This window comes from Cryptomeria japonica, chromosome 10 (assembly GCF_030272615.1).
Source record: "Cryptomeria japonica chromosome 10, Sugi_1.0, whole genome shotgun sequence".
Lineage (NCBI taxonomy): Eukaryota > Viridiplantae > Streptophyta > Pinopsida > Cupressales > Cupressaceae > Cryptomeria > Cryptomeria japonica.
This window is the reverse complement of record NC_081414.1, coordinates 841935388-842007476: the sequence shown is the minus strand read 5'-3', so window position 1 is coordinate 842007476 and position 72089 is coordinate 841935388. Positions and strand designations below refer to the sequence as shown.

At 35.7% G+C, this 72089-nt stretch overlaps 1 protein-coding gene across 1 annotated transcript; it reads right to left on the bottom strand.

Moving 5' to 3' along the window:
* Positions 1-36715: 36715 nt before the first annotated feature.
* On the bottom strand, positions 36716-59536 carry LOC131053411 (LRR receptor kinase BAK1). Its single transcript, XM_057988021.2, has 11 exons — positions 59090-59536; positions 50583-50715; positions 50381-50452; positions 49179-49322; positions 42314-42385; positions 42109-42180; positions 41745-41860; positions 41483-41623; positions 41008-41349; positions 40067-40461; positions 36716-37344 (listed from the first exon to the last, which is right to left on the bottom strand). Exons 1-11 carry the CDS (start codon positions 59181-59183, stop codon positions 37027-37029), a joined length of 1899 nt encoding a protein of 632 aa, XP_057844004.1. The 5' UTR covers positions 59184-59536; the 3' UTR covers positions 36716-37026.
* Between the last annotated feature and the right edge of the window lie 12553 nt (positions 59537-72089).

Sequence of the window (72089 nt, the reverse complement as noted above, 5' to 3'; positions counted from 1 at the left end):
TACATAAGATATTTTTAAATAATAAAAATTAGTTTGATAATTATTAAATTATGTTGTAGTGGTGACATCCAGTTTGTAGTAGTGTGGCTATCATCAATTTGATTAGGTTTCAACATCATCCATCTATTGACAAGCAATCTATTTTTTAGTGAGTCCACTTTTCAATACTACCATGAATAGGTCAATCCATTGTTCCTTTGGAGATAGCAATAATTGATTATGTAGCTAGCAATTCTCTGCTCGAGTTTTTGATGTCCATTAGTAGTAGATGATTGATTTTCTTCTTTTTATAATGAATAGTGAGTCAAGCTAACTTGTAAAAAAAAGTTCATTGGCCTCTTTTTCCTTGTCTTCATAAAATTTAATTGCATTATCCTTGTTCGTAAGTAATTGCAAGTAATCTAATTTCATTATTTCTAATGCTTTTTTGATTGTGCATTGTTGAGTACTAGTGTCTCCACTAGCAACTCCTTCATGTCTTTCCAAAATTTGGGCTTTCCAAATGCGGTCTTCAATGTATTTGAGTAGTACCTTCTCTTGTTAATACTTGCACAAGTTTCTCTTTTGAAATCATAAACCAATCATTTTAATCTTGCAGTTATAAAGGTCTCTGATCTAATTCATCAAAGTGAATTGGGTTATCACTCAATAAATTGTTTTCTTTACTATTATCTATGGGAACAATTTCATTATCAACATCAACTAATTAATTAGTTGTTGTCATGCAATCCTCTAGAGGGGGTGGAGGAATAGCGTAAGATAAAACACAATATCTACAAAAGAATGCATCTCTTTACCAAACTTATTAATATTGATCTTTGATAACCAACAAGGAGACTTGTGTACCGCTCATCTATAGCAACTATTGATTCTTTCTTCTTACAATCCATTGTGATATTCTACTGGAACCAAATAGTACTAGCCCTATTTTCTTTATTGTTTGACCAAACTTCCTTTGTTGACTTACCTTTAGATTCTTTGATCTCATGAAGATCAAAGTACTCATCACTAGTAGAAGCATATGAAGAATTAGCTTCATCTTTGACTTGAGAAGCATCAAAACTAACGGAAGCAATTTCCTGAAATGATGGCATGATAATTCTTGAATTTTTAATAGGCTCAATGTCAGTACACTCTCCTTCTAGCACCTTCATCGTGCATTGGAGATTAGGCTCCCAATGCCCCTTCCAAGAAAATAAAAGATTGTCTTTGTAATTCATTCTTGTTGTCTTCCCAAATCCTTGCATTGGAAGAATCAATTTCACTAACTTAAGCTTTCTTTTTAGGTAAAAAGAGAGCACTCAACCTCTTAGGATGCTTACCCAATTTAGCTAACATCTTGGCAATTCATTAAACGCTTTGTTTTGATTCTAGCAATTCTTCAAAGGTGTTCATTTTTTCCTCACTCAAATGAATAACACTTAGTTGAAACTAACTTGAAGCAAACTTTCCAAGTTAGCCGCTCAGGTTGGTAGGATGCACAACTCTGATACCACTAAAAGATCTCATACGGATTTAGCTTCAATTTCTATTCTGAAATATTTTGACAAATATTTTGCATTATAGAGGTTTGATGAACAGTATCAGAGTCACAAAATATCTCCTTCAATTTCACCCCAAATTCCTCTTTAACAATTAGGAAATTTTATATTCCATTGTTTTGGCTCCTCCCACCCTCATGGATTCAACTCCTTTTGCCTCTAACTTGCATCTCCACTCTACACCTACTGCTTATGCTCCTATTTTCGCTCCTTTGTAGCATCCTATTGTTGTTCTGCAACAGCCCCCTATTTTTTTGTAGTAGGCGGTTGTTGTCCTGTAGCAACACTTTGTTGGCTCTACTAATGGTTTCCAAGTGAGATCATTATCGCTTGATCATTCTCTTGATGGTCCCAGTGACAATATCACCTTGACTGTAGTTTGTCGCAGGCGGAAGGAGAAGTCCTCCCCACCCCCCAAACCCCTCATTGTCAAGGCTCAGGGGTCCATACCCCTCCTTGAGTTGGGTTTGGGTTATTGAAGGCTAGACAGGTTTTCTTTCTTTGTCCGACCTTTTATGTTTGGGGCTTGCTCCCATGTGTTGTTGTTTTCTTACTGCCTACGGACTTTTTGTTTTTGATAGTCTTTGACTATATTAAAGGGTCAACACCCTAGTTAACGTTGCTTTTCAATCAAAAATAATTAGGAAATTTTGCACTTTTGTAGTTGGCACTTGTTTGCAAGTTGGTATTCAATTTGTAAGCCAAATTAAACAATATCACTCTCATGATTTAGTTTTGTGGGATAATATTAAATAATTAAAATTGTATGTGGGGAATGAGGGCGACAAAAATGTAAAAGTCTGATTCAAAAGGCCCACACACCAATGAGACTCTTGGTGCAAGTTATAGGAACTATATTTAAATAGCTCAACTTCCCAAGGGGTGTCCCATTGTTCTCTATCTCATAGGATCCCTAAAGCCAATGTCCTTGCTCTCAGATCACTGAGAAAAGTGACCTGGGAATGAAAACTCCAAGAACGAGTGATGTTTGATTATTATGCATGAATGCATTCCTAGATATGTATGATATTGAAACTATGATGATTAAGCTAGCATAAAGATGATGATAAGATCAGCTAATTATCCTAGCAATGATATACTAGTCTAACATGGATATATTATGATATATTTAAATACTTCTAAATGATATTATGATGATTTATCAAAGAGAGGCTAAATGTTTCGTAATTAGGCTATAAGTCTGATGCACAAAGACTTGGATATATGATTAGCAAAATGACTATAAGTTTGATGCATAAAAACTTCTATATATGATTAGCAAAATGACTATAAGTTTGATGCATAAAAACTTCTATATCAAAATGAGAGAATGAGAGCTCTATTTATAAGGAAAATAGGGCAATGGATGGTCAAGATTGGATAATCTTAACAAGGACTGGGATTGAAAGTTAATCAATCCATGTTTACAATTCTCACCAATGAAATGGTGACAATTGTCAACAAGAGGTTGCTTGAGAGGAGATGAAAGAAGCATTAAATGCTTGAAAAGACATGGAGGTTACCTTAGGAGGTAAGGTTATGGTTAGGTTAGGGTTATCCAATGGATAAAGCTTTTACCCAAGGGGTAAACTCTTGTGCAAGGGTTAAAGGAATAACCAAGGTTAAAGCCATGAATGCTTGATGAGACCCTTGGGTTAGCTGGGGGTTAAGTTAGAGAGAAAGTCTCTAACCATGTGGGAAGGTTGAGTTAACCATTAATGGTTATGTAAGAGCCTTAAATGGTTTGGAAGACTTTGAGGGTTAACTTGTTGAGGACATAAAGCCTTGAATGGTTATTGAAGACTTTGGAGGCTTTGAAAAGTGACTTATCTTTGCTTAGGATTGTGACAATAATTAGGAGATGGATTAGACTAAATTGGAATTGATTAGAAGAATATAGAAGGGGGTTTAGGAGGCAAGTGGGAGATGTAGGAAAATGCAAGTGGAGCAAAAAGGATTTTAATTAAAATAAAATTACTTTATTTCAACCAAAAATAGATTCAACTTGCATAAATACAAGTGGGGGATTTAAATAAATAAATTAGATTTATTTATTTGCAAGGATCAATTTAATTAAATGTAAATTTAATTAAAAAGGGAGAAAGGGGAATTAATTAAATAGAGTGATTTATTTAATTAAAATCTAGAAAAGGTTTAGGTGAACTTAATTAAATAAATTGAGTAATTCATTTAATCAAATAGATGAATATGAAGAAATTAATTAAATAAAATTTAATTAATAAGGGGAATGGGGTTAAAATAAATATTAAATATTCATTGAGGAAACATGTCAGATTTATAATTCTACATTTTGCCCATCTTTGAAGTGACGTGTGTGCACATGTTAATTCAAAGAAAATTTGCCAGATATGCTATCAAAACTGTCGATATGATGTTGTGTGTCGAAATGTCGATATGATGTTCCAAATTTGATGAATGATATTGACGATGCCCCCTCGGGAGATTGTTCGTGCACTAAAGGCATTAATGATCTCTCGAAAGAAGAAGAATGTTTTTTACAAGATAGAAGAGTGGATAGTTGATGACATGCATGGGTTTGAGAAGATTGATCAGATTGATTGGATTGAGATTAAATTTGGTTTCAGGAATGAGATCTTTTGTATAAAACAAAGATGATCGAAACGTTTGGTTTCAGGAATGACACCACCTGTATAAGACAAAGATGATCAAGGTGTCTGGTTTCAGGAACGATATATCTTGTATAAGACTTGATCAAAACATCTAGTTTCAAGAAAGATACATCTTGTATAAGACTTGATCAAAACATCTAGTTTCGGGAAAGACACATCCTGTATAAGACATGATAGAATGGATCAAATGAAATGGATTGATAGAATTGATAAGATTGGGATCAAGTCTGGTTTCAGGAATGACACCTCATGTATAAGACAAAGATGATCAAAGTGTCTGGTTTCAGGAATGATATATCCTATATAAGACCTGATCAAAACGTCTGGTTTCAGGAAAGATACATCCTGTATAAGACATGATAGATGAGAGTTGGATAAATGATGGAGATATGAAAGTGAAGAAAGATTCCATGTTGATGTGATAGATATACATGTGAAGGATGCAATGATGAATGTAATCATGATGATGTTGAGATGTATCTTGAAAATGAGATGTATGATAATGATAATGATGTGAGACGTATCTTGAAAATGAGATGTATGATGTGAGATGTATCTTGAAAATGATGTGTAAAGGATAATGACAATGAAATGATACTACTGCAAGATTAAAATGATATGCAACCTAATGCAAGTTTAAAGAATGATATGTAACCAAATGATCACTTTAATTCTATCGTTGTCATTCTTGTTTAGTCACTTGTTTGTGCTTTTTTTTTTTTTCATCATTGAGCTTTTGATATGTTGAAAGTTGATACAAGCATCATGGTATAATTGAACCATAACAACCTGAGTATAACTTACATGGATTTTGATATTGCAAGATAGCACAAGCGTCAAGGTATAATTGAACCAAGATGACCTGAGTGTTGCTTGCGTAAAACAGACAAGAGCTAACCATTTGCATGTGCAAAAGTGGAAAATATCTTCAATGATATGTTTCCAATTATGTCTCAAGACAATATTTGCACCGTACGAATGATCGCCTCACATACAAAAAATCAAAAAAAATATTAGATTCCTTCGTTGCTTCTCTAGCTCAATGCATCCTCGAGTAGCTCAAAAGATCTGATGATTAAAAACTTAAGATACAAAATAGTCAAAACTTCATGCTAGATGTAAACAAATCATAATTCAGAAAATCATCCATCATGTGTGTGTTAAAGTTGCAATTGGATAATGGTCTAGTTTTCTAGCCTGATGAGCAATTGTTGTCATGAGTTCTCTTAGCATGTTGCGATCCTTGTCATTTGTTGTCAGAATGCTTAAAGTGAGAGGAATGTTTCCCCTAGTCACATATATTTATTGATGTGGATATATGCGTTGATCACCAAGCCACGGTGGGATATGATATAGATAAGTGTTTCTAGATAATCAAGGACGGTGACTACGCTAAGTATGTCCGGGATAATGTTGCATAAACAAGTGTTTTGGCGATGGCCTTTAGCTAAGACTTAGATGGATCAAAAGATATAAGTACTGATAGATAGAGGAGTTGTTCTCTCACAAATAGCGCATGTTGCCAGGTTTTCACTACTTGTTTTATTGCACTTTTTTTTTTTTTTTGTATTTTTCTGATTTTTTTTTTTTGCTTTTTTCGCTTTTTCCATGCATTAGACGACTCAAGTGCAGAATTTCTTTAGATGGATACTGTTGGTTGGTTCATCAAGCACGTCCCCTTCTAAATTTTTTAACTGATAGGCACCTGATCCGTAGGCTGATATGATGACAAAGGGACCCAACCAGTTAGGTTCAAACTTCCCCTTCTTTTCTCAATCTTGTTGATTTCTCGGATTTTATTTTAGTACAAGATCACCAGCTTTCAAAGCCCTTGGGATGACTTTTTGATTATAGCTTTTGCACATTCACTACTGATATGCCTTGAGATGGTCATAGGCATGTTGTCATTTTTCATCAAGAAGCTCTAGTTCATGCAACCTGTTTACTCGATATTCCTCATCTGGTATGAGGCCTTTCAAAGATACTCAGAGAGATGGGATTTCTACCTCAAGAGGTAAAATTGCTTCCAAACCATACACCAATGAATATGGTGTAGCCCCTATAGGTGTCTGGATACTAGTCCTATATGCCCAAAGTGTCGGATTGAGTTGTACATGCCAATCCTTGCCCGCATCATTTACTATTTTCTTGAGGATTTTCAGGATTGTTTTATTCGATGCTTCTGCTTGACCATTCCCCTGTGGTTAGTATGGTGTGGAGAAGTGATGTTGGATTTTGAATCATTCACATAGCTCTCACACATCTTGATTCTTGAAAGGATGACCGTTGTCTGTGATGATGGAACTAGGAATGCCATAACTGCAAATGAGATAATTGAGAATAAATGAGGTGATCTATTAGTGATAATGAACTTATGTCCATTTGAAGAAGAAGGATGAATTTTCCCTACTAAATCAAGTCCCCATTGATAGAAAGGCCAAGATGTGGTGAACAGTTGTAGCTCTTGTGTTGGTGCATGGATAAGATTGCCATGAATTTGGCATTTAGGATATTTCTTTGCAAATTGATAGAACTCTTTCTCCATTGTCGTCCAATAATATCCCATTCTCAGAAGTTTCTTGGCAAGAGTAGGACCACTTGAATGCGTACCACAGATACCCTCGTGAAGCTCGTGCAAGGCAGAGTCATATTTGTTACGATCGAGGCATCAAAGAAGAGTACCATCTAGATCTCGACGGTAAAGTGTGTCAGCGGTTAAGGTATAGCGGGTGGCTTGCCGGATGAAGCTATGTTTTTTTTTGTGAGATAGGTCAAGTGGAAGAGTATTGTTCTTGAGATAATCATAGATTGTCTCGTATAGAGGTGAGTCTGAACCGGTTAAGGCATAGATGACTTGGGATGCAGAATTGTCATAGGCTGGGGAAAACAATTGCTCTACCAGGAACTCGTAATGACTCTATTTGTCTAGAATTTGCAGCAGTGAAGTGATAGTGGGCATTGCATCGGCAGCTCTGTTGTCCAATCTTGGTATTTTCTCAAAGGTGATATGTACAAAGTATTGTTTGAAATCATCCATCATTCTCTTTTAGGGAATTACATTATCATCCTTTGTCTGATATTCATCGTTGATATGATTGATAACTAATTGAGAGTCCCCATAGACTCTCAATTCTGTGATTCTCCATTCCATAGCCATTTTGGTTCCTGTTACCAGGGCTTCATATTCAGGGATGTTGTTGGTACATGGAAACAGCAGTCTATAAGATCTTGGAATTGTGTGCCCTTCTGGAGTGATGAACAAGATGTCAGCACCTGATCCATGTTGTGTATAGGATCCATCAAAGTACAGGGTCCATTGCTTGGGTGTGACAGTGAGTACATCCATGTCTGTAAATTCCACCTGTAGTGGTTGTTGATCTAGTACTGGTGCTTCAGCCAATTCATGTGCAATTACCTGTCCTTTGATAGCCCAACATTCGGTAAACTGGTGTTGTCCCTATATTTGGCATACCTAAAATTTGAACTTCAAATTTGGTCTCAATGTTGAATGAAGATCCAATAGGTGTTTATGCGTAAGCAGTGAGCATGTGATCCAAGGTCCTTACCAATCAGAATATGAAAAATGAAATAATTTTGAGAATTACCACAAATTGAGGGAAATCAGTTGAGAGTCAGGATCTAAGCATCATTTTGTATCACGTGGCCAACTTTCACTTGAACCCAGTTCATACTTTATCATATTTTAAACCTTCAATTTTTGGTGTTTGTTGCCTAGAAATGATTAAAATATCTCATCCTATGATTTGTCATGAGGTGTAAATAATAATGTGGACCCATTTCCCTATCATTGATGCATGTTTCAAATTTCAAGACCTAACTCCCTACCGTTTGAAAGTTATGTCATTTTTCTCAAGCATGAGCATTAAATTTAAAATATTTAAATTATTTTTCAAATAAATAATTTAATATTTTAGATTATTTTTATTTTGGTCATTTGAGGGAAAAAGTTGTCTAAAAATGTCAATTGTATTCCTCCTTTATTCTCCTCTGTGATCAATGGTTTTCAAGGTCAAAATCATAGTCTTTGAAGAAGAAGGTTAGAAATGCTCACTTTTTCAGCATTCTTAACCTCATTTCTTAACCTTTTGCCAAAATGGTTAGAAATGCTCAGTTTTTGAGCATTCTTAACCCATATTTCTAACCTCTCACAAAAAGGTTAAGAATGCTCCAAAATTGAGCATCTCTAACCTCATTTTCTAACCCTGTGGACCCGCTTTGTCAAGAAGGTTAGAAATGCTCCATTATGGAGCATTCTTAACCTCTTCTATAAAAAATTTTAAAAAGAGAAAAAAGAAGCTTCAAATACCAGGTTATGAATGTTCATCAAATGTATTGAAAAGAGGAAATGGTTTCATCAGAGGTTGAAGTTGCAGTTGCTAAGGAAATACACATGCCAACGTGGAGTCAAGATTCCATCACGCATTGCATTGGTAAACTCTCCAACCTACACCAGCATCCTCTCTGCCTATGCTGAAATGGAAGCTCTAAAAAGAGTATCGACATCCACCAAAGTATAATACGTTTTATGCCCCGGTCGACATGTTTGCGAAAGATATGGAAGCAAAGATGGTACATGAGAAATGTTTGATAGAATGATGTATAGTCAACACGCATACCAACTGTGGTTAAAATTCACAGAATATGGAAGTTTTGTCACGGCAATTATAGTTTTATTCCCTCTTTGCTTGATAATCATAATTGAATATCTTCAAACTATCACGATATCCATCAAATGCGCAGAAGATAGATTGATTTCATCAGAGGTTGAGTTATAGCTGCCATCAATGTCTTTTATGTTAAATGTGGAACCTGAATGGTAAATGAAATGTTTGACAAAATGCCTTAAAGAAACGTGGCCTCAATAATTATATACTACGGTTAAAATGCATGTGCACCATGGAGCATAATCATGGTAAGCAAGTTGTCTGATAAAATGCTTCAAAGAGATGTAACGGTATGGAGTTAACTATCTTGCTCAAAATCATGGAGTTAACTACCTTGTTCGAGATGAATTAATAGCTACCGATGGGCCTAGCTATTTGTTTTCACCCATCTCCAGCAAGGACGACAAATATTAAAGTTCCAATTGTTGTAGTCAATAGGAATGGAAAACAATGAAGCGTAGAAAATTGTTTGACAGTCCGCTTCAAAGAAATGATAGCACATGTGAAATGGTATGATCCACTTGCATGAAAAATGTGAATGCATAGACAATGCATGCGAACTGTTGGACAGAATGCTCCTCAGAGATGTCACCCCTGTTGGCATTATAACAGACAAGGGAGATTGTTGGCATTTAAATAAGGATATTGAGAAGGTTGTTGATGACTATGGATATAACTGATTAAGGATGTTTACTGTCTTGATATTATTATTTTGTCATTGATGTCAAGAAATTGATTTTCTAATTCAGTATGATGTTGCCATATCTTTAGAAGTATGTTTTGATGAGTAGAAAGATGTCGATGAATGAAACATAAAGAATATGATGAATAAGGGGAGAAATAAGTTATTCAATGGGCAACTATTACCGAGTTAGACAATGATCAGATCATGATGTCTAGATTGTTTTGATATCATACATATGCTAATATTTGCAAGGTTAATACTATACTTTGTTACCGAGCAAAGAACCTAGTCGGTAAACCCTAAGGACCTAGTCGGTAAACCCTAAGGTTATCACTATCGGTTAATGAAGGCAGAATGTCTACCGAGTAAAGTTTAGTATTCACCGAGTTGCAACCGAGCTATAACAGAATACATTAAATGTTTGCATGTGTTATTTAATGAAGGAAGCTGATGAGCTGGAGTTGATTAAATGATTGGTAAGCCATGCATGAAGTTTGTTAAAGAATCTATGACAATGAAAGATCGGCAGGAAGATCTACAACTCAGATTGAATTGCAATACCCTAGCACAAGTTCCAAGGTGAAAATGCAAGTTCCAAGGCAGGGTAAAGCGTTTTCAGATTGAAGGATACATTGAACCTAGACAAGATTGAAGATCTGATGGCTATGATTGATCATGGGAAATGTGATCAAGGAGATTTAGTGGTTACCTGATTGTTTATAAATAGGAAACTGTTGATAAGCAATGTATGTGGGCAAGTGTCTTCACAGAGATGCTACATAGTGATTACCAAGCACAGAAGCTTGAAGACCTATTTGGAATAACAGAGTATAGAGCCCAGTAGATAGACAAGATTAGTTCTATGTCTAGATTGTATTGAACAAATAGGAATCTGCTTTAGCACTTTTAGATGTGAAGTTGCAGATAGATTTTTATTACTGTTATTTTGTAAAAGTGACAGAAAATCTCTTAACCGAGTGGACTTAACAGTCTTATTTGTAAAACCCTCTAGCAAGGTGACATTCAGATTGAGTGTTAGAAATCCTTTAACAAGGTCACCTCTAACAAGGTGAAGATCTTAACAAATCTGAGGGAAATCCCTTAAATGGGTCAAATCTAGCAATGTGTTTGTAATCTTTAACAGGATTTGCTTTTAACCGAGCATACTCTAGAAGAGTATATTTCTTAGTGGGTCCGAAATCCCACTGTGGTTTTTCCCTATTTGGGTTTGTACCTATCGGGAATAGGAGAATATGTTGTCTATTATTTAGAGAATGATTTCATCACACCAAGCACCTATCCATTGACAATGGAAGAGTTAAAGGCAAAGCAAGAACATATCCAAGCAATGATTGAAATAACATTTGCATTGACCGACTCAGAGTTTAATGACCTAGAAGGCTGCAATGATGCAAAGGCAATGTGGACTAAGCTCATATCTGTGTATGGTGGAGATGAACATGTTCAAAGAGAAAAAGTGGATAGTCTAAGAGGACAACTTGAATCTATGAGGATGAATGAAGGTGAGAATATAACCCAGTACAGTACAAGACTAAAGGAGATTGTCAATCAAATCAAAGGAGCAGGTGGAACTATTGAAGAAAAGGATATAACAAGTAAGTTGTTAAGAACCCTTCTACCAGCCTATGCCATCCGAGTCTCTACAATCAATGAATTAAGGTCTGTACCCAACATGCCATTTTCTCTAGATGCTACTATTGGTAAGCTACATGCATTTGAGTTAAGTAACTTTGATAACAATGGATCATCGGTAAATAAGGTTGACTCTACATTTAGTTCTTTTCATCTTGATGAATCTAATGATTACAATGAAAGAAAGTATAAGTACTCTGAAGGAGATCACAGTGGAGCAAGTGAAAGATTTTGTAAGAACATGGAGGAGGTACACAAACTGTATGAGGAAATTAGAAAGCAAGAAGAGTTTGAAGCATTATTAGCTAGAAGATTATCGAGAGGAAAAGGTAAGTACAAAGGAAAACTACCTTTGAAATGTTTCAATTGTGATAAGATAGGACATATGGCTTCTAATTGTCCTGACAGAGATTCTACTAAAAAGAGAGATTACCAAGATGACAGACAGAAAGATAATCATTACAAAGGACACCGAGACTTCAAAAGAAGAGATAAAAAGACATGCTTAATAGCTGATGAGGAATCTAATGATGATAAATCAGATGATACTAATACAGAGGAAGTTGTTTATGTGGCTATTAAAGATGGATCAGATGAAGAAAGGTATGAAAAAAAATCCCTACTATCTCACATAAGTAAAAATGATTCTTGGATTATAGATAGTGGATGCTCACATCACATGACAGGTGATAAACACAAGTTTGTTAAATTAGATGATTATGATGGAGGCTATGTCAGATTTGGTAATGATGCACCATGTCCGGTAAGAGGTAAAGGATCCATAACACTTCTTAACAATGCAAAATGTAATGATGTTTATTGAGTTGAAGGTTTGAAATACAATTTGTTGAGTGTAGCATAGCTAAACAACACAGGTTACCGAATAGAGTTTCAGAAAGGAATTGTCAATGTTTATGACAAACATGGAAAGTTAGCTGCTACTGGGACACAAACAAAAGGTAACACATTTCACCTTGACTCAACTCAGAATGAGTGTTTATATGCAAAGGTAGATGATACCTGGTTATGGCATAAAAGGTTTTGTCATGTAAATTTTGATAATCTGATCAAAATAAGCAAGAAGCACAGAGTAAGAGGTCTACCGAGTCTTGAAAAACTTGTGAATGCTATGTGCCGAGAATTCCAGATGGGAAAGATGACAAGATCAAGCTTTACAAGTAAGTCCTACACTTCTAAGGGAATTTTAGATCTTGTGCATACTGATCTTTGTGGTCCTATGAAAGTTCAGATTTATTATGGTGATAAATATTTCATATTATTTGTGGATGACTACTCAACGATGATTTCAGTAATGTTTTTAAAAGAAAAATCAAAAGCTTTTCAAATGTTTAAGTGGTACAAGGCAAGAGTTGAAAATGAGACAGGTAGACAACTGAAATGTCTTAGATCAGACAGAGGAGGAGAGTTCACATCTGATGAGTTCAACTTGTTCTGCAATGATCATGGTATCAAAAGGCAAGTCTTTGCACCAAGAACCCCACAGCAAAATGGAATAGCTGAGAGAAGAAACAGATCTATTGTGGATTGTGCCAGAACCTTGATGATTGAAAAGAATGTGTCACAAACATTTTGGAGAGAAGTAATAAGCACAGCAGTTTACACCTTGAACCGAGTACAATTGAAGAAAGGTACTTTGAAGAAACCTTATGAAATTTGGTATGACAACAAACCTAATGTAAGTTATTTTAAAATCTTTGGAAGTAGATGCTATGTACACAAAGATGATAGAAATGGTAAGTTTGATCAGAAAAGTGAAGAAGGAACATTTCTAGGTTATTCTTCTAGAAGCAAAGCATTTAAATGTTTGATCAAATCATCTAATAAAATAGTAGAAAGTGCAAATGTGAAAATTGATGAATTTGCAGAAAGAAATGATGAAGGTAACTCCAAAGAACCAGAAGATTATGAAGAATTTGTCTATGTTCAACCGAGAAGTCCTACCGAGAAGACTGTTGAAGAAAATGAAGAGAATACTTAGCTACCGAGTGATGAAGAAGATCATACATAGCCTACCGAGCCTGTATTAGCCAAGTATGATAGAAGGAATCATGCACCAAGTCAGATTATAGGAGATAAGAATGATCTAGTGATGATAAGGAACAAACTGAGACAGAACACATGTCTAATATCTGAATTTGAACCGAGGATAGTGAAAGAGGCATTTAACAGTAAAGATTGGATAAATGCTATGACAGAAGAGATTGATCAAATCAAGAAGAATAACACATGGACATTGGTCCCAAGATCGAAGGACAGAAATGTAATCGGTACAAAGTGGATTTTCATAAACAAGCTAAATGAAAAAGGCGAAGTCATTAGGAATAAAGCAAGACTGGTTTGCAAAGGTTATGCTCAAGAAGAAGGAATTGATTATGGTGAAACTTTTGCACCTATGGCAAGACTTGAAGGAGTAAGAACATTGTTGGCATATGCTACTTACAAAAATTTCAAGATATATAAAATGGATGTCAAATCTGCATTTCTGAATGGTATATTAGAAGAAGTTTTCATTGAACAACTTGAAGGATTTGTTGAAGGAGAAAATAATGATCAGGTATGTAAATTGAATAAAGCTTTGTATGGCTTGAAACAAGCACCAAGAGCATGGTATGAAAGATTGCATTCATATTTGGTCAAAATTGGTTTTATAAGAACAAGTGAAAACAACAATATGTACATGAAGAATGATGAGAATGGAATACTAATCTCAGCCATATTTGTTGATGATATTATATTTTGTGGAAATGACTCTCTATGCAAGAACTTTGGAAATGAAATGAGAAAAGAATTTGAGATGTCATTAATCGGTGAGATAAAGTATTTTATAGGTTTACAGATACTGCAAATGAAAGATGAGATTTTCATTACCCAATCCAAGTACATAAAGGAAATCTTAAAGAAATTTGGTATGGAGGATTCAAAACCTGTAAGTACTCCTATGACTACCAACTGTAAACTATCAAAGAATGATGAATCTGCATTTGTTGATGAGACACTTTACCGATCTATGATTGGAAAGTTGCAATATGTTGTTCACAGCAGGCCTAATATTGCACATGCAGTAGGAACAGTTGCAAGATTCGTTGCAGATCCCAAGGAAACACACATAACAGCAATCAAAAGAATTTTCAGATACTTGAAAGGCACTGAAGATTATGGCTTAGTATATCGGAAAGGAAATGTCTTTGATTTAAAGGTTTATACTGATGTTGATTGGGCAGGCAACATTGATGACAGGAAAAGCACAAGTGGAGGAGCTTTCTTTTTAGGAGAAAGACTAGTGAGTTGGCTTAGCAAGAAACAAGGATGTGTTTCACAGTCAACAGCAGAAGCTGAATATGTTGCTGTAGCATTGAATTACACCAATATAGCATGGATCAAACAACTGTTGGAAGGTATAAATGAGCAATTTACCAAGCCAGTAACTATATTCTGTGATAATACTAGTGCCATTAACATTTCAAAAAATCTTGTTATGCACTCTAAGACAAAGCACATCTCTATCAAATATCATTATCTTAGAGAAGAAGTTCAAGAGAAGAAAGTGGTGTTGGAGTATGTTAGCACAAAGGAGCAAATAGCAAATATCTTCACCAAACCACTACCAAGGGACACTTTTGAATATCTCAAAAGTCAGTTAGGGGTCCTACCCCTATCTTCCATTCACTGATCGAGTTCGGTGAAAGCATCAATTTGATGACTCTACAGAATATCTTTTAGGAGTTGATGTTGATTTACACGCTTTAGGAGGTTTTCTAAAGGTGTGCAGGAAACAAACAGGAAACAATAACAGAGAACAAGAATTGAAGTCAAAATGCTCTGACCAAGATTGAGTTGATACATAATAGCCTGGAATTCACTTCTCAGAGGAAGAAATTATGTTTTAGTTCTTTACTTTTTGGCATTGTTGTCAAAGGGGGAGAAGACTAATGTATGGGGGAGAAGTTTGAAGGAGAAGACTATGTCTGAAGGAGAAGACTATAACTGAGAAGAAGACTAATGACAGAAGAAGAGCATTTCAGCGTTTCAGCAATCAGATTCAATAAAGTCAAATCAATTGGTTTTGCCATCAATGCCAAAGAGGGAGATTGTTGGCATTATAATAGACAAGGGAGATTGTTGGCATTTAGATAAGGATATTGAGAAGGTTGTTGATGATTATGGATATAACTGATTAAGGATGTTTACTGTCTTGATATTATTATTTTGTCATTGATGTCAAGAAATTGATTTTCTAATTCAGTATGATGTTGCCATATCTTAAGAAGTATGTTTTGATGAGTATAAAGATGTCGGTGAATGAAACATAAAGAATATGATGAATAAGGGGAGAAATAAGTTATTCAATGGGCAACTATTACCGAGTTAGACAATGATCAGATCATGATGTCTAGATTGTTTTGATATCATACATATGCTAATATTTGCAAGGTTAATACTATACTTTGTTACCGAGCAAAGAACCTAGTCGGTAAACCCTAAGGACCTAGTCAGTAAACCCTAAGGTTATTGCTATCGGGTAATGAAGGCAGAATGTCTACCGAGTAAAGTTTAGTATTCACCAAGTTGCAACCAAGCTATAACAGAATACATTAAATGTTTGCATGCGTTATTTAATGAAGGAAGCTGATGAGCTGGAGTTGATTAAATGATTGGTAAGCCATGCATGAAGTTTGTTAAAGAATCTATGGCAATGAAAGATCGGCAGGAAGATCTACAGCTCAGATTGAACCGCAATACCCTAGCACAAGTTCCAAGGTGAAAATGCAAGTTCCAAGGCAGGGTAAAACATTTTCAGATCGAAGGATACATTGAACCTGGACAAGATTGAAGATCTGATGGCTATGATTGATCATGGGAAATGTGATCAAGGAGATTTAGTAGTTACCTGATTGTTTATAAATAGGAAACTGTTGATAAGCAATGTATGCGGGCAAGTGTATGCACAGAGATGCCACATAGTGATTACCGAGCACGGAAGCTTGAAGACCTATTTGGAATAATAGAGTATAGAGCCCAGCAGATAGACAAGATTAGTTCTATGTCTAGATTGTATTGAACAAATAGGAATTTGCTTTAGCATTTTTAGATGTGAAGTTGCAGATAGATTTTTATAACTGTTATTTTGTGAAAGTGACAGAAAATCTCTTAACCAAGTGGACTTAACAGTCTTATTTGTAAAGCCCTCTAGCAAGGTGACATTCAGATTGAGTGTTTGAAATCCTTTAACAAGGTCACCTCTAACAAGGTGAATATCTTAACAGATGTGAGGGAAATCCCTTAACTGGGTCACATCTAGCAATGCGTTTGTAATCTTTAACAGGATTTGCTTTTAACCGAGCATACTCTAGAAGAGTATATTTCTTAGTGGGTCCGAAATCCCACAGTGGTTTTTCCCTATTTGGGTTTCCACGTTAAATCTGGTGTTATGAGGTTTATGGTGATTCTATGCTTTTAAGTTTGCACGTTTGACAGTTTTGGTTATATTACTAATATATATGTTACCGAGGTTGAATCTGATGTTTTTATGGATGATTAAGTTTGTATGATTCACTCCCCCCCTCCCTCTCATCTTTTTTGGGTATTGGATCTGTACTTATATTAAGTATCAAAACTATCAACCTCATCAAAGGCAATGATTTCAGAGGAAGCATGAAATGCATCTATTAAAAGATGTTAGAAACTTTCAAGCTAATGCAATCAACAGGTGTATAGCTGAATTCCATCAACTTTGCAACCATCCTTTCGGTCTGCGTTAAAATGGGAGTTTTTGGCCATGGTATGGACATTCATCAAAGCATAAAAGATAGTGAAATTTCGTCAGATGTTGTAGTTCAACTCATCTGCTGACATATGCTACAGAATGTAGAAGCTTAGATAAGGCAAGCAAATCATTTGACAAATGCCTCAAAGAAATATCATCTTGCGGCATACCACGATTGAAGAAATACATACAAATTATGGGGCCGATGTTAGCTTGCCATAGAATTGATAGGGGGTGTTTGATTAGCGGTTGGTGGCTGGGAATTGTTCATCGAGATTAGTATGTAATATATGAGCTCAAACCTAAGATACTTTGCACCTCCTTCCTTGCAGCACAATGGTTCACACTTCCCGAAACTATCCCCTGCATGCGAATTTTATTTTGAAATGATGCAGATCATAGAGGCATAGCCAAGGCAAGTGAACTATCTGACAGAATGCTTCAAAGCATGTGCTCGCATAGGCAATGCATCAAATTATTTGATAGAATGCTTTAGATAGGCGACATCTCATGGTGTGCAACAACTGCAAGGCAAGTGAACTATTTGACAAAGTTCCTCAGATCGATGTCATCTCATGACATGCGATGATTGTAAGATTCGCACATTCAAAACTTAGAGCAAATGCAATTGGCGGGTAGAAAACCAAATTATTTCTCAGCATCCTTCTCTGCCTATGTCAAAATGGGAGCTTTGAAATAGAGCATGAACGTTGTGTTTGACAGAATGCCTTGGAAGAGATGTAATCTCACAGAATGCAATTTTTGCGAGATTCGCAACAAAGACGTTAGAAAAATATCTAGCAAATGCAAAACGGCAGATGTAAATTCAATTTGATGAAAAGGGTTTACAATATTTCAAGAGATGAAAATATAGTCAAGGCACATAAACCGTTGGATAGAATACCTCAAAGAAATTGTGGTCTCGTGGTCTCACGGTGCAGATTTGAAAAGGCACTTGAAAGTTTTCAAAGAAGATGTTGAAGTTATTGTGCAAAATGTCAGGATTAAAAGATGAATGCATTAAACATTTGGAAAGAGCAGTGGAAAGTTGAAAAATCTTCAAAAGGTCTAGCATGGGAATATTCTTCCATCATAAATGTATGGTGTAGTAATTCATTAAGAGAGCCCTATATTCATGTACACAAAGTGTTGTATACTCATGGCATCTCACAATGTTACCTTGGTTAAATATCGAAGATCTCAACAAATTTCTTGTAATTGCTTATATATTAGAATGGAGGTTTAATGGCAAAGTGGGATGCTTTGAAAAGGGATTCATTAAAGAAACACTACTTTCTATATTGTGAATAACATCAAATTTGTTCCAAATAAGACTTAAGACTTCCAAATTGTTAGGTCTTGGGGACAACTGAGAGGGGAGGGGGGGTGAATCAGTTGTCTAATAATTTAGTCCAAAATAATTTGAAACAACTTTAATGCAAAATACCGGTGAACTAGCCTTTTATGCCAGTAGACAGTTTTATTAGTTAATTGCAATACCGGTAAGGATTAATGCATGAAACAGAAAGATAAAGTCATCCACAACACATAACACCAATGTTTGTACGTGGAAACCCTGTAAGGGGAAAAACCACGGTGGGAAACCTTACCCACAATCAGATGATACTACTGTAGATAGTAAGTGTATACAAATGGGGTTTGCACATGCAAAAAGGCCAAGCGCCTAGAGCTCGCTACTCAATTACAAATGGGAAGTCACACTGACTTACAGGTGGATGGTTAAATCCATTATGAATGTACTGCATAATTTAGCATCTTTACATGTTGGATTCAGTACCGGTGTAGTTTTGTTTGTCTTCACAAAAACCTCCTTCAACCTTCAAATGATGTCAACATTTGTAGCTCTGCTTATCTTCACATATACCTTCACACAATTCTTTTTCGCATTCCACATCCGATCTTACAAATAAGATCTTACATTTATACCATAACCTAGGACCAATTTTAGTAGGTCGTCTCTACAAGATATTACAATAAAAATATTTTATAAACAAAACAATATCCGATGCAATAACCGATTGAACATGTCGGCTTAATGCATTTACAACAATAATTAATCATCTCCAAAGCGTGCCATGCTGATCTGGAGAAGATAAACCTACCAGTGTATAACCTGGACCTATTTGCCTGTAATAGCAATTTATGCAAATACAAATATTCCAATAAACCAATCTTAAAGATAAAGTATCAAAAAGATGTCTTTGACATAATCATGTGTTTTCCATTCCATTCCAAGTGTCGGTGATCATTATATCCTGTCAGTGTACCATATACCAGTGAATGTGCATAAGTCACTTGATTGCTGGTGAATGTTGTTGATTCTCCAAAGTGCCAGAGTTGATAGGTGTTGACATCAATGACAAAACCATACCAAAATACCAACAAAGACTTCCAATGATGGCAAACACCAACTCATGAGGATTTGAATAAATTCAAGTGATAACAATCAAGTGAAGATACTTAGTAGACGTAGAGGTGGTTAGAGAGCATCTCCTCAAAGACAGGTTATTGGTGGACAGATATTTTTGTGTGTCAATGATCATTTTATCAATGCACGGGCGTATTGCAACAATCAATCCCTTAAATTCTAATGGAGAACCTCAAGGTTGTCTTTTCCTTTCTAATGGAAAGACATATTGAAAGTCCAAATGAAGTGGATGAAGACAAAGAAGTACCTCAACATAACTTATTACTTGGTTATTCATCAAAGCTAAAAGTTTCAAATTCTCATTTGTAAAAGTGATTAACTCACTTATTGTAACTAAAGTTAAAATTTGGACTTGACTTTTGTAAAAGGTTAGGTAAATCCTAACTTGTCTCAAAAAAGGTAGTTACTAGAAGTAACAACTTAGCTAGTTATCCTAAGTAGTTAGGCTAAGTGGTTATGAGGTGGTTATTCTCTCAAGCCTATAAATACAAGGCTTTTGCATTGTAAATGGGGAGACTCAGGCAGAAGGGAGAAAACTCTGCAGAATTTTGTAGGGAAACTAAGTGAGATCTTTTGATGTTCATACCTTTGTACTAAGGGGTTTTTGAACTTGTATATTTTTAAAAAAGATAATGAAGAATGCATTAAGTTTGTGTGTCTTGAATGTATTCATGAGTTATCGTTACTAATTTCTCATATGTTGAATTAGTAATCCCTTTATGTATTGGCAAAATCCATTGATGAAACACATCATTTCATGGTATCTTGACTTGCATGTGTTGGTACAACCTATCTCTTCATGTGTCGAGGTTTATTGTACTTCTTTCATCATTGTTGCATGATTAACCCTTTTGGTGGTAACCCCTTTTGTGATTGTTATCATATATGGAATCCTACTTGGTGTTTGTATGTCTTCTAGTAGGGTTTTTATTATTAATCTTGTTTAAGTTCTATGTTTTCTCCTTTATGTACTTTCAGGTTAAAAGTACACGAAAATCCTAAATACCCCTATCATACGAGGGAGATGCCCCTCTCAAATGCAGAGGAAGATCGTGTTTCACAGAACGATCTCTCCAAATGTTGGAACATTTGTCATTTCTCATCAGGCAAACAGGGTCAGTTTCAGATAAACGGCAGCAGTGACAAATCTGTTTACCAACAACTAGATATCAAACTCACTGAGAATCATGACCCACTTAGCCAATCATCCTATAAGAGCTACTTTGCTGAGTAAATACTTGAGAGGATCGATTTTTGCTACCATCTTGATTGTGTGAGCTAGCATATAATGGCAAAACTTTTGAGAGGCGAACACCACTACTAAGCAAGCCTTCTCAATGAATGTATAATTTAGCTCATATCCGTTTAAAGTTTTGTCGATGTAATATATAGCTCATTCCTTGCCTTCCGAATCTTCTTGTGCTAGTAGTGCCCCCAATGATAATTTTGTTGTTGATATGTAGAGAAGGAGTGGCTTGCCTACTATTGATGGTACCAAAACTGGTGGATTCATCAAATATTGCTTGAGCTGGTGAAATGATTCTGCACACTTGTCTTCCCATCTAAAAGGTATATTCTTATGAAGCAGATGATTGAATGGTAGACATTTATCTGCTAATTGAGCTATGAATCGCCTAATGGACTGCAGCCGTCCCTGCAAAGATCTGAGTTGGCTAATGTTCCTGGGAGGTGGCATCTCCATGATAGCATGTACCTTCATTGGATCTACTTCAATGCCCTTTTCTGACACAATGTAGCCTAATAGTTTACCTGATGTGACCCTGAAGACACACTTCTTAGGGTTTATTCTAACCTTGAATTGCTCCAATCTTTGAAATATTTTATCTAATATGCCCAAATGTTCTGCTCGGGTGAATGATTTAGCCAGTAAATCATCCACATAGTCCTCCATGAAGGTATGCATCATATCATGGAAGATTTTCGTCATGGCTCCTTGATAAGTTGCCTTAGCATTTTTCAAGCCAAAAGGCATGACGTTCCAACAATACTTTCCCCATGGACAGGTAAACGCAGTTCTATCCTAATCTTTTGGGGCTATCTTAATTTGATTATAGCCAGAGAAACTATCCATTAATGATAACATTGTGTGGCATGTTGTTAGATCCACAATTATGTCAATGTTTGGTAAAGGAAAGTCATCCTTTGGACATGCTTTGTTGACATCTCTAAAATCTGTGCATATTCTGATGCTTCCGTCAGGTTTTGAAACTGGTAAAAATGTTTGAGATCCATTCAACATAGTCTATAGGTTGAATGAATCCGACGTCTAATAACTTCTTTAGTTCAGCTTTGACCAATAATGCCACATGCGGATTCATCTCTCTTAATTTCTACTTGATCGGCTTAGCTCCCAGAGCGATGGATAAATAATGCATGATCAGGTTCGGGTCTATTCGAGGCATATCAGCATACGACCAAGCAAAATTGATTTGCTTTTCCTTGAAGAATTTGATAAAATCTGGTTGTTCCTCTTCTGTCAGTGATTTTGCTCGGTGTATGGTTTTGACTGCTGCTTCAGTACCGATGTTTATTGATTGAGTTGGCTCAATCAATATGGGTGACCTTTCTTGATAATGTTTAGGAATATTGTCAACTCTCCCATCTTTAAGTGCCTCAAAAAGGTTTTCACCTGCAGATGCATCCTTTATTTTTACTTTTTTGTGATCTAATGCTGCCATTGACTGGTTTTCAGTATTAGATCCTTTGTTTCTTTCATTTTTGCGACTGAGAGACTTGGCACTCCCCTGATTGCAGATATCGTTATTTTGTTCATTGGTAGAGCATGTTTCTGGATTGATTGAACATAAATACTAGACAATGGATTCATCATCTGGGAATATTGGTATATCATGGTGTTCAGGTTCTTCCCAGTCTATGAGATCAGGATATACGAGTGGTAAGGAGTCATTTGGTGGGTTGAGATCGATCGTGGTAAGTGTCATGATATAGGCATTGTTATAGTTGTTTGGGATACTGGTTAGGTCTAGGATATTGCAAAGGTCTTTGATGGTATTATCTTTGATATAGCCTTGTTTGTATTGTCCCTTCTCGTTCTCACTAGCCTCGTAGATATGTCGTGGTCCAAATTCAAGTGGTCGATATTTTGAGCCTTGTCCCTCCTAAGAAAAGGATGTGTATGAGTGGATGGTATCTACCTCAATGTCCTCAATAACATCTGAACAACTACCCCACTCATATTCATTAGAATCGATTTTAGAATTACTATCCCAGATTATCTCGCTACTTCTAACAGGTATGTTGTATGATGAGAAAAGATCTCTGACAGTTGATACCAGTTTTGTAGCTTTTTCTGTTTCTGAATCGGAGCCTGCTTGTACTCTTTGCATTTGTTCATACATTGTTTCCCTTTGGTGAGTAGTAATTGCTTCGGGCGGTGGCTCTACTTTGGTTTGATTAGGTTCTTGCACATGATGCACTTTCGTATAAGAAGCTTCCTCCCTTTCAATGGCCAGTTCTTCTTGTTGTTTCTCTTTTTCCTGATGTTCTTGCTCTTTCCTTGTTGTTTCTGCTGCTTGGTGTAGTGCTTCTTGCCATGAGTTTTCATTATATTTTTTTTCTCTCCACTAAGGTTTTTGATAGTTATTTTGCTTTTGCCTAGGTGGTATATGTTGTCCATACCCCACACCTGTTTTGTCTCTTGCAAATTGTGAAGGAAGTTGCAGGGGTTCTATAATGCCTTCTTGGCACTTGCCAATAGGTCCTTTGCCGTTGTATCCCATTTGTTGCATGATCCGGAATCCTTTTCCATATTGTTGTGTTGGTATGGCCACCTCTATGGTAGCAGCTTGGACTTTCTCTTCATCCTTGTATAGCCAAATAAGGATGTCTTTCTCTTCTGATTCATTGGCCAGTGTGCCCAATTGGATAAACTTTCCATCAAACTTGGTGATGGGTTGTGTTGCTTGATGTGTTGATGCAGAAGGTTGTCCATAAGATTTTGGTGATGTTGGCAATTTTGATAGACATAAGGGTTCAAAAGAGTATTCCCCCATGCCTTGGTCCTTTATTTTCATCTTTTGTTTGAAGTCTATGGATAATGACTTGAGTTCTTCTTAATGATGATTGGGTACTGAGGAAGTTTGGGCCTCCCTGTTGTGTGGAACCAGGCTATCTTGAGTTGCCCCCATAGTATTGCAATGCTGAAAAGGGTTATTATCTACAGATATGGAAATTTCCTGTCCATTGTACAGGAACTTGGTACACTGATGATATGTCGAAGGTGCTGCTTTCATTTCATGTATCCATGGACGACCCAATAGTATTGTATGTCAAGTCTATGTCCAAGACTTGGCACATGGTGTCCTTTTGTATTGGTCCTACCTAAATAGGTAGTATTACTGTTCCTTTGGATGACCTTTCTTCATCATCATAGGCCTTGATGGTGATCTTCTTGTTTGGATCAATACTGCTTAGAGAAGCTCAATGCACAGATAAGCTTTAAAGTACAGATATTGAGACCAACTCCTCCATCTATTAACACTCCTTTTACTCGATGTTTAATATGGAGCGGAGTATTATGCGGATGATTCAAGGAGACATCATCGTGTTCGAAAAAGGATAGGTTATGCGGTCCTGTCATATGAGCCACCATGGCTTGGAATCGATCAATGTCTAGATCATTAGGAACGGTTGTTTCAACAAGTGCTTGCTCTAAGATATCTTTGTGTTTTGGTGAGAGTTTGAGTAACTCAAGTATGGATATCTGAGCGGGATTTCTCCGCAGTTGATCAACCAAGTTATATTGAGTCTTGGGGAGAGTTGTGGATGTTGATGTATTCCCTTTCAAGATGTATTTTTGTGCTCTGGTTGTCACATTGATCGACACATGTTCTTGTTTGTCCTTGATTTTTATGACATTTACTTGGTTGTCATATGTCGATATGTGATTGATGGTGTTATCATACAGGTGATTTATACGAGCTCCTCTGGTATCGTTTGATGTTGAAGCTCCTCCCTTGTTGTAATTCGGAAGAGGATTTTTAAAGGCGTCATGGTCACCATTCGTTTTGTGACCATCAACTGTTAAATCTCCCCTATTGATCATGTCTTCAACGATGTTCTTCAGCCTCATGCAATCATTTGTGTGACGTCCTTTGTTTCGATGAAAATCACAGAAATGTGAGTCATTCCACTAGGGTGGTTTGACCTGGGGTTCAAAGTTGTTCATGGTTGGTAATGTGATGATCTTATTCGCCAAGAATTCTTGAAACATTGATTCTAAGGTTTGTCCTAATGGTGTGTAGATGCGTCGATACGGAAAAATGTTGGTGTTGCCTCTCTGGTTTGCATTATTCCCTCAGTTAATGGTGTTGCCTTGGTTAGTGTTGTTGTCTTGGTTATTTTTGTTGGTGTTTGATGTTGAAGTTCCTTGATTAGTATTTTTTGGATAAGTGTTAGTGCCTTGATTAACACCTTTTTGATCTTTGTTGGATGGTGGGTTACCTGATAAAGCCAACACTGGTTGTTTAGACTTTACATTATTAGCATCAACTACCCCATCATTAACAACATTTTTGTTCCTTGTCCAAAATTTATATTTGTCTAAAGTGTTGTTATTGTTTTGGTTGTTAAAGGGGTTAGTGCTTGATGAGTTAATACCTTCCTTAAAGAGATTCAACGTTCCTTTCTTGATGTAAGCTTCCTCCACTTGAATTCCATTTTCTATCAATTTGGCAAAAGATGGTATGCATTGGAGTTTGAGTTGATAACTCATCTCACTATTTAGATTATCGATAAAGATCTCCATCTTTTCCTTTTCAGGCACATCCTGAGGATATCTTGAAACCATTCATCTCCACCACTGAAGAAACGCCATGAATGTTTCATTGCTCTTTTGTTATATGTTACACACATCCAGCATGGTGATTGCGTGTTGAATGTTATAGGAGTATTGTGTTATGAATTTGTTTACCAACTCATCAAATGATCTGATGGGAGGTGTAAGTTTAGACAACAAATCCATTGTTTGCCCTCCCAAACTTCTTGGGAATAATCTCATTAAGTAAGTGTCATTGTGAGCAAACTCTAGGCTCATGGTACAAAATACCTGAACGTGATCACGGGGATCACTTTTACCATCGTTTTTATCATACTTTGGTATATCTGAATTTGGGGGAAAAGGTACCATGTTCAATCTCCTATCAAAAGGATAAGGACAGATCTCATCCAAGGAATATCGTACTATAGTCCCTTGTTGCATGTCCTGTATTTGTCTTTGCAGCATTTGGATTTGTTGTGTAAGAGCAACCATGGGCGCATTTGTCCTCTGAGGGAGAGTTTACCCTCTTTCATTAAGATTATCTTGGTTGCGGGTATGGTCTTGTTCTTATTCGTGTGTGTTTTTAGGACCATGTGTCTCTTCTTCTCTTTGTTGTTCTTGATAGGCATAATTTCTAGACCTTGTTCTTGAAATTCTCTCATCTATATTCCTTAAGTTTTTCGTATTGAAAACTTCAAGAATGTTAACTCCTTTGCTATTTAGCATGAGTAGATATTTTTCCTTGTCTGCTTCGATAAGTCTTTCCATGAGTTTTTGGAATGTTGCGTTTTCTTAACAGTCTTGGAGAAATTCCTCGGTGATCTCTGTTTCGCCCATATTGGCATACTCATCAAAACGATTAGATTATCTGCGACCCATACTTGATTTTGGTTGTGATTCCCTTTGTTTGTTTCTCTGAGATCGAGTGATAACGGGCATTTAATATATTTCTACCGTGATGAATTCTTCTTCTTCTATGGGAGTTCTGGGTGGTGTTGGTGGCTCAGGTCGAGCTTCATTATATGTTATACAGAACTGTGGGAACAAAGTGGGGTTAATCCTTCCTCCACAATTTAGGCGTTGGTTGAATGCTGCTTTTGAATGTAAGCCCTACTTTTCAAAGGTTCCTTGTCAAACTTGTTTGTTTTCCCTTGGATATATAATCGCATGTGACGCAAGAATGCGCGATGTGATGCAAAGTGTTGACGATTGATATAGAGAAATTTATTCCTTTTCGCAAGTGCCTTAGAACTAGGTTGTCTCTTCTTCAACTTAGTTTTGTGATGAAGACTTGTTCTTCTCAAAATATGAGGAGTGGTCATACACGAATGATCAAAGGTTGACGTTGATTTTGGATTTGGATACTTTGTTTGAATACTCAAGTTTACTTTATCAAGTAGAGGTTTAGTTAGATTCGCCTCCACGACAAAGTGTGTCAAATGATATGGATAAAGTTTCTCGATATAGAAACTTGATTTGACAACTTAAGGACTAAACTAGGTATTTTGTTTTGGTAGAATCCGTTGGATGGTGAAACTTTGATCATTGTTTCTAATACTTCCTGATTTTATTGGATGAAGTCTAATCTCAAGCTAGTTTAATGATTTGAAAACTCATTCTAAGAGCGCCTTGTTGATTTGGAAATTTTCTCACTGATGATCGGATTCAAAGTTTTGCTGCTGCATTTGCTAACAGACTTGAAAGGGTATTTAAAATTGTCAATAAAATTTTCCCAAAGTGTTGGATTTGCTCTCTATTTTTCCCCAAAATTGATCATGTGCTAAGATAGAGACTGAATGCGCTAAAGAATGTTCATAATGTGCTACAAAATGTTTCTTATGCACTAAGCTGCCTTTCCTACGCGCTAGTTTAGACTATTTGAAAATGACTATTCTGGATAGGTTATGCACTACTATTACCTGATTACGCGCTACTGTTTGATATGAAAGTGCTATGATATGTTTCTGATGTGCTATGCTGATGTTTGAATGGGCTACATTGATGCTGGTAAGCACTACTGAGAATTTCACCAGTATGATATTGATTATGTGCTAATTTGACTGACGAAAGCGCTATTTTTTGGTTCAAATGTGCTATTGAATGTTGGCTGCGCGCTAGGATGTTGCTCCTATGAGCTAACTGTCCTGATTTCTTTGTTTATGTCGTTTTGAAAATTAGCACTTGTGATTTTGATGGATGATTTTTCTGAAAAATAATGACTTGAAAACATGGCACATAGACGAGATAACAATTTTGTCTATGCTAACAAGTAGTGTATGTTCTTTTGAGGATGTGTTCAAATCCGTGATCTTTTCACTGGTTTGGATAACAAATAAGACAAATCAAGCAGACTCTTTATTCAAGGGTCATCAACAATATCATAGCCCACTAGTCTTAATACTCCGTCAACTCAAACAGCCTTGTCACCCCCTAGGGGGCGCCCATTTTTTTGCCTTTTGCCAGAAATTAACTCAAAGTGAATTGCTTCACAATTGAGTAGTTATCTTGGGAGATATATGGTCAATGATCTTGGGGGTGAATTCTTCCCCACCCTTGCACTATGATATTGAAAATGTCTGGTAATTGACTCAGCTCAAAGCTTCTAATGCTAAAGTTCTTAATCAGGCTTTCGTTCGGTCTTCGGTGATAAACTCCCTCAGGAGGCTTCCCAACCTTTAGAACAAAGGCTTTACATATCTTAAAGATACTGGGGGAAGGCTAATCGCTGAGCAAAACCATTGAAGGGGACTTTCGTCAGCCTCCACTTTTGATTATAGTGGGTTGGAACACTTGGCGATAAATTCGTTTCCCACTTAGGTCGTTCCCCTCTCACTGGCCATTAATGGCGCCCTAAGGGCAACTCGGGAGGGCAGGCCTTCTAAAGCTTTTAAGTGCTTGAAGTAAAGAAAGCATAAGAGTGGTTTGGTTTTTTGGTCACCCAATTAAGGGGAGAGCATATACCTTCCACTTTTGAGACAAGGCAAACAAGGTTCTTTTTAGCCTTCAAGACAATGATTTTCTAACCTCTATTTGGAGATGTTGCTATAACAAGCATGGTGTTCTTTTTAACTCTTTATAGAAAAATGTGTATTTCCAAAACTTTTGAAAACCAAACCTGGTCAACGAAGTAAATCGTGATGTTGGTCAACAAAAGGAAAATCGTGAAATCAATCCTTAATGAAAACTCTTTTTGCCTTGTACAAAAATAAAGAAAGTGAGGTTCTTTTTATCCTTTGCAAAAATGAAAATGAGTTTGTTGTTCTTTTTAACCTTTTTGCAAAAATGAAAATGAGGTTTCGGTTTATGCACCAAAGGAATAATGAAGTTCTTTTTAACCAACACCAAAGGAAAAATGGGATTCTTTTTAACCTTTGTAAAACTGAAAGTGAGTTTGTAGTTCTTTTTAACCTTTGCAAAAAATGAAGTGAGTTTGTAGTTCTTTTTAACCAACAGGAAAATAAACTATTTTTAAACTTACTTGAAAAAGTTAGAAACAAAAATAATTAAATGCCTAAATAAAACTCCTCCAATCTGCAATCAAAGATTAGTAACCTGCAGCAAAAAGTTAGTGAAAAATTTAAATCCTAGGTGAGCTTATACAAGCCTAACTTTTACTTCTGTTACAAATTATGTTTTTATTTTTGTTTTTTGTTTTTTCTTTCTGACAGAGCCAAATGCTGAACTTCTGCACAGAAGCGCTACAGAAAGTTACATATGCGCTACAGAAAGACTCCTAAGCGCTACACTGATTACTGAATGTGCTACACTATTATCCCAATGCGCAGGAAAGAAATCTGAACTATTATGCGCTAATACTAAGTTCAAAAGCGCTAAAAAAAGGTTCTTATGCGCTAAACAGTATGTTGAACACGCTATTGTTTGCCTCGGATGCACTAACAATAGTTCTCAACGTGCTAAAATAGTATTCCAACGTGCTTGTAATCTTTGTCCTGCATCAAAAATGATGTGATTTATGGGGATGAGCCCCACTGTGGGCGCCAGAAATGTATGTGAGGAATGAGGGCGACAAAAAAGTAAAAGTCTGATTCAAAAGGCCCACACACCAATGAGACTCTTGGTGCAAGTTATAGGAACTATATTGAAATAGCTCAACTTCCCAAGGGGTGTCCCATTGTTCTCTATCTCACAGGATCCCTAAAGTCAATGTCCTTGCTCTCAGATCACTGAGCAAAGTGACTTGGGAATGACAACTCCAAGAACGAGTGATGTTTGATTATTATGCATGAATGCATTCCTAGATATGTATGATATTGAAACTATGATGATTAAGCTAGCATAAAGATGATGATAAGATCAGCTAATTATCCTAGCAATGTATACTGGTCTAACATGGATATTCTATGATATATTTAAATACTTCTAAATGCTATTATGATGATTTATCACAGAGAGGCTAAATGTTTAGTAATTAGACTATAAGTTTGATGTACAAAGACTTGGATATATGATTAACAAAATGACTATAAGTTTGATGCATAAAAACTTCTATATCAAAATGAGAGAATGAGAGCTCTATTTATAGGGAAAATACGGCAATGGATGGTCAAGATTGGATAATCTTAACAAGGGCCAAGATTGAAAGTTAATCAATCCATGTTTACAATTCTCACCAATGAAATGGTGACAATTGTCAACAAGAGGTTGCTTGAAAGGAGATGAAAGAAGCATTAAATGCTTGAGAACACATGGAGGTTACCTTAGGAGGTAAGGTTATGGTTAGGTTAGGGTTATCCAATGGATAAAGCTTTTACCCAAGGGGTAAACTCTTGTGCAAGGGTTAAAGGAATAACCAAGGTTAAAGCCATGAATGCTTGATGAGACCCTTGGGTTAGCTGAGGGTTAAGTTAGAGAGAAAGTCTCGAACCATGTGGGAAGGTTGAGTTAACCATTAATGGTTTGGAAGACTTTGAGGGTTAACTTGTTGAGGACATAAAGCCTTTAATGGTTATTGAAGACTTTGGAGGCTTTGAGAAGTGACTTCTCTTCGCTTAGGATTGTGACAATAATTAGGAGATGGATTAGACTAAATTGGAATTGATTAGAAAAATCTAGAAGGAGGTTTAGGAGGCAAGTGGGAGATGTAGGAAAATGCAAGTGGAGGAAAAAGGATTTTAATTAAAATAAAATTACTTTATTTCAACCAAAAATAGATGCAACTTGCATAAATACAAGTGGGGGATTTAAATAAATAAATTAGATTTATTTATTTGCAAGGATCAATTTAATTAAAAAGGGAGAAAGAGGAATTAATTAAATATAGTGATTTATTTAATTAAAAGCTAGAAAAGGTTTAGGTGAACTTAATTAAATAAATTGAGTAATTCATTTAATCAAATAGATGAATGTGAAGAAATTAATTAAATAGAATTTAATTAATAAGGGGAATGGGGTTAAAATAAATATTAAATATTAAATATTCATTTAGGAAAGTGATCAGATTTATAGGTCTACAAAAATAATTATTTTTATGACCTTATTAAATAATTAAAATCAATTATCATGATACTCACTTATCTTTTACACTTAATTTTAACTGTTTAATTATTTTCCAAGGTCACATAAAAGGAAACATTACATGACAATATCAATAAAATCTCAAAACTTATCAAAATAAGACAATGAAATGCAAGTGAATGTGTGTCCAAACCCTTATTATTAAATTAGAAATAAAGGATGTAGCAATCAAAAATATCATACATGGGAGACAAAAATATCAAGGAAGTTAAATCCCATGGTAAAACCATAGAGGGATTCAATGTTACGCTCACTAAATTATGTAAGAATTGAAACATACTTGTAGTACATAAGTACAAACAAACACAATAAATAAAATCTTTTAAATATAAAAACTAAATTAGGCTCAAAAATGTCAAGCTCACTAAATTATGTAACAAATGTAACATATTTATAGTACATAAGTACAAATGAACGCTAATAAATTAAATATTCTAAAAATAAGAACTAGAATTAAAAAAGTGTCCCTAATTGGATCTAAAAATGGAATAAAGTGATGTCAATAAATGCATACCTTGAAGTCAAGGATGAGAAACACTATGACAAATAACTGATATTTGATTTGTGATGCCAAATTCAAATCTAAGACAAATAGAATAAGACATTTGGATTGTAAGAAAACTGGAAGTATCTATAACCCTAGTCAAAAAAGAGTCTACATAAGTGATCTTTATGTCTAAATTTGAACATGTCACCTACAAAACTTATGCTCTTACAAACCAAAATTTTCCTTGATGTTTAGACCTACAATTAAGAAAAGCTTGGTGGTATTGACAAACACCTTTGGGAGCTTGCTAAGTGAAAATATTTTCCTTATCACAAACCTCTAGATTCAATTCAATGGTTTTGATAAATATATATTCTAACTTATGCTCTTACAAACCAAAATTTCCCTTGATGTTTAGACCTACAATTAAGAAAAGCTTGGTGGTATTGACAAACACCTTTGGGAGCTTGCTAAGTGAAAATATTTTCCTTATCACAAACCTCTAGATTCAATTCAATGGTTTTGATAAATATATATTCTAACTTATGCTCTTACAAACCAAAATTTCCCTTGATGTTTAGACCTACAATTAAGAAAAGCTTGGTGGTATTGACAAACACCTTTGGGAGCTTGCTAAGTGAAAATATTTTCCTTATCACAAACCTCTAGATTCAACTCAATGGTTTTGATAAATATATATTCTTGTAATGGACACAAAATGTCATCATCATAGTACAGGTAACTTGGAATTTAGAGCTTGAAACTTGAAACAAAAATTCAAATAGGTCATGAATAGACCTAATGTGAAACCAGGGCTTAAAATTTTGTTAATAAAGAGCAATGCAACGATAACATACTATACAGATATAGTGCAATACTCTTTTCACATATAACTTAAGCCCATTGATATATTTAATTACGCAGAGAGAGGCGTATTATACAATGAATTGACGAACGTATTATACTTAACGAATTGACAAATGTTTGCCAATAAAACCTCTTTGTGATTAAAATTAATGCCCGTCAATGTAATATCAGAATGGTGGGAGGTAACTTTTTATTTTAATATGATATGAATGTTTTCTTTAAAGCTTACAGATTTGAAATTTTTGATATTGAATGTTTTCTTATTTTGAAGAGTGAAAATTTGTTTTTTCGGTTTTCCATTGATTTTTGGAATGTTTTTTGTAGTTTTCATTTTCCATCATGTTTTACATATGTAAGTTTGAGTCAATTGACAAGTTTTTATTAATTTTTGAAAAAATAATTGTAGTTTCCATTTTGAACTACTATGTTATGTAATTTCTTGCTATCATAATTAAGTAGCTTCACTTCTTTCAACTAAATCTACTAATTTTCCATTTAATTGGCAAGTTTCCATTTTTCATTTAATTGACTTCCCATTCCATTTATTTTGTAATTTCCATTTTCCATGTAATTGGCAAGTTTCCGTTTTTTAGTTTTAATTTTTTTCTTTATTTGTCTTCTTATCTGTTTACTCTCCTACAACCAAATCATGAAATTCAAATGGTATTGGTGGGTCGTTGAGTTTGCTTGCATTTCAATTAATGTTAACAATGCTGGGTGCTTTCACTTTTCCTACCTGTAGTTAGATGCTATGTTTCAGATGGCTTGATTCAACCATGCCATTATGCCTGTTTATTTCCTGTCCTTTCATAATAACAAACTGTTGGGTAGAGTTCCAATGAATTCTTTAATGATACTCAGAGGATTCGAACTGACAACCTGTAGCGTCAAATTTGCTCCCATGCAATTCTCAAGCTTCCAGCGCAACAATTGTTCAGAAAGTCATTATTTTTTTCAACTCAAAACATCGCTTTGTGGTGATTTTTAGTGGTGCTCAGTGTTCCTTTCAGCTTTGTCAATGTTTCTGTAGAGGTATGCAAGTCTGTAAATTCTTGGATTTCATCTCAAAATTTAGGCTCAATCTGAATAAATTCTTTTAAAATTCTTCCTTTTCATAGGATGTATGGGAGTGCGGGGATTACTCACATGCTTCATAGTGGGATATTTACTTCTTAGCACTTAAGCATTCCACTCTTTTAGCTTTTTCCAATGCAACTGGCAAGGATAATCCTTGTATTGTAGTGAACGGGTTTATTTTAGTATTAGATTAAAATGCTTTGTTTTTGGATAACTTTTCATGATTCAAGGGAGAAGGAGAATGGTGTAATGGAGAGGGGAGGAAACGACATGATCTTCCATGCATCACATTATGGTAGAGAAAGTAAGTATGTTGGACCTCAAATTTTTATTAACACGTTATTTATTGTTTCTTACTATAAATTGTAATGTGAGTAATCCACAGAGCAGTGCATCAAAGTGAGAACAATTGCGAGGCAAAGAAATCCCAAATTTAGTTTTCCATGTTTAGGATCGACCAATGTTATATTACATACTTCATTGTTTTTAGTTATATCCATGACATTTATTTGTATCATTTTGCCAGCGGCGCATTCTTATCATCAGATGTCGAATTCATCAGTTGGATTCGATTTGGGAGACTTTCCCACCTCATGTCTCCATAAATTTGCATGTTTTTCCAGAGCTATTTCGGACACAATAAGACTTTTCTATCACATGGCACTTTTTCTCTCCCACACCCCTGCATAGGAAATATGTGTTTTCTTTGGTGATATTTACCTGTGACTGTTTTTACAATCCTTCAACAGCTTTTTTGGATGATACTTTTGCTCAGTGGCTTTAGGCATTTTTATTGGTGGCAATGCCCTTCTTCAAAAAAATTTAATGATTTTCATTACATAATTCATATGTTAAACTTACTACATTCTTTTTCACAAACTTTATAAATTGTACATCATTGTTTTCCATCAATTAACAATCAATAAATGTCCTTTAAAGTTTGTGTGAGTTCGGGAACATCAAAGCTGTAGATTCAAACCAAAGAGCTTGGAGTGCACAAACTTTTGTCACTATTCCATACAATAATTATGGTAAAAGACTCCCATTTAATTTCTTTCTCATCAATTATAAACTTATTAAGTCTAATATATTTTCTCTCTGTGTAAACCTATTTTGACCTGTTAAAATCATATTAAAGAAAAAATTGGATATACAATCATTCAAATGGTTCACATGCATTGATATGATCTTTTTGGCTACTTCATCGGCTGAGTACCAAGCCAAATAATTGTTTAGGGGAGGGAGAATGTGAAGTCTAAGAAAATTGAGTTAGTGTAGTGGAACAGACGAAAGGAACCCACACAAAATCAATGCGCCCCATGGTGCCCCGTGGACAGCATAGAGTTTTCTCCATGGGCTAAATCGCTAGAATATGATTACCTTTTAGATCCAAAATACAAGTAGTTGATTCCGAAAAACATATCTTCTACTCTTGTCATGACTGAAATTATGATCATCTATTTAAAATTTAATCTCTTATTAGCATATTTGACATAGATTTATCAAAATATAGATATGCTGCTTTTTAAATACTCTTGCATCTATAGATTCAACCTGAAAACAAAATATAATATTCTAAGAGATAATAAATGTTTTAAAATCAAGCGCCTAAAGAAAGGCACTTGACAACACAATGGAATTGGGCAGGCAAAAATCCCCTGGATATAGATTTGATTCTCTCAACCTTCAATTCAGTTTATGATATTCAACTAGAAGATGCAATCCATTAGTACCAAGTATGTGTTAGGACCAAGTACAAAGTGGCATTAAACAAACAGTAAAACTTAAGGATATACAATTTTCAGTATTACAATGATAACAAGCAAAACATCTTTAAGGAGATTTACCACGGTACATACACACTTTAAAGGTGTGCATAATGGGAAATGGGCTAAGTTTGTAATCCAATTACAGCCATTGAATGACCAACTCTGATCTGAAAAATACAGTTCTATAGAGTGCCTGGAAAAGAGCCTAGGAGAGAAGCAGCTACCGTAAGAAAGTAAGAGAACCAAAACAAGAACCCAATACACTTCCGCAGTAGACCACGTCAAAAAAATGAACCTTACGCATCGAGCGCTAAATGCAAACAAATCAAAAGCAAAAATGCTTCTACAAAATTGAGCCCCAGAAACACTTCTGAGGTGCAAATGCTATTACATAGAGCTGGCACCCCCAAGTATTATAAGTTTTTCGCTTGTTATTTTGGTAAAGATGTTACAATTAAATCGAACAAGAGTGATCCATACACCTTCTCCGTAAAGTCTCCCTTTGGAAACAGATTCTTTTGACATATAGTTCTAGAAAAATGAAAATGTAGGAAAATGTGACAGCAGGTAAAGATCCTTTATAGTGTTATCCAGTAGATTTTTTCTCTTTAAAATCAAAGACCAAAGATATATTTAATGTTGGTGGGCTTGATCACAGATTCACTTGGCGTGTGATTTATTTTATTGAGCCTTCTACATGCCAACAAAGAGATATGTATGCTTAAATTCTCAAACCTTTATTTGCAGTAAGGCCTGTAATCACCTTACTCTAAATGCCAACTAAGAGATATTTAGATTAGAAATATGTGTAGCCCATTTCTTCCTGTCCACATGTTTGAGAACTGCAACCTTTTTGATATGCAAAGCCTATTTTCTGTGACAGAAAGGCAACCTCCAAAAATAGTGCATGAAATCTCAAGTCCACTTCCACGAGTTGAAATTCATCATTGCTAAAGATGTGTACCTTCAACTAATAAGTTACTCTGAATTATTTCACTGAAATTGAGATTTACTTAAGATATTTTTTTTTTTTTAAATTAGTTTGAAAATTATTAAATTATGCTGTACTGGTGACATCCACTTTGTCGTTAAGCATCGAGCGCTCAATGCAAACAAATCAAAAGCAAAAATTGGTGACTATCATCAATTTGATTAGGTTTCAACATCATCCATCTATTGACAATCAGTCTTTTTTTAATGAATCCACTTTTCAATAGACTACCACGAACAGGTCAGTCCATTGTTACTTTGGAGATAGTGATAATTGATTATGTAGCTAGCAATACTCTGCCGAAATTTTTGTGTCCATTAGCCGCCTATTGTACAAACAAAGACATTTGTTTGATGTTTTTTGATTTTCAATCTAAAACAAAACATACGTTAGATGTTGTCCACGAGCATTTTTCCAGCTCAAACCAAAAGAATACTACACATTCATTTCCACTAGCTTGCGCTGGGTCTGACAAGATCAAACTTTCTCAGAAACTCTTGAGCAAAATAGCATCGATAATTTTAAGCAAGCCTGAAATGCTTTTCCTCATTCTCAATGCATTCAGTGCCAGCCAGTCATCCATATACTCAAAAATCTAGACTGGGAGACCAATTTAGCAGACGGTTCAGAACATTGTGATTTTATGCGAGTACACTTATTCTGGCACCAAACGAAGTTGAAAATGTCGATTGGATAGAATCTTTAAATACACATTAGCCAATGAAAGAGGAAATCTTCAATAGTAGAAATGAACCTTTGTTTCCTAATGCAAGCTGTTCATAATACAGAGACCAGACTTTTGGATGGATGGGTGCGCACCATAAAAATTCTTCTAGCATACAGGCTTCACTGCTGTCTGTCAGTAATTCTCATGGGACAAAACCCAATATAGCCATCTAAAGACTTCAATGAATATTCTCTACACTGGCACATTGAAACATCAGCTAATAATTTTAAATGATACACTGATTTGACCTTGATACATATTGACATTGTAATAAGACAATAAAATTCAGGCTTTGTAAAAATATTGAACAAACAATCAACTCTATCATCTTGGACCAGACAATTCAACTGCATGAAGATTATCTGTAGAGTCTACAATCCATTCTGAATTTCTATGAGGAACAAGCTCTACTTCTTGGCTACGCACAACTTCCACCTTTTGCCACTCTTCCCACCTCTCAGCTAAACCATCTCCTTCCAACATGCGTACCACTTCAGACATCTTTGGTCTATCCATTGGCGACCCTTGTGTGCAAAGTAGTGCGACTTGAATAAGCTGTTCCACTTCTGCCTCAACATAATTGTTCTGGAGATCAGGATCAACCAGCATATCAAGTCTTCTCTCTCTTAACAGGCCTTTGACCTGTCCAAAAATCAACAAAATGTTAGTGATGGGTCTAATACACCGAGGACTCGTATACATAACCATCAAACTTCTGTATCATCTTAGATATTCAATCACATCAACACATGAAGGTTATAAAAAAGCTCAACTCTCCATCCAATTCACATTACGAATCAGAAATGCAAGAATTCCAGCAATTTTAGAATACTGAAATCAAAATTCCACAAGAATATTTTGGAATAGAAATATAGAGACTGCAGTCAGATATCCATTGACAATGGAATTCTTAGCTTTGATTTGAGAAAATCCTCTGCTAACACAAACCATGGATAGTGTCTTCCCAACAAATAAATGGGTATGGTGTGCACAATCATATAAACCCAAACAGATATGCAAACAACACATACAATACAATCATTGAAGTGCTTATCACAAACAGACTATAAGATATCCCAGAAAATAAATGGGCATTATGTGCATATTATTCAAACCAAAATTTTAGAAGTCAAGCCATACATGAAATGTAATTATCGCAACATTTACATTAAAAAATTGCTATCTGTTTCGAATCTGACATTTTATTCACCCTAAAGCAGAACGCTCCCATGCATTTGAAAATGATAAATCAGAACAATGTTGCTCAATGCTGTTTCTGGATTAGACTGTGTAAGAGTCTTTTGAATCCATAAACAGAATTGATCAATATCATGGATTCTGGAAAAGAACAATGTTCGTTTCACACATTCCTTTACCTTATCCTACAGATATCAAAGCGACAATGTTCAAGGAAACAACCAAATAAACAGTTCATAGACCAGTATCTGAGGAAAAATATAGTATAAACATGTTATTTGATTAACATGTAAGTCTTTCTACAACTCTTCTTGCATAGGTCTGATGTTCATCTTTCCACACTTAAAATGACAGGCGATAATGTCAACAATATGTATATTACAGTAAATAAATTTTCTAAATTCCAGTCCATGAAACATCATGATATTAGACGGCACAGATAAAGATAGGTATTTCATGGAAGCAAGTCAGTGAGCGACAATAGGTCAAACAGTGGGAAACTTCCATGAAGCATCAAGCATCAAAAAGTAACCAATTTGAAAAGTAATATTGTTTACTCACATTTTGCGAGGTTGCAATAGTTGCTACTGATGATATCTATTCATATTTAATTTTTAAAAGTTTGCTTAACGAGAAATGTTGGATATCAATTGTTGTATACAGTTTCTTCAGCATAAGAGTTATTATTTATATGCAGATTGATTCTTGATAAGGTGCTATCAGTTAATTAGTTATTGAATATAATTAAAATATTGATTGTCCCTGTGTTATAACTTTTCCACAGTCCATAATGTATTTACGAGAATGCTTCTGGAAGAAACTGCATGTTTTTATTGAATCAATGTTTCAGATTGCACTCAACAATTGAAAAGTAAAGAAAATTATAATATTGATTGTCCTTGTGTTGCTATACTTAAACTCTATAATTACCTGTTTTCACTTCTAAGTTTTTAACAGATTCCTCCTAGAATGTTGTAAGTCGGCAATTTTTTAATGACAGGTCTTTGTCAAGACTCAAAGCTTTAATGACTACTCTGAAGGTACAGACATGAGTTAAGGCCTTTTAGAAGGTGTATTTTTTTCTGGAATTTGCATTATTGTAATGTTCTCTTTTACTCAGAAACAAGTTCATAGTTGAGGAGCTGTTTACTGCATCAGTGGAGATGTTGAAAAATTAACCAAGTTGTATTTTCAGAATGGTATGGCATGTGAATGATCAACACCAAGCATCACAAAAAGCCTAAAAGGGGCTAGTTGCAAGAGAGATGCATAGACCATGCAAAGGCACTTGCTTTTAGAATGTACAGAATTACTTTAATACAGTAGCAAACTTGACAAGAGAAAAAGGATCAGCCTACACCTTAACAGACAATATATTATATTACAACATCCAAATTTCAGATTTTTTTTTATAACACATGGAACAAGTGAATCTTCTTCACTGACTTGCACACAGGTTGAAGAAATCAACATCAGTACATGGCAATACTGTAAAAGCATGCATAGTGTCTTGTGATTCATGATTTAAGTGTCCATTGATTTTCAATGCAAGGAGCTTGAGAGTTGAGATCCGTCATGATTGACCATTTCAGACAAATCCATTTAATCAAATTTAAGAAAATTTGGGTTATGCCCAAGCTCTTTATGGTACTATACTTTGAAGTCTTAAACAGCATGCCTAAAAGCAATAATAGATCTACCGTAACATATTTGTTTAACTTTACATATACCTTCTTCAGCATACATAGGTTCAAAATTCAAATAAAGTCTTAAATGTCATTGTATTGAATTTAAAGAAATATTATGGAGTAAAGAAAACATCAGCTTTGAAAATGAAGGTAAAGGTTTTTTCTCAATGCTATTGCACTAGACCTACAACATACTGATAATTACAGGTTAATTTTCTCAATGGAATTGTCCAACTTGCAGTCCCCTAATGTATTTTGTCTATATAACAATAATAGTTTTGTATATGGTTGGAAACACTGCAAAAGAATTTATAATGCAAAAGATGGAATCAATACAAGAACTTTTAAAGCATGATTTATCAAACAGACATTTCACAAGTGCAAGGCTATGCAAAGAGTGTTGACCTATCAGATGATATAAATTTCCTTCAATAACAAAAAGAGAAAAAGCTGAAGATTACAAAGAAAAAGATACTTACCCAGTCTAGCAACATGACATCATCATCATTTGCTAATCGGGCAAGGTCAAATGCTCTCTGCCCTGTGATGAGTTCCAATAGCATGATTCCATATCCAAAGACATCCGTCTTCTCTGAAGACTTCCCTGTGGATAGGTACTCAGGTGCGATGTGGCCAATGGTGCCACGGACAGCTGTTGTAACGTGTGTGTCCTTGTAATCCATAAGCTTTGCAAGTCCAAAATCTCCTACCACTGCCTCAAATTCTTCATCCAGTAAAATATTTGCTGCCTTCACATCTCGGTGAATAATCTTAGGATCACAGTGATCATGTAAGTAAGAAAGACCTCTTGCAGAGCCCAATGCTATGCGCTTGCGAGTTGGCCAATCCAGGGGTGGTTCATTTGGTTGCCTCTCTACAAGAAAACATATAAAACATCAATGCAAGAAGAAATATAAACAATCAAAAGCTGCAAAATATTGTTTTCAATCAAACTTATTTCATTTTATAGCCACTATGGAAAGAACAGCTAAATATTTCATGAGGCTAGTGCTTTCAAATGCCACAAAATAGCACCTTTAAAGTTTCACTACCATGGCAATAACGATAGGTAAATTTTTAAGAATAAAGCTCAATGCATCAAAACTAGACAAACCTGGAAAGCACTGCACAACTGGTAGCAAAAGTCAAATAAATCGTGCATCATATGATGAACTACTTGTACCAGTTCAGAAATTGTAAGGATATACAGAAGGACTCCAATTAGCAGCATATTTAATTATTAAAGATCCTTTAATAGAATGGCTCTAAGATCATCACTTCTTAAAAACATATAACTAGAAAATGAAATTTGCATTCATGATAAATAGGGAAGTTACTATCTCTATTGAACAAAAGAAAGGTAACTATAATTAGCTAACAAAGAAATAACAGAAGGCAGACAAGTGGAAACTAAGCATACCTCTAAGACATGAAGCAACACTTCCATTAGCCATGAAGGGGTAAACAAGCAGCCGTTCAGTTGGTGTCATGCAGAAGCCACGTAGCCGAAGGAGATTCCTGTGTACTGCCATGCTAATCATCTCCACTTCTGTCTGAAACTGCAACTCTCCACCTGGAGTACGCTCTTCTTTCAGACGTTTTACAGCCACCAAGGATCCATCTGCAAGGCGCCCTTTATATACCTTTCCAAAACCACCTCTGCCAAGTATATTTCTGTTACTAAAACCATCTGTAGCAACCTGGAGTTCCCGCAATGAAAACCTTTTGAGTTGCCCTAAGTGTACCTCTGGATCCTCCTCAGCTGCATAAATCATATTTTGAATTAAAAAATATTCCAAGCTATGATCAATTGCATAAAAGTTAAATCATTCCATTAGAGGAAACAGAACATTCACTCGAACATAATTCTTGGGAATCTAAGAAAGAAATCCTACCAGGTACATCAAAGAAGTGTTCCTGTGGCTTTCGACGACGCCACCAGGCAAATCCAATTGCAGGAGCAGCAAATAATAGAGCAGCGCCAGCAGCTACTCCCCCAGCAATGGCTCCTGTGCTGGATGAGCTCTGAATCTTTCCTGAAACAAAAACATAAAACAAGACAGACTAGTATGTTAACAACTGTATTAAAGTTGCATCCAAATGTACATAAGCATGATTTATAAGTGTGATGATTTTTGCTTAAAGATAATCAACCACCATTGCTTCCAGAAACTGGCGGAGGTGGTATAAATGGAGGAGGAGGAGCGAAAGGAGGTTGTCCTGGGCATGGCTTCTGTGCGACTGGACCACAAAGAAACTGATTTCCATTAAAACTGCAATAGTTGACAACAAAAGTATTGTCACAACCAAGGATAAGAGCCCAAAAAATATGCATCATTTTCTATAAAATATTAAATTAACGCTCCAAGCTCAAACATGAAAAGTAAAACTATCTGAATTTGCAAACATCAATAACATGGTCCAACCTCACTAAAGATGAGATGCATTGCAAGTCACCTTCTAATCAGTTTTGTTCAACAACAAATAAACCACTTACCATGGTTCTTCTATAAGGAGTTACCTGATAGGAGTAAATAGAGAAAATGATCCATTTGATGGAACCTCTCCTGAGAGATTATTGAATGAAAGATCACTGCATTTAATTACAGACCATGAGGGTGAATGGTTAACAATAAAATATTTATTTAACTATATGTTACAAGAAACCAAAACTTAAGCATAATATAATATATGACATAATCCAAATGACAAAAAGAATAACTTACAGGACTTGTAGGGCAGTTACAGTTGTCAATGCCATAGGAATCCCCCCTGAGAGGCTGTTATTATTAAGCCGGCTATTCATCCACAGAGCATAAAGGGGAACAGTAATGTCAAAAAACCACAGATCATGAAAAAAGATATAAAACAAAGATTTCTAGCAAATCAAAAAATAAATAACCACTCCAAAAAAAAAGGTAAAAATAAATAAGCTCAAAAGAGACAGACATGAAGGAACTAACTTTGCCTAAAGAAAGGTTTTAAATCATATCTTCAATGACAAGACACTGGATACTAAGAAAGGATAACTCATGCATAGCTCTACTGAACTGTTAAATCTTTTCCATACAAGTAAGCTATTGCCAGTCAATACTCTTATTTTGATATTTTCTTTTATGTTAACTCAGTCTATCATGTTATTGCCAAAAACGTTATAACAGGAATTGTCATTGACTTTGTGAACACACAAAAATCATGTAACATGACTTGACTGGACAATGTGTCAAATTGAGACAATTTGGTCAAATTTGCCAAGACTGAATCATACTCAAATTGTCCTGGCAAACTTGGAAAAGTTCAAGAGTACTTGGTGTCAAATAAGACTCGCTAACTTGGCAACACCTGGATAAACTCAGGAAAAATTGATTGGATTAAAAGATATATAAAAGGTTCGCATTTATTATGGAAGTGTTAAGTCAACTCTTACTCATGTGCATGTCCAGTTGTTCCCAAGTATCATTTGGCCCAAGTGAAAGACCAAGCAAGATGAAAGATATAATAGTACTGCCCAAGAATGAACAAGTAATGTGTTAGCCTTTGTAACTGTCATCTCAATCCTTCTGCAAAAATGAGTGACCCAATGGGCAGTAACAATTTCTGCTACAGAATTGGGAATAACACCTGGAAAAAGTAACTTCCCACTGCATTTAAAAGGGGCATCTACTTTTTACAAAATAAAAGAAAATTTAGGCAGAATTTACATGCAATGCAAGATTTTTGGGCCTTTGTACCAAGCTCAAGTAAATACAACATTTAAGCACCCCACGTGGTGAATTTTTTACTTTCTGAAATTACTGTTGAACGTGCACTAACTTCTGGATCGATTGCAGAGAGCAGAAACTTTGTGCTCACAAACAAAAGAATGAAATAATGACAAGGCAAGGAGCAAATATCATGAGTCATTTTCCCTCCTGTAAAACCATTCAAGATGGTTGCATACAGGATTGAATAATGGAATTGCTTATATCATAACAAATTCATCATTTACACCAAGCTCCCAATGACTCCTATCATTCCTCTTCCAGTTGTGTTAAATCACACTTTAGGTAGGGTTTCAGGCTCCTCTTTGCATGATTATGGCAAGGCTAAAATGCATCTACTCCAGTCATGGCATCATCTACAAAGGACTCCTTTTCCTCTCCCACTGGCTACTGCACCACAGAGGCTTTCAAATCCACATACCAGATCAAGGCACCCCAGCCCTTCCCTGGCTCTGGTTTTTCCCTTGCAAAACTGAGCTCCCCTTCTTCACCCATGATTTCATAAAAATCTCCAGGGTTCTGTGTATCATGAAGACACAGTAGCTGCTGCAAGATCTGCAACTCACTCAGCCCCGTGCTCACACCTGGAAGCCCCCAAATCCATAAAGGATGATTGCCCTGATTTAAAGAATCATGGGTACCGTGGAGGGATGCAAATGTGAGTCTACTGCTCCTTTGAAATTCACCAGAAAACAGGAATCCCACCACTAGGTCAAACTAAAGGGTCTCAAACCAATTTCAGAAAGGAGAATCAGTCGCAAAAAAGACTAAACTCACCTGTTGCTGATTTTGATTAAGTGGACGAAGTGGATAACCGAGAAGATTCTTTAATTGAGGGTGCAATCATTCGCAGGTTCAATGGCTTATGGCCAAATTTGAAAAATCTTTGTGAATGGACTGCCAAGCAATGAATTCCACTAGTTCAGAAGCAGGTTGACATTTTTTCCTACACAAAAGGCTTCTTCATCATTGTGTTATAATCCAAAGGTCAGACACAAGATTCTAACATCTAGTCCATGGTTCTAGGGTGATTATTTCCCGAGCTTGAAGCCATGGTAATGACAAAATTTAATCCACTTGTGTCTGGGCGAGTTTACCTTACTATTGAAATCTTGGTGTGAGCCTGGACTAACAATGATTAGCAATTCTCTTGGAAAAAAATTCAGATTGTTTTTTATTCTCTATGCACTAAATATACACAAATTTGTACTGAGATGGGCTTAAACAAGGGCTTTTGCCTGAAAATATTATTTTGAAGGATGGTGAAGCATGGACACAAATTCTGGACTATGCTAACATTCCATTCAGATATTGACACTGTTATGATTATGGTCATCTTGTCTCCAATTGCTCCAGAAAGGATTTCAGGGCTTCTAGTACTTGCAACAGTAAATTCCCTCAACCCACATGGTGGCAGGGAGCAGAGACTTGACATATCTTGCTATGCACATTGAACACAGTCAATTCATTGCCTTCCAGCAGCACAAAAAAAGAGACAAAAGCTGATGCTAATGATAGCCCAAATATCAAAGATAGTACTGCCAAGGCAATGCTGGGTTTGAGCCAAACTTCCAAAGATGGGCATAAAAATATCAATGGGAAGACACAAGACAGCATTATGGTTTCTGATATATTGTTGGAATGGAGAAACATATTAGGTCAGATCTTCAGCATGAACCCATGGCTAATTATCAACTCTAAGAAGACAATGGAGACAAAAATCAGCAGGACAACGGTCCGAACAACAAATCTTCCCAAAAATGAAAAAATGCAATGCCAATGGACTTTGAGGTCCCGTGCTACGAAGAATAAATAACTCAAAGGTACTTGTTTAGTTAGTTGAATTTTGCAAGCAGTCATGTCAATAGGAATCAGCCATTACTCCCCTATTTATGGATCAGGAGCCTTACTTTTTAATGCTCATTTATATATGGGACTGGACCCCACAGGATTTCATAACAAAACCCCTAATTATCTGTGATGAATTGATACTAAAGAATTCTACAATGAGAAATTCACTCCCCCTTGATTACCATATGTATAGCACTTATTAACTAGGTTTTCCAAAATACCTTGGAAAGCTGCATAACATCCCACGGCCAAAATATATCTGCTTACCTAGTTTTAACCTATTCACTCACTTCTACTTTTCCTATTTTGGTGGAGGTTGTTGCATAATGTTTTCCACCTTTTCTCTCCAATCAAATACATTTTTTTCTTTTTAAATATAACTCAACCATTAATAAAACATCTTTACACACTTTAATCATTTATTAATTCTAAAAGTATTAAATAAATTTTATTATGTGATAAAGAGCAAACTTAATTTGGACCCTTTTATGACACCAAATACATAAAAGAACTTTGCTAGACAAACTTGACCAGCTTGATGTGAAGACAAGACCCCTATGTCACTTGACAATGCATGAAGATCAACAGGTGAAGCAAAATTTCAGTCCAGTACCTTATCCATGAGGTAACAGAGTCAATGAACACCATTTTCCATGAGGTCCAACCAATGCAGGATTGAATATGTGAACACATCATATGTCACATGCCCTTTTCTGACATAGAAACCATGAAGATGACTTACCCATGATGATGAATAAGAAGCCAATTCGGGTTTGAAAGCAGGTACATAAGAAAGCCATGTACCTGAATGTCACTGGTACTAGAGTTCAAAAATGTAGGACCCCGAGCTATAAATAACATCTGACTGTCTGGAAATAGGAGGATTGGAGGTATTACCCCTATTTGAACAAATCATAGATTACGTCATGTGACTGCTAAAATGTCAAGGTATTACATATTTACAAGAACATTTCATAGGAAACCACCCTAGGACTTATCCCTTGCACAATTGCCAGTCTTTTCTCTTCCATTTTTTCCATAGTGACAAACAACCTACTATTTGCTCCCATCACAGTAAAATGTTCAGTACACCTCTCATCATATTTCTAGATCATTGGGGAGACGGCTGTGCACATTTGTTACTTGTATATCATATTGACACTAACTCAATAGTACAGTCACATATTCAAAATCAACATAAAATTCATAGCTACCAGTTATGGAACCCTGGACAAGGTTTGGTATGGATCGAACTTTTTGGTCTGGCTCAGCTGGTCCAGTTCGGTGTGAACCAAATTTTTTATTTTATTATTTGAAAAACATTTTATCAATTTATTAAAAACTTAATAGTGAAGTAAAAGCACATTGTACAAGGGGTTGCCAAGAAAGTCGTGTAGGCCATACATGAGTGTGAAACTGGCTCAAACTCTCTCACAGCAATAAGGTAACTCTAAGTTTAATCTATCATCTCTTTCCTTCTCTCACCACATGCATATGGAGCAGCTCAAATCTCATGAATATAGTCCCCAAATAAACATAACTTTGGGCCATATTGTTATGTAGGACAATGATGTTTTTGCAGTTTGTAGATCTTTTTACATACATTATCTCTATAATTTTTCTACATTTTCCAAAAGCCAACAAAAAGTTATCTGAAATCAAATCTTCCAAGCATTTCCCCTCCCATTCCTAAGTTGTTTTTTTAATAGTAACTACCATTAATTTTCAGAAAAAAGATTCTGCTACTTCATAGGTTACATGTACCACATATTATCAAAGGCTGGAGAAAGGAAGGAACAAGGAGCGAATTATAGGTTGATAATTCTGCTTTTGATACAAGTATCAGATCAGCTTCTTCAAAAAGTTCATGAATGCATGCAGCATTTATTTATGAAATGTAGTGGTAACAGAGCTTGATGTCTTATATGGATAATCTAATTCAAAGCTTTCACAAGGTAGAACATCCATCACATAGATAATCTAATCTATTTTTAAATATACTGTGGGAAAGTCTAAGATACAATCTTAAATCAATGGGCAGACATTTCGGGTTAATGGATCCCCAGCTGTAATTTGCACGACAGTCCCATAAATATTGTCAAAAGAAAACATTAAATGAATCTTCCTTCGGAAAGATAGAGAAATAGATCAAACAAAACACTTTAAAGACAACACATCCTGGATTTACAGTCTTTACCTATGAAAAGACCATGAACATGATGCAGAACTCCCAACCTTAACCACAGACAATAATCTTATCGATGTTTGAGTTTAGAAAACATTACAATAGACTCTCCTAAGGATTAACCTTGTTAGAAGCTTCTGAAAATATTAAAATAGGTTCATAAAAGACTTGGTGAATAAGGCCAATAAAATTTAGAACTTTACCTCTGAAGTTTAAAACCATTAGAAATGGTAAAAATGGAAGATTGGAATCACCAAAATGGCACTCGGCTCTATCTTCAATCAGTTAAACATAAAAAAGCTACCCAATGAAATTAAAGAATATAATTTAGTTGTCAACTGAAGAATGAAGAACATTATTTAGTATTTACACACACACAGAGTTGTAAAACAAATGACGTTTGATCTTCACATATGCAGGTGAAAAAGGATAAAGACATTAACCATTCCAGACAACTTCCAAGATAACCACCACTTTGAAATTATCTATGATTAATCAATATTTTGTAATTTCCTAACTAAATCTTCATATAAGGCCATTATTATTTTTATCTATCACACTCCCTTAACAATCATATTTGAAAAGAACCACGCTTGTCCCTGAGCCTTAATCAACATGTATATTCAAAGAGGCTTGGTAATTCTATTTGTCATCTGTTCCTGAGTTGCACAATCCTGGAGTTCAAATTGATCTTCTTTAAGAAGCCTTCTATTACAAGGAAAACTAAATTCAACATGTTTTATGCAAATGTGATACAATAGATTCTTCACAAGCTTCAGTGCACTTTTAATATCAAGCAATAGTAAATCATATGGTATCTTGTATGTTTTATTGCCTTGAACTGCATTATCAGTATATCATATGGTATCTTGCATATCCAAACAGCTTCTCAGGTGGTCCTTACCACTCCATATTCCACTACAATAGAGAAAAGAGAAAGAATGGATTTTTTTTTGCTAAGTCATGAAACTGCACCTATACCTAGGTTGACGACATAATTACTTGCTGATCTAAAACAATTGAACTAAAAATTGCCTCTCCATCCAATTAAACATCTCTACTATTCATACTATAATTAGTAGCAAGTCTAAGAAGTCTGTAAGCTTTGGCTTCATCACTGTAGTCTAAACTCCTACACTCTTTAAGCTAGTTTTGTTCTCCTCATCACAAATGCAAGAGCAAGCAATAGAACAAAAGAATTAAACTGGCATATACTCTGAAGCTAACTTTGCTCCATTGGATCTCCATCCTATCTAGACTTCTTTTGGTGTGAATTTTTGGACACACTATCCCATAAACTGTCACATCCCAATACTAATTTGGAAGGGAGATCCCATGAAACATTGCTCTAGTCATTTCATTCTCCATTATGCCACTCATTGACATCCCAAATTTGTTGCCATGTATATAGAGTTGTTTGTTTTAAAAAGCTCATCCTTACAATGGTGAAAAAACTAGTTGGATGGATGTCTACTCTCCACAGCTCCCTCTCTAGATAATTTTTATCATTTTCCGTGACTGATTTTCCACAGCTGCTTTAAAAAAATCAAAAGAGCCAACCTCTTCTTTCAATGGCTTAAAACTTTGAAAACAGAAAATAACAGTAAGAAAGCCCAAAGTTCATGATACTATTTCCTTCCCTTTACTCAGGTTAAATAATGATAATTCTTACAAAGAAAAGTAACACATCAAATAGAGCATTCCCTTAAAGGAGCAGTTCGATCCTAATCAATAAGTTTAAAACACAAGTATACATTAAAATCAACTGATAGCTGTCAGGATGAAAAAACTTACAGGAAGCGTAACTTAGTTAATTTGCCCAGTGACTCTGGTATTACACTGGTGAATCTGTTCATGTACAAATCCAAGCTAACCAGGTTGGTCAAGTTACCTAAATCACTTGGGATAATTCCACTTATATTGTTGCTATAAAGCTCCCTGCATCATTTACAGTGAAAGTAAAGGTGGGTTACAGATATGGTTAATAGTAAACTAAATAACTGATTCATAATGCTCCTACAATAAGAATAAAGTGATATTCACAAATTTACAAATTCTACAAGACATACAATAGCATATTATCAAAAGTTACATGTCAATCATGATAAAAAAAAAGTATTTAAATAAAAATATAAACATCACATTTTCAAAGAAAAGTTTAAAAAAATTGTTGCTCAAATTTACCTTACATCTTAGCACAAGAGAGGCTTTGATTAGTATGATTTTACCCAGCATAATAAGCATACTTTAAAATAACAAAACTTCTAAAGCAAACAAAATCATGCAAAACATTTAATGCAAATATGTACTCATCCCAACCTGAAAGAAATTTGGAATGGACTAGCATATGTTAAGCTTCAAGAAAAAAAAACATCAGGACAAATCAATTTTCAAACAAAGGAAATTCTGGGAAAGAGAAACAAATCAATTACATGAGTCACAATCAAAAGTTTGCCAACACTTTCTAACACTTTAAATCCCCATTCTTGACCTACACCGTGAAACACAAAGAAGGTATTATCAGTAATAAGGTTTTATGATTATAGTTGTTTAGGCATGCCGTTGTTTCTGTTTCCATATTTTCCCAGAATTATCAGGATATTTGACTTGCCACAAGGCAGTAGACATTCAAACAAATAAACCCATACAATGCTAACTATGAGTCCTGCATTATCCATTCTTTAGAGAGTGCATCTGCTAACCCAAAAATTGTAATGTTGCATTACCATTCTTAGAGTAGTCCAACATCCACAATCTCTAAAACTATCTCAATGGTGCCATTCATCCTGACCATTAAACTTATATCATCACTGGAGCTAATATGACAAATGTTTTAACGTACATGAATCATAAGCATGTCATATTGTATGGTACGATAATCATTTCAGTAAATAAGTTGTTGTGCCACTAAAATATCAATATCACATGACAAAGAAACAAAATCTGTTAATCACATTATATAATATTATAATCAAAGAAGAACCAGCATATCTTACAAGTATTGCAGATTAGGCAGCTGCCCAAGCTGAGGGACCAATGTACCAGAAAGTTGTGCATTTCCTAAGTCCCTGGAAAAGATAATCCATAAACGAAGAGTGAAAAACATACAAAGAAGAGCTCATAGGAAAAGAAGGGCAAATGATCCCCCCAATTCATCAAAAAGATTTCCAAACATATAAATAAAATAAAGATACTTACACTCTTATCACACTATTATCATTATTACATGTAACATGAAACCATGTACATGGGTTGACAAGAGTTGGATCCCAACTCTGCAGCACATTGTTTGGATCATCTAAGTTAGACCTTAGGCTATGTAAAGCATCGCCTGTCAATCAGATACAAGATGCCAAATTCATTAGCTGTGCATATACATGCTTTAGCAACTTGTTTATAACAAAAATATACAATACTATGACTCCAAAATATGGTAAACATCAAAAACAACAAATTGGATATAGTAGGTCAGCTAGAGAACAGAAAATCATGCATACTCAAATTTAGGTGAGACTAACAATGAGTCATTTTTTATGATAGCATGCCAAAACATGTTTAAACGTGCTTTCCTTCTTCAAATGATTTTAGCATAGTTAGACTACTCGCGACTCGGCTCAACTTGCCAAGCCCCTAAGAAAAAAACTCGGCAAAAACTCGGCAACGTAAAAACATGCTTAATTTTAATAAAAAATGCATTTTTTTTGCAAATTTTAATGAGAAGATGCATCCAATGAGTCAATAAATGATAACACAAAAGAAACAAGCTGATTCTAGATATGTTTAAAAGCAAAGTGTCTACAAAATCGCATCCTCATGAGGAATGCTGATGGCTGGAAGCAAAATAGTAAATAGTTTTTGTAAAACCAAAAGTAAATACATCATTACAAATTACAATTACAACTTCCTCTTCCCAGCTCTATCTAAAACTATTTACTATTCCTCTTCCTCTTCCCAGTGGAGATCTTCCCAGTTCTGAGGGTGAGAAAAAGAGGGGTAGAGAGATAGGTCAAGATCTTGGTGGAGATTTACAAATGCGCAATATTTGAAATTTCATCATTCATACTGATAGTTTCAAACTTTCAACTCTAAAATGTATAATACCAAGATTTCTTCAATGCTAATTATGTTGTTATATGGAGCCTAATCAGACTCGGAGGTTAAATTTTCCCTAATTCCATCAGCACAGTTTCCCCCTATATTTTTCGACAGGGGTTTATGGGCAGCGCCCCCAAGTTGGGGTCAAGGGGTCGCAATACATGGAGGGGTCGAGGGGCAGCGCCCCGCGAGGCCAAAAATACTTTTATTATTTTATAAAGGCGTCGGGTGTTATAAAGTATAAGAAAGGAAAAAAACATATTGAAATGCCACATATATATAAATGTTATATTTCATGTGTATATTCTGATGAAGAGAATGAAACTGACCTGAAAAAACAAAAATGATAATTTTTTGACATGTTTGGGCCTCTTTTTTTAGTCTAGCCGAGTTTTTTAAAGAAACTCGCCGAGTTTTTGCAAAAAACTCGGCGATTACTCGGAGAGTTTTTGCTGCGAGTTAAAGTCATAAAAACTCGCAGAGCTCAAAAACTCGGCGAGTTTTTGAAACTTGCAGAGTACTCTGCGAGTGTGCCATCTATGTTTAGTGCCAAAGGAATAGCTAATGATACATTATTTTTAAGTTGGATAACAATGAATCCTGAAAAGATCCTTAATTTTGAAGTCAGATAAAAAACTAATCCAGAAAACATCCTTTTAATTATAGCATGCCAAAATGTAATAAATACATTTTACTTCTCCAAACAGTTTTTGAGCCAAGTGAAGAGTAAATTGCACATACTCAGTTTTCAAAGTCGGACTAAAAAACAATAAAGTTCTGGAAAACATCCTTTTAAGTTTTAACCATAACATGTTCAGAAATGTTTTTTCTCAAAATTGTGAGTTTTTGAGCCAAGATCAAAATGTTCACCATTTCTGAAGGCTGGAAGCATTCATCATCTAAAATGGAAAATCCAACTAAGAAAAAAAGTCTGTAGTCAAATTTTAAAAGGAAAAAGGCTGCAGTTAGTCACATATATGCCCATCTTCACAAAAACTATCAATCATGCATAACAGGGTTGCTCGTAAACTCAATAGTGGAAGTTCATATTCCTTGTGTTTGAAACTCGAAAAGAATGTCTCGCCAGTTATCAACATCATTTATAGGACCAACAACACAGACACTAAACAGTGAATATTGAATCTTTCACTGTTCACTTCTTGGCTATTCCTTTCTTGCAACTGACCAATTCTTGAATATTTACTTTTCAAATAACTCAAGGAAGCCATTTATAATATTACATAATACTAACAAGTACTGATAAAATACTTATTTCCCATCAGTGATGTATCTCTGGCAACGTTATTGTAACTTTTGACCTTGACTTTCACTCACTTGACCAAACCTATCTATGTCTGCTTCCATCCCAATTCTCATTGAGCATGTGCGATGCAAGTTGTTCTGTGTAAATGTTAAATGGACAGAAGAACAAAGTTCATGGCAATCTAGGGGAATCAAATATACAGAAATTATATTAATGATACATTTCATTGCAGTTTCACTAAGGTTTGCCTCTGCTTTGCTCTAAAAGGCCTTAAAAATCAAACTGTCAAGAATTTCTGGCTACCATTTACACAGATTTTCATTGACTTTGCGCTGTTGTAATTTACACATTATGTGAATTTGTACATGGAATTCAGAGTGTTCCAGTTGGACCATATAAACAATGCACAGATATCATCCAACCTCAATTTTTTGGCTTTTCTCAGCTTCTTCCTCTATTCCAGTAATTTCCTATATCATAAGATCCATAGTATTCAACTTCAAATAGATATAGCATAAAAGGTGTGTAAACAAAGAAAACAAAGTATATAGCACTTCATATATAGTAAAAACAGACTATGTGAGCCACAAATAGAAGTACTTGACAGAGCAGTTAGAAGTTTATAAGTAAGCACAAATCTCCTTACAGGAAATAGTGATCAGACAAAAAAAAAAGCATAAAACTTCTTATGGCAACAAACTAGTGTCAACCAAGTATAATCTTTAATGGAATTGCATAAGCTTGACCATTAAATAAGGCATGTCATAATTCGGGAAGGGTACAAATACCTTCTGAGTGATAAGTCCATGCCTGTGGCCCTGGGACCAACTGTGGCAGCATCTGTTTAATTGCAGGATGTTATATACCGAGATTCTCTAAGAATAATGAAAACCCTCCATGCACATCTTATAATGCCAAATACATAAAGTAAAAGATGTTATATACCATGACCTGGATGCGCTAACTAAGAATGAGAAACAAATACCTTTGTTCCCATTTTGTGATTTAAGTTTGAACTGGATAGAATTAATCTCATGTTTTACAATGAACTAAAATATCTGCATTGTGATCTCATAATACTCTATGTTTCAAACTACAATTTGGCTCTCTCAATCTCCAAAAACATACAGTGCCATTGGTCTCAAGCAACATAGAAATCTTTTTCTACTTATAGATCCATAGATTGCTAAAATGGCAATGGAGCAGCAAAAGACTAACAAAAAAGCTAGGGGATAGGTACAACAAGGAAAAACCTTTACTGTACACCTATATAGTGTCTTCATAAATGCCCCAATAGGGGTCCTTGCTTCACATAGCATTATTTACTTTTGCCCATTATTTTGGATACTTCTGATATAAACTAATTATAAAAATGTGATTATCACTTATCTGCCACTATTTCTTAATACCTGAGACAACAGTGCTTGCAAAAACTAGAATTGACATCAAATTCCATTAATTTTTCTCAGATAATAATGTTATATGAACCAAATGTATAGATATAAGACTGAGAATATACACGAATAGTTTGTAATGCTTCTTTTGTTCACTTAATCTTATTCCATTAGTGTCATGTTTTTTCTTTGAAAGTCAACATGAAATTTAAAATATTTCAAATGTAAAATATTAGTCCAACTAACATCTCCCTTCAAAGTTTTTCCCTTCCACTATAAGAATCACTTAGCCATTTACTCAAATGGTTTTCCCTTGCCCACTCTACGCATCTGCTGAATGTCTCATTTTGGCATCACAACCTCATTTCATGTGCATGTCGCCTACAAAAGCAATGAGCATGCCACTTGTGTGTGCATTTGTAGCAAAAATCCTTGCACACTCAACATGACAAGCAGGCAGCAGTAATTAACTTCAGTGGCACGAAAAGGTCAGTGCACAAGTTCCAAGAAGTCTATGCACAGATTGGCACAAATTTACAAAGGAAAAGACCTTTTGCTCAATTACCATTATGGAGCCTTGCTTGTATCGATGTAAACCAATCCAACACCTATATATTGTGGTTTGGAAAGGTAAAAGCCAATTTTAAGCATCTTTCTTGAATGGAATAATTGCTGAAAGACTAGTCAGTTGACTTGTGATGTACCTAATCATCCCTTTCAGAAACCCTTTCTATCTACTATCAATGTTATTAATCATCTCTCAGGGCCCATGTCCGACTTGAGAGGCATGCAGTTCTCCAACCTTCTTGTAAAAGTTAAGGCTGGATACACTGGCAATAATACATTCAATTTTTGGTTTAAAGAGTGAGGACACCAATGTCTCCACAAAGAAGGAATTCCATCAACATCAGATGGAAATGGCTGCTGCATGGAAGAAAGCTAGTGCTATATGGTGTTTTAGCAGTCATCATGGCAGAGGAGGTTTCTTAAGCCCTTGCTGGCTCTGCCCTGTTATTTCAATGGATGATGATTCTAATAGCAAGGGGCCTGGAGGAATCTCTATAGAAATGGAAGCCAACTGCCACAACAATTATGAATTATGGGTTTCTTAATATTCTAGCCCGTAGGGGCTGCTCCTCCCTCCCTCTGTCAATGATCGTAGTAAAAACATATGTTGAGTCAACTTGACGATATTAACAAGCACATGGAAAGTTACGTTGGGGAAATCAACTACTGCAGCAACACCAAGAAAATCTTATTTGATATTTTTATGAAAGCCAGTGCATCACAACCAAACACCCTTGTACAATTTGTAGATTCTCCCCATCATTGAGGTGTGGTTCTCACCGGTTTTTTTTCATCGTATGCTGTGCTTTCTTCAGTTGAATGTGGCACTCTGTGTTATTTTGCATGTTTTTATGTCATATGCATGTAAATGAGGCTAGGTCCTTAAGATGGAGATCTTTTAAAAGGGATGGATGACTTCTAAAAAGTGTAGTTTTGTAGTGGCTTGCTTAATAGAGAAGGGGATTTGATAAAAGCATTGTTCTCTGATGAAATGAGAACAATTAAAATGATACTACAATCAATACCCGTGCCACTCAACTTTGACAATCAATGACAGCCCCATCAAGCATTTTATTTCATTATTCTAAGCCATTCATGCATTACAACAAAACTTGTTGCAATTTTATTTTTCTTGCATCACTAAATCTCCATCTTATAGTAATATGCATATCGCCTGACCTCTGTGCTCTTTCACTTTGCTGTAGCCCACATTGCTCAACCCCTTCAGTGTTGGGCATTTTTGTCAACTGTAGGGAAACCAAGAAGATATCCTAGCCTCGACAATTTTAAAAATTATAGCAATATAAAAAGAGCCAAACTCCTTCAATTAAAAATATCAAAATGTAACTAAACACATCCCCAAGCATCGTCACTATTGTTTGCAAGTTTGTAAGCACTGATAATCTCAGGTAACCAAATTTGCTACACTAGCCAACTAGAATCCGCTGCACTGATGCATTTGAGTGCATTAACACAGAATGGTAAGGGATTGTATATTAAGTTAAGGGTGGAGAACTTTTCAATATCATATTGCTCGGCATGTGTAGGCGAGGACTTTAAAATATCACGTTCATCAGCAAGTCCATATTACCAGCAATTAAATTAAGAGGGCACAGAGCTCATTCACATTATCACAGTCAACAGAAGCTCTAATCACATACTAGCAGAACTCATTTAACATGAATGCATATATCAATCACATATATGACCAAAAATGAATACATATACACAATCCTAGTGTAGTATTATATAGACACAACATGCATCTAAGATCCACTTAATCTCCAACAACGTATTGAACATGTCAATGCTTATGTTTGACCATTCACCGATATTAAGATTGCACATCTCTCCTTTCATAAACAATCAGCACTCCATGCAACCATTCAGAATTCTTAAATTCCATCAAGACTATACAATAAGATTGTGTTTCAACTCGATTATATTATTATCCACAAAACTAATGTCCACATTTCACCACAAATGCATGACCACTCTACATATGCTCAATCTAAGTCACAAGGTTCGAATTCGAATTCGACAGCCATGAAATTCGGATGAAATTCGACAAGGGAAAAATTCGCAAAAAAATTCGGATAAAATTCGCCTTCTATAATTTTGTTTATTTTTAAATATATGTATACTTCTAATAAATTATCAGAATAGCAACCCTTGTTGCAGAAATCCGAGGGCAACCCAGCAGTTGCAGACACCCATGACCCAATAGATACAAAGCATATACGAAGAATACCCACGACCAACTGAGTTGTGTTTAGAGGCGGATAGCAGTGCTTTATAGAGGAAATTCGATTAAATTTGATTTTTTTTATAGAAGTTTGAAATTCGATTAAATTCGAACCTCATCCATGAAAATCGCCGTATCCTGTGACTTAGTGCTCAATCAACCAAATAATTGCGGAAATGAATGCTGAATAAGGGTGTAGTATTCTGCTAAAATATGTGTTAAATTCTAGACAGAAACACTGCCAAACTCAACCTGGGTTATATCGCATGCACCACAACTGCAGATTAAATAAGATAGTCAACTGCAGAGAAAAATGAGCATTAAAGTCAATCCATGTACAGCACCCAAAATCAATCCTCATGGCCCAAATCTTATGGTTGTAACTTGTAACTAACCATTTTAGAACATGTCAACAACCAATGCCTCAAAGAGCCAATCAGAGTGCAAAAAGCATGTCAAATCAACACCTATAAACAAAAAATATTATGAGTTCAATTGTTATTCAGCCAAAACATTTTCAAAGAATCCACATATGATGTCCTCTAACATTAGTTCAGTTCCATAAAACCTATGTCACTTCAAAAACAATCTGCGTTTCCTATAAGGAGCTAATCCCTGAGTGTATCAATTCCATCAGCCAGATCAAATCCTGCAGCATTAAATCACTCCTACACAGTGATAAGTAAGCAATAATGCCACGAGTCAATATCATCTGTCACTAGATTCCTGTGAAATCGTATCTGCCCTGGACACTGCTGGAACACTAGGTGAAATTTTCTAACTGGTTCCATTTTGACCGTGTTCTGGTACATGATGCTTTCTGTATTTTGAATTTTCCTTTTATTGTGGTGGGATTTGGTGATGCTCCCCTGGAAACATGACCCAGCAAACAAATCAGCCCCCCTCCCTGAATGTTTGATCTGTGGTGAAAACCAGTAATTAAACTATAATGCCAAGGGCTGATATATTCTCCTACATAATTCTTAAAAGAACATATGTACACTGTGTACCATCAAAGCTCCACTTGAATTCAACATCTAGTTTCATTCCCGTGAAGCTCTATCATAAAACTTTATGTAAGCCCTAAAAAATTGCATTTCCTCAACTCAAAAGAATACTTGTCATAGTTTGATACTGGCTTATTGAAATATGGACCAAAACACCAACAAAGAACTATATTAAATTAAACTAATTAACTGAGAAACCCAGTGATTCGTTTAAATTGCATGGGATAAAACTCCTATTTGCCCACGGTTGAATTAAGGGCATAATTTTCCCTCCATTAGCTCAACTCCTTCCCTGATGCCGCTTTCGCCTGAAAGCAGAGCAAGCCTGTTGCCTTGAGCCAATATGCTCTGCCAAGAGAGTTCGAAGCATGAGCTAATGAGCTCTGCCAAGAGACATTGGTGCACTCAGAAGCAGCCACAAAACAAAAGCAGATCATTGCAAAATTCCAACAAACGGAAAAATCTTGACCTCGAAACCCAAACACACAATGATCATCAGGTCACAATTATGTCACTTGTCTGAAACGTCTAAAATCGCACGGTGCCACACCCAACACCTCCGTTTGATTATTCGGTGTGTATTTACATAAAGTGAAATAACCAACCAATACACTGTATATATAACCCCAACGCACTGCACCGTAAGCTTATTCCAAAAAGATCGTCGAAAACCCCCAAACCTCGAGCATATAACTCCATCAACACTTCAATTCTTACAAAAACACATCATTCCCGCGCATGTCTCAACAGAACATCCACGCCAGAGCTCTCGATCATCTCTAATCAGAGCCCTTTCAAGGGCATAAAGTTCTTATAATACGATTTTAAGCTGTATAACTTATCGCCAAAACTTTCGAACAAGCATTTGATACGAACAATGCATCCGATAAAACAAATCAGCATAAATTAGATTCCGCCTCGTCACTTCCCAGGGTTTGCAAACAGAATAATACAACTTTTTTTGGAAAGAAACTAAAAATGTAATAGTTAAGCACTAGAAAGACACCTGCATTTACTCAGTACCTCGTCTTAACGACAAAATAACGCAAACAAAACAACAATACCAAAATCGCTACAGTGAAGCTAAGAAACACAATGCGCTAAAACAATACAAAAGCAAAACAAATAATAACCTTCTGTATTAGCTTTAACTCGCCAAAGCGGGTGATGCAGTAGCAGCAGCCACAACAACAGCGATATGTCTCCACGCCGCTGCTGCTGCTGCATGGCTCTTCCTGCGCTTATATATTTTCTCTAATTTGTTTCGCTGACGATATCCTTATGTGCTGTAAACCCTAATAGTCATTATATAGCATGAATCTTCCAGGGATCTGCACGGATTCGTTCTCCAGATCGCAGCATGAGGGAACAGACTCAAACCCTAGCAAGCTACCACCAGAAAAGCCTTGGAACCGCGCTGCCAGTGCAAAGCCGATACTACATGGATTCGAACCCGCGACCTGCGTCCCTCGACAAAAACAAATATTTTGCTAAGCGGAAGGCACAGAGACTGATTCGGTAAAAATGTGCGCGCCGGATAACATTTTCGTTATCCAATTATTTTATTATTTTTTAATTTGTTTAGTGTTTCCCAGTGCTGCCCTTTTTTGGTCTTCCGTGGGCTTTCAGGGCGGGCGTGCTTCGATGCCCGCTGCCCGACAGCCTGGTCAAACCTCACCTGCCGGAAACCTCGCCGGCGGCAGGAGTGCCGTCAACGGTCAAACCTTCAAAACGCAACGGCGGGACCCACCCTGGTATTATCGCTTTGTGCCCCAGTTAAGTCCCTAATTATGCATCATCTCCTGGAATTTTTTTTCATTTTTTTAATTCCTATGTGAGATCTCAGTCAACTGACGCTAACGGACAAAACAGACGAACTGTAGTCCGTGAGTTCTGTTTGTTTGTTGTTCAGGATCCGTCAGTTGATGGAGCCGTGTTTTTTCGCCGTCGCGTCGAGTACGGCGGGCTTCGATCCTGTGACCTGCAGACTTGCAAGGTTTAGTTGCTTTTGTATTTGAACAGACATTTGAATTGTGGTGGGGCCCGCGGGTAATTAAAACTGTGGTCACATGGGGATGGTTTTAGCCCCCTAAACGTGGTTGGTGGGGGAAAATATTATTTTGCTAAAAAACTGCATATATTGCTGATTAATGTAAATCTTAAGAATTAATTAGGTGAAGCGGAGAATAATACGCCTTGAGCACATCCATCTTCTTCGAATGTCACCTCCAACATCGGAAGGAGAATTTTCTACCTAAGAAAAAAAAATTCATTTATTTTTTATTTCTTGTTTTTTTTTTAATTTTGTTGGCATCGACCCATTGAGATAATGATTGTGGACTCACTTAAATCTCAACATGTAAAAGTAAAAGACCTTGACATGGATTAATTTGGGATAGTTTACATCCATACAATCAAGTACAATTAATTGTGGTTGGAAATTGATAATTTGGATGAAATGTTATTTAAAGAAATAAAAGTAAATGAGTAGAGAAGAATAATGAAAATCAATGTTGATGTCTTATGGATTATACTTGTCAATATTTTTGAAATTGATGTTTTTAATGTGTTCTTTATTTAGAATTCTTCATTGACCTTGACTCTCTATAGGTTGATTCCGAGTAGCTCGAGGTTAATCTATTTTAGAATTTTCTATAAGATTAAATGATGCGTTCGATAATCTCTAAAGAATGAACTCAAGACTTGGATCAAATGAATCTTCATGCTAAAAGATACTTGTTGAATAAACCAATTGACAAGAGATGGCTCTTATCTTGTAATTTAAATATATCAAATGGTCTAATACATCAAAGGGTCTAATATAACACCAAATGGATAGCAAAAACAACAACTTAAATATTTTTAAAGCTTAATCCAACCCACACACCAAAATTTGTAGAAAAAAATCACTACAAATAACTAGGTCAAGGCACAAATGACTCCAAAGAAGAAATGCTTCAAAATGAAATTGCACATATGTTGGACAAGCGCTAAAAAAAGAAAATACATAGAACAATATTTTTTCTATAATAGTGTTAGTTAACAGATTCGTCTCTTCAAAAATAAAACTTCCTTTTTTAAAAAAAATAATAGAAGATGACTCTTTTCCCTCAAATGAGACTCATCCATCAATAATAGTTGGGCAAACCATTAATGGGTTTCCCTCAGAATTTTGGAAAGGTACAACACCCTTTAAAGATCATTTTTTTTTTTATTTTGGTTATATGAATTGGGTATACTTTTAACCAGAAAGTAGGAAAGGTTCTAACATTTGCTCATCACCATGAGACAAACATGAATAACTTGAGACTTGAATAAAAACTGTTAACACAAATGTTCTTTAAAACCACATAATAGTAACACAAAGATTATTAATATCTTCAAAAAGTAAGTCCTCGTATCAATTCAAAGATTGATTTTTCTTGTCAAAAGATAGATTGAAATGCCAATCAAATTACAAAGAGCTTAGCAATTGCAATATGAACATCATATTGCACTGAATAGCATGTTCTGCACCGCACAAACCCAAAGATTTGTAATACGTAAAGCAACATCAATTAGCTATCATATCCAAAACAACATAAATAAGTTCAAAGATTAACATCAAAATTAATGTGACCTTCAAAGTAGGGTTGATACTCATTCATATGTCACAACATACAAGGGACCAAAATTTGTCGATCTCTTGAAATGTCTATTACATGCATATTTAAAGTTTTTCAAAGCATAATTGTCATTAGAATCGTGTAAAACGATTCCTTCTCCTTTTAAAGAATTGATTAAACCTTAATCAAAGTCCCTTTCAAAAACAATGGGAAATTTTACTTTTAAACAAAGAAAACAAAGAATAGCAAAGTTCTAAGAAGTTGAAGCATCTTTTGTTGGTGTCACCTATTGTTGGGCCTTCTTGTCTTTATAACTCTGTAATGCTTTCAAAACACCTGGGATTTCAGTAGCACGAGGAATTATTACATTATCGATTCTTGACACCCATAGAGTCATCTTCTTCTTGATGGTTTCATTATTAGTCAAGAATATATTGTAATGACTAACACACCAAACCAATGAAGCATTTATTTTCACCAGCTCTTCATGCTTCACTTAATTGAATGCCTTAGGATCAAACAAAGTATTCACATTCTAGACAAACTTGGCCTTAAGTTCATCGGTTGTAGCAATTCATGAGTTGTCATTCTTCTTAAGGTGGCATTTAATGTCTTTAAACTCCTATGTGATCTGAGTTATCATATCATTTTCCTCCATCAGCAATTTGTTTTGTTCTTTTATGCTTTGATGTAGAAAGTTGTGTTTCTATTTTAAACTATCTATCCAAATGTCACATGGAGATGTGGCATCTAAACTTATACCTTATTTAACATTTGTGTCCAATCTCATATCTACAATTTCCTGCAGCCCCTTACTGGATTTCTAGAGTGTGGTTTCCTCTAGCTTTGAATTACTTATTTTAGTGGTCACATTGTTCCTAGAAAACACCACCTCATCATACGATTTACTTAAGTTTTCAATAAATGAAAAAAAATTATCCTTTATCTTACCGATCCACTTTTGGGTGATCTAGCTTAGGTGACTATCAATTTGCAATTTAGATATCATTTCTTTATTTACATCATATTTAGGACCAAATACACATGTTGTGGCATTAGGATCTTGTGATGATATATTCAACAAAGATCTTGAGTAGATAAACAGTGAATACACAAGAACCTTTAATCCCTCCTTATTTAGCTTCTCTTTTTTCTACCATTTCCATTACTCTAGTAGTTGTGACCTAAAAATTATGAAAATTAGCATCCATAGTCGGAGGCCCCATATTGATATAAGCAATGTTAAAGTCAGCTATAGTTGTCTGGCTTGGGTCTTTGTAGATATAGGGATAGGCAACCTCGTGGAACAAGTGATCAAAATTTTCATCCTCAACTAAACGCACTATGGTTTTAAGACTTTTTCTTTTTGGAGTAGAAGGAGATTCTAGAATCTGAGAAGAAGAATCCCTTGCTTGTTTTCTAATGGATTCTATTTTCCTTTTATTTGAAAGAGAAACCTCATGCCATGAGGGAGATGCTAAAGTCTTGGAAGCACTCTACATGGCTTTTGGACTAAGCAGAAGGGTCCTCTTGATTGGGGGAGTTCTTTCTATGTTTTCCAAATTGAAGGGAAAAGGGGTCTTAGGCCTACCTCTGTTAGGATCCATTGTGGCTTGGGCACCTGCATAAACAACACGGTGTCATCTGTTAGGGCTTCACCTTCATCCCCTTACTCATTTGGTTTTGATGTCTTTTCTTTTTCTTTCCCTTTCTTTACCTCAATATTAGGTCTTGGGCCTTTCCCAAAAGTATTTTTCAAAGACTTATTTTTCTTAGGGCCTTTCTCCCCTCCTCCATAGCCTTTTGGTGTAATTGAGGGTATGGATTGAGTAAAAATTGCAAAGGTAGTAGTACAAACTGAGTCAGAGTTGTCTGGAGTAGTGGTTTTGGAGCATTTGGTGGGGTGGCTTTAGTGTCTTCTCCTTTATTCTTGGCCACCCACCTCATTGTTCTTCTCAATATAGTTGTAGCCCTTCTATCAAGATCATCTTTCTCTAATTGATTCCAAAGGATAGGATCCAAAGGTTGCCCTTGTACATCTGAAACATATGTGGGATCAATTAGATTTGACCCATCTTCAATTACACTTGCCACATCCCAACCTAATTGAAAGTTAATTATTTGTTTCAAGGTCATCCTTGACCATTCTCTTGTCCTCCCCTCGAAATCATCAACATAGTCCTCCCAATAATCTTCCAATTAGGGAGCATGATTGTATGAAGGACCTAGGCACGAATTATTTTTAACAAAATATTATTGTCAAAATGCAGCCTAATGACCTCATATTTGTCCATGGCATATTTCTCTAAGCCTCTCACATAATTTAGTGCATTTGATTACGACTTACAAGTATATAATCCTAAAGAAATAGGGAATTTTGAACTCCTACTTTCTTAACTTCAGCACACCTTTATTAATCTCAAAAATCTATCTACATAACTCAGTCAGAACCCATTTATTTTTTACATACCTAGGAAGTTTTAGAGGAAGACCATCAAAGCCCCCTACCCGAATATAGGTAAAGGTAGGAAATTGAATGAAAAAGATTCCATTCTTGTTCACCAATTGGGTAGCTTTAGGTGAAATTCTCACTTCTAAATGTCCTTGCAATTCCCTTGCTAAGCTCATGGTGAATATGTCATTCACCCTTTTGAAATTAGCATAATTTTGTTTTAGTTGTAAAACTAGGTAGAAATCATATATTTGAATGTCTTCTACATAATTGAGTCTTGGGCAATAACTAGTGCATGCTAGGGTATAAAATAAGTAAGATGTCGTGTAGAAAGATCTATTAAAACTGAACGAAGTGATCATGCTATGCAACCTATCACTAATTAAAGTTTCCCAATCCCAATACATTTTTTCTGGCATAGATGACTTGAACAAAAAAGAACATCCACTCATCCAAATTCTAAGCATTCTCATCCCCTTTTAGTCAATGTATTGAACAATGATTTCCATAATTTCTTTTTTAAGGTGGGACTTATGTATGATTTTGGGGAACTTTGATTGCCCTCTTTGTGGTGTTGTGAACCACTCCTTGGAAATCACATTTCTCCATATGCCCTTTTTAGCATTAAACTCACATTGTGATAAAACAAAGTCCCAATAAGAATATATTTCTTTGTTTGAAATCTGGAAGCAATTCTATATAGTAGCACAACCTAGGGTAATGAGAACTCGCTTATCCTTTGTCTTCACTTCTCTGGTATTTGGGTCATACCAACTTATGCACCCAAATACTAGCTCATGACATTGTACAAACATTGGAAAAGCGACAACTTATAGCAAGCCACTTTCTATTAATCTCTGAGTGATTTGGTGCCTATTATGGTTTTGCACCCGCTACCAAAATTCATCTAAATTCATAAAATTAAGCTTCATATCTCCTACTTCCGACAATGAGCTAGATAGTCCATCTAAATGTTCATAACCTAAATATTTGGTTTTCATTTTTCAAAATTATAAGAATTCTATGGTACTTGGCTAAAAAATCCCAGAACTATCACCACTATGTTCTATATAATCCCCTAAGAGAAAATTTTGAATAGGATGATACTCTGTGATTCTAAGCTACTTACATCTTTACTAGCTCGCAGAGTTGCTTAGTGTGAGTAGGGTGCTTGATCATTCTCCTAAATCTCACTTTTCAGTCACAATTGAGCTTCCAAATGATGTTTTATAGGGCTAAAATAAGGATAAATAGCCTAGCCTACAAGTACAATTAATGCTCAACTACTTCCGCTCCATCAAAAAATGTTGTGCATTTGAGATTCAAGCCATTTTTACTTTTTGAAGCTTTAAAACACCTTCTTAGTTCCACCCTTCATGTTAGAACTCCTCTTAGATTAAGATTTAAAAGGAGACGTTTTTTTTTTCTTTTGAATCTTAGCAGTCATCAAACCTTTAAGTGGTTCCTAGTGCTTTGTCGGATTTTGTTGTCTATTATGGAACAACCTCTTGATGTCGCACTTTAATTTATCAACTCACAAGCATAATCACTCAAGAACTTTATTTTGCCTTCAACATTATTTCTAAATCATCAGGTGTCGAAGAGGTGCTAGGAACTTTGTTGGGAGTCGATACTTAATTAGGAACTCTGACTTGGACTTTAAAACAAAAGATGCACACATAAGAAAAGAAAAATAATTAATTTTAAGACGTCAAATCTCGACCAGGGAATTGGAACACGAATAACTAACTTATACCAAGTGCCAAAAGAGTTGTGTGACCCCGATATGTGTTAGAACTAAAAGAAAGAAAAATGAACTCTAAAGGCCACATTAGTGCTATTTGATCGGTCAGGTTCCAATAGGAGTACTTTAACTAAGGCAATGACTCGATCACCTTTGAAAATGACAAAGTGTCTCAAAATTTGGATGAAAAAAAATGGGACAAGACACTCTACAATGCTCATTTTAAAGCAAAATAGAAAAACTCTACAACAACTAGCTCTGACTGGGGACGAAGATTGATAAGGATGAAGCCACGAGCCCATAATCTCTGGTTCATGAAACTTGATGATGAAAAAGAACAAGGAAAAGAGAAAACAAGAGAAACTATAGACACCTGAAATTGTCCTAGCCTAATTAAATAAATATTTTTATTTATATAATTATCCCCTTTTCTTCTATTAATTAAATGAATTTTTATTTGTTTTATTATTTCACTATCACTTTCTAGCCCTCTTTCTATCCTAATTTAAATAAATAATATTATTTATTTGAATTCTTTTTTTCCTAATTAAAGAAATACTTTATTTATTTAATTTATGTGGCTGTAGCATCGTAAATTATCACTGGATCAATTTACACCTCATGTTTGTGCTCCTAATTTAGCATGTCTCCTCCTCATCTCCTATCCAGGTCCATTAAGTGCCTTAACTCCAATTATGATGCCATGTACACCTGCCAATTAATTTCCTAGAGGGATGTCCTCCCTGGGGCTAAACCATGGTCCCTGACTGAGGAGGACCAGGGTGCTAGTGCCTTGCTCCCCCTTAGTTGGGCCCTATTTTGAAATGGGGGATGGGCCTTATCTCTCTGACAAGGAATGAAATTTATGGCTCTACATGAGCATTTGAGGTCACCCTAATTGGTAAATGACATAGATACCCCTATATAAAGAAATTTGATCAATTCATTTCAATCTAAGTTTCCATATCCAAGAAATCAAACACTCTTGCATCCATGAAGAATTTATCATCAAACATTTTCATAGATCTTCAAGGTTGCATATTCTTCATTCAACCATTGTAGAGCAAAATTACACCATTCATATGCAAGAATGCGTGCGTGATTACGGTTTTGCCATGTTCATGCCATTTCATACAACATGTGTGATTACATTCAAGAAGCAAATCATCATCATAAACAATTGCAAATTTGAGGTATATCTCTATAGCATCCTAAAATTGCACCCCTTGCAATTTCCAACCAATCGCATTTGGGTATTCGCCTTAGTGTTTGCGCCCCTTGGCCTAATCGGAGACCTAATTATGCTCACACATGTCAAAAACTTCATCCAACTCAGTGATGCACCCAATTGCCTTCTTGTTCCTGCCCCAAATTAGGGCAGGACCAGGGTGTGGCACCCTGGTCCCCCTTGATGGGTACCTATCCTTGGGCCTCTCCCCCTGACCTATCTCAAATTTGAAGTGGGAAAACCCCTCAATCTCGGCTCATATCGAAAAATTAATTAATTCATCCTACTGGCAAGTACATAAGAGGGATTTCTCCTCTCATTTGATGAAGAATGAAAATTCAATAAAGCATCTGAGCATTCAAGAGATCAAGCATTCAAGCATTCAAGAGCAATTGAGCATTTCCAGTCTTCTTTCAAGCTTTGGAGAAGCAGTAGAGTTAAGATTTCAAGCATTAAAGAGGATATCATCATTCTAATTCATGAAATCATAATTTCATGTGGAGGCAAGCAAAACTTCACAAGGAGGAAGCAAGTGCACAGTTGTACTTTTGGAATTAAGCTTCATTTGCAGAGACGAAGAAACCCTTTTTGACGCGCGAAAAGTTTGGAGGACCAAGAGGGTGGGTGACCTAGCCCGGACACACGATCTCGGTACTTTTGGCAAATTTCACATAGCAGCTTTGAATCATCTCAAACTTTTCAGATCTAGGTGCATGACGAAATCCTGAATTTGTAGCTCATTGTTTTCTCATATTTGTCTTCATTTCCAACACTTAGTCTTAATTCAACTAGTCAACTTACAAAAGAGTTTCAAGCACATTCCATTTCAATCAATCTACTTAGTATTCAGTCCTAATTTGACTAGTGACTAAATCTAGTGGATTTACCCCCTCTTTTGAATGCAAAGGCATCATCTCCCACAAAGCAAAAATAGGTGATTTGGTGATTTCTCCTTCTACCTTGCAAATTGCCAAGTCACCTAATTTTCCCCTTTACAATCTCTCCATTATTTATTCCAGTATTTGCAATATTTCATTCAAGGTTAATTCCTAAACCAGGGTTTGACTTAGGTAAACCTCTATTCCCAACAATTTCCCCCTTCTTTTGTGTGTGTAGGAAAACAAGTGCGAAGCTACAATTTTCAACATTGGCATTATTCACAGAGACAAACAAGTTCCCCTTTAGAAGACGAAAAGTGCAGAGGACCAGAGTGACAAGCATTCCGATCATTACAATTTAGGACAACCTTTTGGGAACATGTTCAATCACCCATATATTTCTCAAATCCAAGTTCATGGCTCCATTTGACGATCATAGCTCATTGTTCATGCATAATATCTTCAATTTTGACACATTTACCCTAATTTCAACATTTCAACAATTCAACTTAAAAGAGGGAATCACACTCTAATCCTGTGAATCCAATAAAAATTCTTAGCCCTATCCTTGTTGATTTGAGGCTAGATCACCCCTCTTTTAATATAATGGGCCCTAACCAAAAATTAGCAAATTCTACAACATCTAGTGGTGGAAACCGTAATTGTTTACCTTTACATTTTGGTGAACCTAACTCCTTACACCCATGTTTTTTAAATTTATGTTCTCATATCTGAGTGTTATTTTCGTGTCTGTGAGCTATATTCTCGCATTTGTGATTTTTGGTACGTTTGTGCATCCTTTTATCTTCTTTTGCCACATCTGCATTTTTGTGTCAATTTTTGCAAGTTTTCAGGCATTTCGCGTCTGGGATCTCTATTTCTACATCTAGGTTCTACGTTTTTGCATCTACATTTTTTAGTTGGTTTGCAGGTTTCAAGTTGTGTCACATTTGTTTCAATTGTTTCCACGTTTGTGGCAGGTATAAACGTGTTTGTGTTATTGCATTTTTAAATTCTAGTTTTTCATCCTTTTTATTTAGGGTTTTCAAACTTGGCTATATCCTAACCCTTGCTTGGACTAACAAAGTGGTGTATTTGTCTAAACCGTATTATCAAAGGTACCCTTTTTCACATTTCAATTTGGATTTTCTAAAATTAACCTAACAAGTGTGCTTGCAGGTGGGGGTGATTATTGAAACTACTAATCATTTTGTTGTAGGGCTAGTCTTAGTACGTGTCTTTGCATTTCAATTCCTAGCTTAATTAGGTTCACACATTTTCATTGATCTTTTTCTTTGTTTGTTGAAGAGTAATTAACTTTTCTTGAAGTGTCTCGTGCCTTTGGCACACTTGTGTTTAGATTGGAACCCTAAAGGTGATAACAAAATATCCTCTCCCCTTGCCTTCCATTGGACCTTGGGTGTAAGAGAAATTGTTATTATCTTTTAGAGGGTTTGTCTCCCATCTTGTGAGATGGAATGACCCAAGTGGTATTTTGTTTTGGTCTGCTATATAAAAGATTGTCCAGTTTTAGACGAAAGTCTTTTTATCACCTAGTGTCGATGTGTTATACTGACGTCTGTCTCCTCAAGTACCCATAGTGGTGTGAAAAACCTACATGGGTTGGGAGGCCTCATTAATTTGAATGAAATGTTGCATGTATAGCCACTAGATACCCCAAAACATGACTAGACACCTTTAGAGTAGTGACCCACCCTTTTTGTCCGAACATCACGATAATTTTAGTGCAAGGGGATAGCTAGATTTCCCCCCAAGATACTCACCATAAGGCTCCTGTGAGAGGAGACAAGAATCCTTAGCTTAGCAGAAGCTATTTGTATCTTTCCGGGGAGAGGGTGATAGGTTCATCATTATAATCTTGGAGGCCCCTAGTTGTTCTCTCATAAAAAAGGAAAAATTAGTGAATACACCAATCAAGGTGTCCCTGCACTTGAGCTGACAAAGATTCTAGGTTGTGGGTTGAAGTTACCACCATGAGAACATTGACCTTGGGGTAAGAAAGTGTTTGATGTGTCTTCGATTGTGCTAGACCCATAAAAATTGGTTTGATTCGGCCTATTGGACATACACATTATAGTCAAAATTTTAATAAAATACCTTTAGACATTGTGTCTTCACTGTTTGTTGTGTTTTCTTGCTAGAAAACATTCAACATCAAGATCTGGTCACACTCAACAATTAGAAAACTTGGACAAAATTTTAAAAAAATACTAGAAACACGTCTATGTCTGATTCCAACACATATTTGATCTTTTTGGCCATGTTTGTGTCTGTTCCTAGTGAGCTTTTGAGACTTAAAATCACATTTGTGTAGGATAGTACCACATATTTGAAATTGCACATCAGACTTGGAAAAAATTGTCAAAACAACATAAATCACGTCTACGTTGGATTAAACATCGTCTGTGTTCTACAAACATGTGTGTGCAGAGCATAATCATGTTTTTGTATTCAAACTGAGAATTGCATTATCAATAGTGGAAAACGCGTCAGTGAACCGTGGAACTATGTATAAGTGGGTTATATCCGTGTCTATAATATCATAGTGCGTCTGTGTTGTGAGATCAAAGAGCTTCTAAGGCGGCTTCCCCTAGGGCTTCATTATTAGTCAACCAATCTTTGCCATGGCTTTGTCACGTGTTTTCAGTCATCATTTGCAATCCCCCATATACACTTTTTCAAACTAAAGTCAAAAGGTTGTTTAGTGGTCCTCATCATATCTTGCAAACATACTACAACATATCGCTAGGTGGTTCCTGCATCGAATCTATCATCTTGGGTTCCATTTGGTTCTCTTTAGTCAAGGTCAACTTACCTCATCGAGAGATCAATCATCTCTTTGGAAGCCACATCTTGCTTTATATCATACATACTTGGACTTACACTTTTGGACATTGCAAGACAATCCTAGATTTATTCCATCTCATATTCCTTCTTGGCCTTCCATAGTCTTCTCATTTTCTTTCATCTCTCATTTTAGACAAGGTTTTGTTCATGGTTCAAACTCGTTCACAAAGGTCAAGGATGGAGAACCATGTTTCTATCATAATTATAAAAGATAAAACTACCAAAGGTTCTACCCAAAGGAGTAAGGTTGTTAAGGCATTGGACCATCATCCTCATCCACTAATGATGAAACCCTGAATGCAATGTTACAACTAGATGGGGTAAAGTCACCTTACAAGGTTCTCAATCCAAACCCACAACTTCATCATCTACCAAAAAGGATTATGACCTTGTAGACCAATTAGGGAAGACGCCCGCTCTTATCTCCATCCTTGACCTTTTGCGCATCTCCCCTTCACATAAGACTATTCTTGACAAAGCATTGAGAGAAACCTTTGTTCCCACCGATCTGAATGTAGACTAGTTTCAAGCCATGGTGGGATACCTTTCCACTCCTCATTGCCTTACATTCACAAAAGTTGATGATGCATATCCATGTCAACCACACAATGCACCCCTCCATATTTAATCCTTTCTCCATAAGAACCGTATCAAACAAGTCTTGATAGACGGAGGAGCAAGTCTAAACATTTGCACATTGAAAAAAATCTTACAATTGGGATACTCTAAACAAGTTATGGATTCAAGAAGTAAGCTCACCATCAAAGCATATGATGACGAGGAACACTCATCCAAAGGAACACTCACCCTACCTTTAAGTTTTGGGCTAGTGACAAAGGATGTGGTTTGTTAAGTCCTAGATCTTGATCTTATACAACATACTTCTGGGACGTCCATGGATACATGAAATGAGAGCAATACCATCAACATATCATCAATTCATTAAGTTTCCACACAATGAAGTTGAAGTGACAATCAAAGGTGATCCAAACCCATTCATATATTGGAACAACCCATGACCACGACCAACAATATATGTTTTCATAAATAGAGAAGTGACTCCATCTTCAACATATGTTGATCCAGAATCATTGAAAGCTTCTACATCGAAACAAGGAGAGCTCAAAGGAAAATACAAAGACAAAGGCATGGGAGAATATAAATCGAACCAAACCATGTACTTAAGACAATTAATGGATTCTCCTAAGGACTATGGATGACCACATCCTTCATAGAAAGTATCCATAATTATTATAAAATGGGATCCCATTACATTCAAGAAATGGGGTGAGATGGAAGAAGAGGATGTCTACAAAATGCTTTATAAGGAACCTGAAGAAGAATCTAAACAAGACCAC

What these genes read in the sequence shown, in the direction of transcription:
- LOC131053411 (XM_057988021.2), bottom strand. Translation starts at nt 59,183, where the DNA reads ATGCAGCAGCAGCAGCGGCGTGGAGACATATCGCTGTTGTTGTGGCTG. An exon ending in CTGCCTAATCTGCAATACTT is followed by an intron (nt 49,323 to 50,380) that starts GTAAGATATGCT and finishes TAAATGATGCAG; the next exon opens with GGAGCTTTATAGCAACAATA. An exon ending in ACACTTCTTTGATGTACCTG is followed by an intron (nt 41,350 to 41,482) that starts GTAGGATTTCTT and finishes TGATTTATGCAG; the next exon opens with CTGAGGAGGATCCAGAGGTA.